Source organism: Pseudophryne corroboree, chromosome 4, assembly GCF_028390025.1.
Source record: "Pseudophryne corroboree isolate aPseCor3 chromosome 4, aPseCor3.hap2, whole genome shotgun sequence".
Classification (NCBI taxonomy): Eukaryota; Metazoa; Chordata; class Amphibia; order Anura; family Myobatrachidae; genus Pseudophryne; species Pseudophryne corroboree.
Window position 1 is genome coordinate 85360191 of NC_086447.1, and position 72089 is coordinate 85432279.

Below are 72089 nucleotides of genomic sequence, written 5' to 3' on the forward strand. Positions count from 1 at the left end.
GCAGAGTTGATGTGAGCAGGTACAGGGGAGCAGGAGCACAGGGCAGAGTTGATGTGAGCAGGTACAGGGGAGCAGGAGCACAGGGCAGAGTTGGTGTGAGTGGGTACAGGGGAGCAGGAGCACAGGAAAGAGTTGGTGTGAGCGGGTACAGGGGGGCAGGAGCACAGGAAAGAGTTGGTGTGAGCGGGTACAGGGGAGCAGGAGCACAGGAAAGAGTTGGTGTGAGCGGGTACCGGGGAGCAGGAGCACAGGAAAGAGTTGGTGTGAGCGGGTACAGGGGGGCAGGAGCACAGGGCAGAGTTAGTGTGAGCGGGTACAGGGGAGCAGGAGCACAGGAAAGAGTTGGTGTGAGCGGGTACAGGGGGGCAGGAGCACAGGAAAGAGTTGGTGTGAGCGGGTACAGGGGAGCAGGAGCACAGGAAAGAGTTGGTGTGAGCGGGTACAGGGGGGCAGGAGCACAGGTCAGAGTTGGTGTGAGCGGGTACAGGGGAGTAGGAGCACAGGGCAGAGGTGGTGTGAGTGGGTACAGGGGAGCAGGAGCACAGGAAAGAGTTGGTGTGAGCGGGTACAGGGGAGCAGGAGCACAGGGCAGAGGTGATGTGAGCGGGTACAGGGGAGCAGGAGCACAGGGCAGAGTTGATGTGAGCGGGTACAGGGGGCAGGAGCACAGGGCAGAGTTGGTGTGAGCGGGTACAGGGGAGTAGGAGCACAGGGCAGAGTTGGTATGAGCGGGTACAGGGGCAGGAGCACAGGGCAGAGTTGGTGTGAGCGGGTACAGGGGAGCAGGAGCACAGGGCAGAGTTGGTGTGAGCGGGTACAGGGGAGCAGGAGCACAGGGCAGAGTTGGTGTGAGCGGGTACAGGGGAGTAGGAGCACAGGGCAGAGGTGATGTGAGTGGGTACAGGGGAGTAGGAGCACAGGGCAGAGGTGATGTGAGCGGGTACAGGGGAGTAGGAGCACAGGGCAGAGGTGATGTGAGCGGGTACAGGGGAGTAGGAGCACAGGGCAGAGGTGATGTGAGCGGGTACAGGGGAGCAGGAGCACAGGGCAGAGTTGGTGTGAGCAGGTACAGGGGGGCAGGAGCACAGGGCAGAGTTCGTGTGAGCAGGTACAGGGGAGCAGGAGCACAGGGCAGAGTTGGTGTGAGCGGGTACAGGGGGGCAGGAGCACAGGGCAGAGTTGGTGTGAGCAGGTACAGGGGGGCAGGAGCACAGGGCAGAGTTGGTGTGAGCAGGTACAGGGGAGCAGGAGCACAGGGCAGAGTTGGTGTGAGCAGGTACAGGGGGGCAGAAGCACAGGGCAGAGTTGGTGTGAGCGGGTACAGGGGAGTAGGAGCACAGGGCAGAGGTGATGTGAGTGGGTACAGGAGAGCAGGAGCACAGGGCAGAGGTGATGTTAGTGGGTACAGGGGAGTAAAAGCACAGGGCAGAGGTGATGTGGGTGGGTACAGGGGAGTAGGAGCACAGGGCAGAGTTGGTGTGAGCAGGTACAGGGGAGTAGGAGCACAGGGCAGAGTTGGTGTGTGCAGGTACAGGGGAGTAGGAGCACAGGGCAGAGTTGGTGTGAGCGGGTACAGGGGAGTAGGAGCACAGGGCAGAGTTGGTGTGTGCGGGTACAGGGGAGTAGGAGCACAGGGCAGAGTTGGTGTGAGCGGGTACAGGGGAGTAGGAGCAGCAGGGCAGAGTTGGTGTGAGCGGGTACAGGGGAGTAGGAGCACAGGGCAGAGTTGGTGTGAGCAGGTACAGGGGGGCAGGAGCACAGGGCAGAGTTGTTGTGAGCAGGTACAGGGGGGCAGAAGCACAGGGCAGAGTTGGTGTGAGCGGGTACAGGGGAGTAGGAGCACAGAGCAGAGGTGATGTGAGCGGGTACAGGAAGCAGGAGCACAGGGCAGAGGTGATGTTAGCGGGTACAGGGGAGTAAAAGCACAGGGCAGAGGTGATGTGAGTGGATACATGGGAGCAGGAGCACAGGGCAGAGTTGGTGTGAGCAGGTACAGGAGAGCAGGAGCACAGGGCAGAGGTGATGTGGGCGGGTACAGGAGAGCAGGGGCACAGGGCAGAGGTGATGTGGGCGGGTACAGGGGGCAGGAGCAGAGGGCAGAGTTTATGTGAGCAGGTACAGGGGGCAGGAGCACAGGGCAGAGTTGGTGTGAGCGGGTACAGGGGCAGGAGCACAGTGCAGAGTTTGTGTGAGCGGGTACAGGGGAGTAGGAGCACAGGGCAGAGTTGGTGTGAGTGGGTACAGGGGAGTAGGAGCACAGGGCAGAGTTGGTGTGAGTGGGTACAGGGGAGAAGGAGCACAGGGCAGAGGTGATGTGAGTGGGTACAGGGGAGTAGGAGCACAGGGCAGAGGTGGTGTGAGTGGGTACAGGGGAGTAGGAGCACAGGGCAGAGTTGGTGTGAGTGGGTACAGGGGGGCAGGAGCACAGGGCAGAGGTGATGTGAGTGGGTACAGGGGAGTAGGAGCACAGGGCAGAGGTGATGTGAGCGGTTGCAGGGGAGTAGGAGCACAGGGCAGAGTTGGTGTGAGCGGGTACAGGGGGGCAGGAGCACAGGGCAGAGTTGATGTGAGCAGGTACAGGGGAGCAGGAGCACAGGGCAGAGTTGATGTGAGCAGGTACAGGGGGGCAGGAGCACAGGGCAGAGTTGGTGTGAGCAGGTACAGGGGAGCAGGAGCACAGGGCAGAGTTGGTGTGAGCAGGTACAGGGGGGCAGAAGCACAGGGCAGAGTTGGTGTGAGCGGGTACAGGGGAGTAGGAACACAGGGCAGAGGTGATGTGAGCGGGTACAGGAGAGCAGGAGCACAGGGCAGCGGTGATGTTAGCGGGTACAGGGGAGTAAAAGCACAGGGCAGAGGTGATGTGAGTGGGTACATGGGAGCAGGAGCACAGGGCAGAGTTGGTGTGAGCAGGTACAGGGGGACAGAAGCACAGGGCAGAGTTGGTGTGAGCGGGTACAGGGGAGTAGGAGCACAGGGCAGAGGTGATGTGAGTGGCTACAGGGGAGTAGGAGCACAGGGCAGAGTTGGTGTGAGCAGGTACAGGGGGGCAGGAGCACAGGGCAGAGTTGGTGTGAGCAGGTACAGGGGAGTAGGAGCACAGGGCAGAGGTGATGTTAGCGGGTACAGGGGATTAAAAGCACAGGGCAGAGGTGATGTGAGTGGGTACATGGGAGCAGGAGCACAGGGCAGAGTTGATGTGAGCGGGTACAGGGGAGTAGGAGCACAGGGCAGAGGTGATGTGAGCGGGTACAGGAGAGCAGGAGCACAGGGCAGAGGTGATGTTAGCGGGTACAGGGGAGTAAAAGCACAGGGCAGAGGTGTTGTGAGTGGGTACAGGGGAGTAGGAGCACAGGGCAGAGTTGGTGTGAGCAGGTACAGGGGAGTAGGAGCACAGGGCAGAGGTGATGTGAGCGGGTACAGGAGAGCAGGAGCACAGGGCACAGGTGATGTTAGCGGGTACAGGGGAGTAAAAGCACAGGGCAGAGGTGATGTGAGTGGGTACAGGGGAGTAGAAGCACAGGGAAGAGTTGGTGTGAGTGGGTACAGGGGGGCAAGAGCACAGGGCAGAGTTGGTGTGAGCAGGTACACGGGGGCAGGAGCACAGGGCAGAGTTGGTGTGAGCAGGTACAGGGGGGCAGGAGCACAGGGCAGAGTTGGTGTTAACAGGTACAGGGGGGCAGGAGCACGGGGCAGAGTTGGTGTGAGCGGGTACAGGGGAGTAGGAGCACAGGGCAGAGGTGATGTGAGCGGGTACAGGGGAGCAGGAGCACAGGGCAGAGTTGGTGTGAGCGAGTACAGGGGAGTAGGAGTACAGGGCAGAGGTGATGTGAGCGGGTACAGGGGAGTAGGAGCACAGGGCAGAGGTGATTTGAGCAGGTATAGGTGGCAGGAGCACAAGGGAGAGTTGGTGTGAGCAGGTACAGGGGAGCAGGAGCACAGGGCAGAGTTGGTGTGAGCGAGTACAGGGGAGTAGGAGCACAGGGCAGAGTTGATTTGAGCGGGTATAGGGGGCAGGAGCACAGGGCAGAGGTGATGTGAGCAGGTACAGGGCAGCAGGAGCACAGGGCAGAGTTGGCATGAGCGGGTACAGGGAGTAGGAGCACAGGGCAGAGTTGGTGTGAGCAGGTACAGGAGAGCAGGAGCACAGGGCAGAGGTGATGTGGGCGGGTACGGGAGAGCAGGAGCACAGGGCAGAGGTGATGTGGGCGGGTACAGGGGGCAGGAGCACAGGGCAGAGTTTATGTGAGCGGGTACAGGGGTCAGGAGCACAGGGCAGAGTTGGTGTGAGCGGGTACAGGGGCAGGAGCACAGGGCAGAGTTTATGTGAGCGGGTACAGGGGGCAGGAGCACAGGGCAGAGTTGGCGAGAGCGGGTACAGGGGCAGGAGCACAGGGCAGAGTTTGTGTGAGCGGGTACAGGGGAGTAGGAGCACAGGGCAGAGGTGATGTGAGTGGGTACAGGGGAGTAGGAGCACAGGGCAGAGTTGGTGTGAGAGGGTACAGGGGAGTAGGAGCACAGGGCAGAGGTGATGTGAGTGGGTACAGGGGAGTAGGAGCACAGGGCAGAGGTGGTGTGAGTGGGTACAGGGGAGTAGGAGCACAGGGCAGAGTTGGTGTGAGTGGGTACAGGGGGGCAGGAGCACAGGGCAGAGGTGATGTGAGTGGGTACAGGGGAGTAGGAGCACAGGGCAGAGGTGATGTGAGCGGGTGCAGGGGAGTAGGAGCACAGGGCAGAGTTGGTGTGAGCGGGTACAGGGGGGCAGGAGCACAGGGTAGAGTTGGTGTGAGCAGGTACAGGGGGGCAGGAGCACAGGGCAGAGTTGATGTGAGCAGGTACAGGGGAGCAGGAGCACAGGGCAGAGTTGATGTGAGCAGGTACAGGGGAGCAGGAGCACAGGGCAGAGTTGGTGTGAGCGGGTACAGGGGAGCAGGAGCACAGGAAAGAGTTGGTGTGAGCGGGTACAGGGGGGCAGGAGCACAGGAAAGAGTTGGTGTGAGCGGGTACAGGGGAGCAGGAGCACAGGAAAGAGTTGGAGTGAGTGGGTACAGGGGAGCAGGAGCACAGGAAAGAGTTGGTGTGAGCGGGTACAGGGGGGCAGGAGCACAGGAAAGAGTTGGTGTGAGCGGGTACAGGGGAGCAGGAGCACAGGAAAGAGTTGGTGTGAGCGGGTACAGGGGGGCAGGAGCACAGGGCAGAGTTAGTGTGAGCGGGTACAGGGGAGCAGGAGCACAGGAAAGAGTTGGTGTGAGCGGGTACAGGGGGGCAGGAGCACAGGAAAGAGTTGGTGTGAGCGGGTACAGGGGAGCAGGAGCACAGGAAAGAGTTGGTGTGAGCGGGTACAGGGGGGCAGGAGCACAGGGCAGAGTTGGTGTGAGCGGGTACAGGGGAGTAGTAGCACAGGGCAGAGGTGGTGTGAGTGGGTACAGGGGAGCAGGAGCACAGGAAAGAGTTGGTGTGAGCGGGTACAGGGGAGCAGGAGCACAGGGCAGAGGTGATGTGAGCGGGTACAGGGGAGCAGGAGCACAGGGCAGAGTTGGTGTGAGCGGGTACAGGGGGGCAGGAGCACAGGGCAGAGGTGATGTGAGCGGGTACAGGGGAGTAGGAGCACAGGGCAGAGGTGATGTGAGCGGGTACAGGGGAGCAGGAGCACAGGGCAGAGTTGGTGTGAGCAGGTACAGGGGGGCAGGAGCACAGGGCAGAGTTCGTGTGAGCAGGTACAGGGGAGCAGGAGCACAGGGCAGAGTTGGTGTGAGCGGGTACAGGGGGGCAGGAGCACAGGGCAGAGTTGGTGTGAGCAGGTACAGGGGGGCAGGAGCACAGGGCAGAGTTGGTGTGAGCAGGTACAGGGGAGCAGGAGCACAGGACAGAGTTGGTGTGAGCAGGTACAGGGGGGCAGAAGCACAGGGCAGAGTTGGTGTGAGCGGGTACAGGGGAGTAGGAGCACAGGGCAGAGGTGATGTGAGCGGGTACAGGAGAGAAGGAGCACAGGGCAGAGGTGATGTTAGCGGGTACAGGGGAGTAAAAGCACAGGGCAGAGGTGATGTGGGTGGGTACAGGGGAGTAGGAGCACAGGGCAGAGTTGGTGTGAGCAGGTACAGGGGAGTAGGAGCACAGGGCAGAGTTGGTGTGTGCGGGAACAAGGTGTAGGAGCACAGGGCAGAGTTGGTGTGAGCGGGTACAGGGGGGCAGGAGCACAGGGCAGAGTTGTTGTGAGCAGGTACAGGGGGGCAGAAGCACAGGGCAGAGTTGGTGTGAGAGGGTACAGGGGAGTAGGAGCACAGGGCAGAGGTGATGTGAGCGGGTACAGGAGAGCAGGAGCACAGGGCAGAGGTGATATTAGCGGGTACAGGGGAGTAAAAGCACAGGGCAGAGGTGATGTGAGTGGATACATGGGAGCAGGAGCACAGGGCAGAGTTGGTGTGAGCAGGTACAGGAGAGCAGGAGCACAGGGCAGAGGTGATGTGGGCGGGTACAGGAGAGCAGGAGCACAGGGCAGAGGTGATGTGGGCGGGTACAGGGGGCAGGAGCACAGGGCAGAGTTTATGTGAGCGGGTACAGGGGGCAGGAGCACAGGGCAGAGTTGGTGTGAGCGGGTACAGGGGCAGGAGCACAGGGCAGAGTTTGTGTGAGCGGGTACAGGGGAGTAGGAGCACAGGGCAGAGTTGGTGTGAGTGGGTACAGGGGAGTAGGAGCACAGGGCAGAGTTGGTGTGAGTGGGTACAGGGGAGTAGGAGCACAGGGCAGAGGTGATGTGAGTGGGTACAGGGGAGTAGGAGCACAGGGCAGAGGTGGTGTGAGTGGGTACAGGGGAGTAGGAGCACAGGGCAGAGTTGGTGTGAGTGGGTACAGGGGGGCAGGAGCACAGGGCAGAGGTGATGTGAGTGGGAACAGGGGAGTAGGAGCACAGGGCAGAGGTGATGTGAGCGGGTGCAGGGGAGTAGGAGCACAGGGCAGAGGTGATGTGAGCGGGTGCAGGGGAGTAGGAGCACAGGGCAGAGTTGGTGTGAGCGGGTACAGGGGGGCAGGAGCACAGGGCAGAGTTGGTGTGAGCAGGTACAGGGGGGCAGGAGCACAGGGCAGAGTTGATGTGAGCAGGTACAGGGGAGCAGGAGCACAGGGCAGAGTTGATGTGAGCAGGTACAGGGGAGCAGGAGCACAGGGCAGAGTTGGTGTGAGCAGGTACAGGGGGGCAGGAGCACAGGGCAGAGTTGGTGTGAGCAGGTACAGGGGAGCAGGAGCACAGGGCAGAGTTGGTGTGAGCAGGTACAGGGGGGCAGAAGCACAGGGCAGAGTTGGTGTGAGCGGGTACAGGGGAGTAGGAGCACAGTGCAGAGGTGATGTGAGCAGGTACAGGAGAGCAGGAGCACAGGGCAGCGGTGATGTTAGCGGGTACAGGGGAGTAAAAGCACAGGGCAGAGGTGATGTGAGTGGGTACATGGGAGCAGGAGCACAGGGCAGAGTCGGTGTGAGAAGGTACAGGGGGAAAGAAGCACAGGGCAGAGTTGGTGTGAGCGGGTACAGGGGAGTAGGAGCACAGGGCAGAGGTGATGTGAGTGGCTACAGGGGAGTAGGAGCACAGGGCAGAGTTGGTGTGAGCAGGTACAGGGGGGCAGGAGCACAGGGCAGAGTTGGTGTGAGCGGGTACAGGGGAGTAGGAGCACAGGGCAGAGGTGATGTGAGCGGGTAAAGGAGAGCAGGAGCACAGGGCAGAGTTGGTGTGAGCGGGTACAGGGGAGTAGGAGCACAGGGCAGAGGTGATGTTAGCGGGTACAGGGGAGTAAAAGCACAGGGCAGAGGTGATGTGAGTGGATACATGGGAGCAGGAGCACAGGGCAGAGTTGATGTGAGCGGGTACAGGGGAGTAGGAGCACAGGGCAGAGGTGATGTGAGCGGGTACAGGAGAGCAGGAGCACAGGGCAGAGGTGATGTTAGCGGGTACAGGGGAGTAAAAGCACAGGGCAGAGGTGATGTGAGTGGGTACAGGGGAGTAGGAGCACAGGGCAGAGTTGGTGTGAGCAGGTACAGGGAAGTAGGAGCACAGGGCAGAGGTGATGTGAGTGGGTACAGGAGAGCAGGAGCACAGGGCACAGGTGATGTTAGCGGGTACAGGGGAGTAAACGCACAGGGCAGAGGTGATGTGAGTGGGTACAGGGGAGTAGAAGCACAGGGAAGAGTTGGTGTGAGCGGGTACAGGGGGGCAGGAGCACAGGGCAGAGTTGGTGTGAGCAGGTACACGGGGGCAGGAGCACAGGGCAGAGTTGGTGTGAGCAGGTACAGAGGGGCGGGAGCACAGGGCAGAGTTGGTGTTAGCAGGTACAGGGGGGCAGGAGCACGGGGCAGAGTTGGTGTGAGCGGGTACCGGGGAGTAGGAGCACAGGGCAGAGGTGATGTGAGCGGGTACAGGGGAGCAGGAGCACAGGGCAGAGTTGATTTGAGCAGGTATAGGTGGCAGGAGCACAAGGGAGAGTTGGTGTGAGCAGGTACAGGGGAGCAGGAGCACAGGGCAGAGTTGGTGTGAGCGAGTACAGGGGAGTAGGAGCACAGGGCAGAGTTGATTTGAGCGGGTACAGGGGGCAGGAGCACAGGGCAGAGGTGATGTGAGCAGGTACAGGGCAGCAGGAGCACAGGGCAGAGTTGGTATGAGCGGGTACAGGGAGTAGGAGCACAGGGCAGAGTTGGTGTGAGCGGGTACAGGGGAGTAGGAGCACAGGGCAGAGTTGGTGTGAGCGGGTACAGGGGAGTAGGAGCACAGTGCAGAGTTGGTGTGAGCGGATACAGGGGTGTAGGAGCACAGTGCAGAGTTGGTGTGAGCGGATACAGGGGTGTAGGAGCACAGGGCAGAGTTGGTGAGAGCAGGTACAGTGGAGCAGGAGCACAGGGCAGAGATTATGTGAGTGGGTACAGGGGGCAGGAGCACAGGGCAGAGTTGGTGTGAGCGAGTTCAGGGGAGTAGGAGCACAGGGCAGAGGCGATGTGAGTGGGTACAGGGGAGTAGGAGCACAGGGCAGAGGTGATGTGAGTGGGTACAGGGGAGTAGGAGCACAGGGCAGAGGTGATGTAAGCGGGTACAGGGGAGTAGGAGCACAGGGCAGAGGTGATGTGAGTGGGTACAGGGGAGTAGGAGCACAGGGAAGAGATAATGTGAGTGGGTACAGGGGGCAGGAGTATAGGGCAGAGTTGGTGTGAGCGGGTACAGGGGAGTAGGAGCACAGGGAAGAGATGATGTGAGTGGGTACAGGGGAGTAGGAGCACAGGGCAGAGGTGATGTGAGTGGGTACAGGGGAGTAGGAGCACAGGGCAGAGGTGATGTGAGCGGGTACATGGGAGTAGGAGCACAGGGCAGAGTTGGTGTGAGTGGGTACAGGGGAGTAGGAGCACAGGGCAGAGTTGGTGTGAGTGGGTACAGGGGAGTAGGAGCACAGGGCAGAGTTGATTTGAGCAGGTATAGGTGGCAGGAGCACAAGGGAGAGTTGGTGTGAGCAGGTACAGGGGAGCAGGAGCACAGGGCAGAGTTGGTGTGAGCGAGTACAGGGGAGTAGGAGTACAGGGCAGAGGTGATGTGAGCGGGTACAGGGGAGTAGGAGCACAGGGCAGAGTTGATTTGAGCAGGTATAGGTGGCAGGAGCACAAGGGAGAGTTGGTGTGAGCAGGTACAGGGGAGTAGGAGCACAGGGAAGAGATGATGTGAGTGGGTACAGGGGGCAGGAGTATAGGGCAGAGTTGGTGTGAGCGGGTACAGGGGAGTAGGAGCACAGGGAAGAGATGATGTGAGTGGGTACAGGGGAGTAGGAGCACAGGGCAGAGGTGATGTGAGTGGGTACAGGGGAGTAGGAGCACAGGGCAGAGGTGATGTGAGCGGGTACAGGGGAGCAGGAGCACAGGGCAGAGTTGGTGTGAGCGAGTACAGGGGAGTAGGAGTACAGGGCAGAGGTGATTTGAGCAGGTATAGGTGGCAGGAGCACAAGGGAGAGTTGGTGTGAGCAGGTACAGGGGAGTAGGAGCACAGGGAAGAGATGATGTGAGTGGGTACAGGGGGCAGGAGTATAGGGCAGAGTTGGTGTGAGCGGGTACAGGGGAGTAGGAGCACAGGGAAGAGATGATGTGAGTGGGTACAGGGGAGTAGGAGCACAGGGCAGAGGTGATGTGAGTGGGTACAGGGGAGTAGGAGCACAGGGCAGAGGTGATGTGAGCGGGTACAGGGGAGTAGGAGCACAGGGCAGAGTTGATTTGAGCAGGTATAGGTGGCAGGAGCACAAGGGAGAGTTGGTGTGAGCAGGTACAGGGGAGCAGGAGCACAGGGCAGAGTTGGTGTGAGCGAGTACAGGGGAGTAGGAGCACTGTGCAGAGTTGATTTGAGCGGGTATAGGGGGCAGGAGCACAGGGCAGAGGTGATGTGAGCAGGTACAGAGCAGCAGGAGCACAGGGCAGAGTTGGTATGAGCGGGTACAGGGAGTAGGAGCACAGGGCAGAGTTGGTGTGAGCGGGTACAGGGGAGTAGGAGCACAGTGCAGAGTTGGTGTGAGCGGATACAGGGGAGTAGGAGCACAGGGCAGAGTTGGTGTGAGCAGGTACAGGGGAGCAGGAGCACAGGGCAGAGATTATGTGAGTGGGTACAGGGGGCAGGAGCACAGGGCAGAGTTGGTGTGAGCGAGTACAGGGGAGTAGGAGCACAGGGCAGAGTTGGTGTGAGCGAGTTCAGGGGAGTAGGAGCACAGGGCAGAGGCGATGTGAGTGGGTACAGGGGAGTAGGAGCACAGGGCAGAGGTGATGTGAGTGGGTACAGGGGAGTAGGAGCACAGGGCAGAGGTGATGTGAGCGGGTACAGGGGAGTAGGAGCACAGGGCAGAGGTGATGTGAGTGGGTACAGGGGAGTAGGAGCACAGGGAAGAGATAATGTGAGTGGGTACAGGGGGCAGGAGTATAGGGCAGAGTTGGTGTGAGCGGGTACAGGGGAGTAGGAGCACAGGGAAGAGATGATGTGAGTGGGTACAGGGGAGTAGGAGCACAGGGCAGAGGTGATGTGAGTGGGTACAGGGGAGTAGGAGCACAGGGCAGAGGTGATGTGAGCGGGTACAGGGGAGTAGGAGCACAGGGCAGAGGTGATGTGAGTGGGTACAGGGGAGTAGGAGCACAGGGCAGAGGTGATGTGAGTGGGTACAGGGGAGTAGGAGCACAGGGCAGAGTTGGTGTGAGTGGGTACAGGGGAGTAGGAGCACAGGGCAGAGTTGGTGTGAGTGGGTACAGGGGAGTAGGAGCACAGGGCAGAGTTGGTGTGAGTGGGTACAGGGGAGTAGGAGCACAGGGCAGAGTTGGTGTGAGTGGGTACAGGGGAGTAGGAGCACAGGGCAGAGGTGATGTGAGCGGGTACAGGTACAGTGCTATTATCTCCTTCCTAGTAAATAAGACGTTTACTGTACAGGCTCAAGATAACATATCTGATTTCAAATGGTCACATACAAAAAAAACATGTGGCTGTGGATGGAGATATCGTCCACTCGGGAAACCCTTTGAACCCACTCAAGGACAGCAAAACACACAGCACTCTGTAAAAGCCACCTGGCCACAGTTACAGATGGGGCAGGGAGAAGTGTGTAGAAGGATTGGTGGCAACCACAGCAGACATGCAAACCACAGGGAAGACAATGGCACAGTAACACAGTTCTGGTCTCCAACGTCTGCCTCTCACCACCTACACCAGGCACACACCCCTATGGCTGACATAAATGCCACACAATGCCAGCTGACACTAACATCCTGCCCTGTGCTGAGCTTGTTGGGTACCACTGGTGACCTTACACTGGTGAACCCAGGCACGTGGTGTGCAGTATACCTAATGAGCTACTGTGTAACCTCTCATCTGATAACTGTCCTGGTGTAAGTAACACTATATAATAATAATAATAATAATAATACACTACTCAAAAAAATAAAGGGAACACTAAAATAACACATCCTAGTTCTGAATGAATGAAATATTCTTATTACATGGGTTCACTATGGTATGCCGGCGGTCGGGCTCCCGGCGACCAGCATACCGGCGCCGGGAGCCCGACCGCCGGCTTACCGACAGTGTGGCGAGCGCAAATGAGCCCCTTGCGGGCTCGCTGCGCTCGCCACGCTACGGGCACGGTGGCGCGCTACGCGTGCCACGCTACGAGCACGGTGGCGCGCCACGCTATTTTATTCTCCCTCCAGGGGGGTCGTGGACCCCCACGAGGGAGAATAAGTGTCGGTGTGCCGGCTGTCGGGATTCCGGCACCGGTATACTGTGCGCCGGGATCCCGTCAGTCGGAATACTGAAGACCACCCTTATTAAATACTTTGTTCTTTACATAGTTGAATGTGCTGACAACAAAATCACACAAAAATTATCAATGAAAATCACACAAAAATTATCAATGGAAATCAAATTTATTAACCCATGGAGGTCTGGATTTGGAGTCACCCTCAATATTAAAGTGGAAAAACACACTACAGGCTGATCCAACTTTGATGTAATGCGCTTAAAACAAGTCAAAATGAGGCTCAGTAGCAGCTCGGCAAAGTGGTAATGCAGATAACCCTTGGGCAGCCGCCCAAGAAGAGCTCCCTTCCTCGTGGAATGGGCTTTTACTGATTTAGGATGCGGCAGTCCAGCCGCAGAATGTGCAAGTTGAATCTTGCTACAGATCCAGCGAGCAATAGTCTGCTTAGAAGCAGGAGCACCCAGCTTGTTGGGTGCATGCAGGATAAACAGCGAGTCAGTATTTCTGACTCTAGCCGTCCTGGAAACATAGATTTCTCTATCGTCCTAGTGGATGCTGGGGTTCCTGAAAGGACCATGGGGAATAGCGGCTCCGCAGGAGACAGGGCACAAAAAGTAAAGCTTTTCCAGATCAGGTGGTGTGCACTGGCTCCTCCCCCTATGACCCTCCTCCAGACTCCAGTTAGATTTTTGTGCCCGGCCGAGAAGGGTGCAATTCTAGGTGGCTCTCATAAAGAGCTGCTTAGAGAAAGTTTAGCTTAGGTTTTTTATTTTACAGTGATTCCTGCTGGCAACAGGATCACTGCAACGAGGGACAGAGGGGAGAAGAAGTGAACTCACCTGCGTGCAGGATGGATTGGCTTCTTGGCTACTGGACATCAGCTCCAGAGGGACGATCACAGGTACAGCCTGGATGGTCACCGGAGCCGCGCCGCCGGCCCCCTTGCAGATGCTGAAGTAAGAAGAGGTCCAGAATCGGCGGCTGAAGACTCCTGCAGTCTTCTAAAGGTAGCGCACAGCACTGCAGCTGTGCGCCATTTTCCTCTCAGCACACTTCACACGCAGTCACTGAGGGTGCAGGGCGCTGGGGGGGGGCGCCCTGGGAGGCAAATGAAAACCTATTAAAAGGCTTAAAATACCTCACATATAGCCCCCAGAGGCTATATGGAGATATTTAACCCCTGCCTGGATTCACAAAATAGCGGGAGACGAGCCCGCCGGAAAAGGGGCGGGGCCTATCTCCTCAGCACACGGCGCCATTTCCTCTCACAGCTCCGCTGGTCAGGACGGCTCCCAGGTCTCTCCCCTGCACTGCACTACAGAAACAGGGTAAAACAGAGAGGGGGGGCAAATTTAATGGCAATATTTTGATATATATAAAGCAGCTATAAGGGAGCACTTATTATAAGGCTATCCCTGTCATATATAGCGCTTTTTTTTGGTGTGTGCTGGCAGACTCTCCCTCTGTCTCCCCAAAGGGCTAGTGGGTCCTGTCTTCGTGTAGAGCATTCCCTGTGTGTCTGCTGTGTGTCGGTACGTGTGTGTCGACATGTATGAGGACGATATTGGTGTGGAGGCGGAGCAATTGCCAAATATGGGGATGTCACCTCCTAGGGGGGTCGACACCAGAATGGATGCCTTTATTTGTGGAATTACGGGATAGTGTCAACTCGCTTAAGCAGTCGTTTGACGACATGAGGCGGCCGGACAATCAATTAGTGCCTGTCCAGGCGCCTCAAACACCGTCAGGGGCTGTGAAACGCCCTTTGCCTCAGTCGGTCGACACAGACCCAGACACAGGCACTGATTCCAGTGGTGACGGTGACGAATCAACCGTATTTTCCAGTAGGGCCACACGTTATATGATTTTGGCAATGAAGGAGGCGTTACATTTAGCTGATACTACAGGTACCACTAAACAGGGTATTATGTGGGGTGTGAAAAAACTACCTACAGTTTTTCCTGAATCAGAAGAATTAAATAACGTGTGTGATGAAGCGTGGGTTGCCCCTGATAAAAAGCTGATAATTTCAAAGAAATTATTGGCATTATACCCTTTCCCGCCAGAGGTTAGGGAGCGCTGGGAAACACCTCCTAGGGTGGACAAGGCGCTAACACGCTTATCTAAACAAGTGGCGTTACCCTCTCCTGAGACGGCCGCACTTAAAGATCCATCAGATAGGAGGATGGAAAATATCCAAAAAAGTATATACACACATGCATGTTATACTACGACCAGCTATAGCGACTGCCTGGATGTGCAGTGCTGGGGTAGTTTGGTCAGAGTCCCTGATTGAAAATATTGATACCCTGGACAGGGACAATATTTTACTGTCGTTAGAACAAATAAAGGATGCATTTCTTTATATGCGTGATGCACAGAGGGATATCTGCACACTGGCATCACGGGTAAGTGCTATGTCCATTTCGGCCAGAAGAGCTTTATGGACGCGACAGTGGACAGGCGATGCGGATTCAAAACGGCATATGGAAGTTTTTGCCGTATAAAGGGGAGGAGTTATTTGGAGTCGGTCTATCAGATTTGGTGGCCACGGCTACAGCCGGGAAATCCACCTTTCTACCTCAAGTCACTCCCCAACAGAAAAAGGCACCGACTTTTCAACCGCAGCCCTTTCGTTCCTTTAAAAATAAGAGAGCAAAGGGCTATTCATATCTGCCACGAGGCAGAGGTCGAGGGAAGAGACAGCAACAGGCAGCTCCTTCCCAGGAACAGAAGCCCTCCCCGGCTTCTACAAAAGCCTCAGCATGACGCTGGGGCTTCTCAAGCGGACTCGGGGACGGTGGGCGGTCGTCTCATAAATTACAGCGCGCAGTGGGCTCACTCGCAGGTAGATCCCTGGATCCTGCAGATAATATCTCAGGGGTACAGGTTGGAATTAGAGACAGATCCACCTCGCCGTTTCCTGAAGTCTGCTTTACCAACGTCCCCCTCCGAAAGGGAGACGGTTTTGGAAGCCATTCACAAGCTGTACTCTCAGCAGGTGATAGTCAAGGTACCTCTTCTACAACAAGGGAAGGGGTATTATTCCACTCTATTTGTGGTACCGTAGCCGGATGGCTCGGTAAGGCCTATTCTAAATCTGAAGTCCTTGAACCTGTACATAAAGAAGTTCAAGTTCAAGATGGAGTCACTCAGAGCAGTGATAGCGAACCTGGAAGAAGGGGACTTTATGGTATCCTTGGACATCAAGGATGCGTATCTCCACGTTCCAATTTACCCCTCACACCAGGGGTACCTCAGGTTCCTTGTACAAAACTGTCACTATCAGTTTCAGACGCTGCCGTTTGGTTTGTCCACGGCACCTCGGGTCTTTACAAAGGTAATGGCCGAGATGATGATTCTTCTTCGAAGAAAAGGCGTATTAATTATCCCATACTTGGACGATCTCCTAATAAGGGCAAGGTCCAGAGAACAGCTAGAGATGGGATTAGCACTATCTCAAGAGGTGCTAAAGCAGCACGGATGGATTCTGAATATTCCAAAATCCCAATTAATGCCGACAACTCGTCTGCTGTTCCTAGGGATGATTCTGGACACGGTTCAGAAAAAGGTTTTTCTTCCCGAGGAAAAAGCCAAGGAGTTATCCGACCTGGTCAGGAACCTCCTAAAACCAGGAAAGGTGTCTGTACATCAATGCACAAGAGTCCTGGGAAAAATGGTGGCTTCTTACGAAGCAATTCCATTCGGCAGATTCCATGCAAGAATTTTCCAAAGGGATCTGTTGGACAAATGGTCAGGGTCGCATCTTCAGATGCACCTGCGGATAACCCTGTCTCCAAGGACAAGGGTATCTCTTCTGTGGTGGTTGCAGAGGGCTCATCTATTGGAGGGCCGCAGATTCGGCATACAGGATTGGATCCTGGTGACCACGGACGCCAGCCTGAGAGGCTGGGGAGCAGTCACACAAGGAAGAAACTTCCAGGGAGTGTGGTCGAGCCTGGAAAAGTCTCTTCACATAAACATTCTGGAACTAAGAGCAATCTACAATGCTCTAAGCCAGGCGGAACCTCTGCTTCAAGGAAGACCGGTGTTGATCCAGTCGGACAACATCACGGCAGTCGCCCATGTAAACAGACAGGGCGGCACAAGAAGCAGGAGTGCAATGGCAGAAGCTGCCAGGATCCTTCGCTGGGCGGAGAATCACGTGATAGCACTGTCAGCAGTGTTCATCCCGGGCGTGGACAACTGGGAAGCAGACTTCATCAGCAGACATTGCGCCAGGTCAAGAGATCCGCAGGCAATAGCTGTGGACGCGCTGGTAACACCTTGGGTGTACCAGTCGGTGTATGTGTTTCCTCCTCTGCCTCTCATACCAAAGGTATTGAGAATCATACGGCAAAGCGGAGTAAGAACGATACTAGTGGCTCCGGATTGGCCAAGAAGGTCTTGGTACCCGGAACTTCAAGAGATGGTCACGGACGATCCGTGGCCTCTACCTCTGAGAAGGGACCTGCTTCAACAGGGTCCCTGCCTCTTTCAAGACTTACCGCGGCTGCGTTTGACGGCATGGCGGTTGAACGCCAGATCCTAAAAGGAAAAGGCATTCCAGAAGAAGTCATTCCTACCTTGATTAAGGCAAGAAAGGAAGTCACCGCGAAGCATTATCACCGCATTTGGCGGAAATATGTTGCGTGGTGCGAGGATCGGAGTGCTCCGACGGAGGAATTTCAACTGGGTCGTTTCCTACATTTCCTGCAATCAGGATTGTCTATGGGTCTCAAATTGGGATCTATTAAGGTTCAAATTTCGGCCCTGTCAATATTCTTCCAAAAAGAATTGGCCTCAGTCCCTGAGGTCCAGACTTTTGTCAAAGGAGTACTGCATATACAGCCTCCTGTGGTGCCTCCGGTGGCTCCGTGGGATCTAAATGTAGTTTTAGATTTCCTCAAATCCCATTGGTTTGAACCACTAAATAATGTGGATTTGAAATATCTCACATGGAAAGTGACTATGTTACTGGCCCTGGCTTCCGCCAGGAGAGTATCTGAAATGGCGGCTTTATCTTATAAAAGCCCTTATTTAATTTTCCATTCGGATAGGGCAGAGCTGCGGACGCGTCCGCATTTTCTCCCTAAGGTGGTATCAGCGTTTCACCTGAACCAGCCTATTGTAGTGCCTGCGGCTACAAGCGACTTGGAGGACTCCAAGTTGTTGGACGTTGTCAGAGCTTTAAAAATATACATTTCAAGGATGGCTGGAGTCAGAAAATCTGACTCGCTGTTTATACTGTATGCACCCAACAAGTTGGGTGCGCCTGCTTCTAAGCAGTCGATTGCTCGTTGGATTTGTAACGCAATTCAACTTGCACATTCTGTGGCAGGCCTGCCACAGCCTAAATCTGTTAAGGCCCATTCCACAAGGAAGGTGGGCTCATCTTGGGCGGCTGCCCGAGGGGTCTCGGCATTACAACTCTGCCGAGCAGCTACGTGGTCAGGGGAGAACACGTTTGTAAAATTCTACAAATTTGATACCCTGGCAAAAGAGGACCTGGAGTTCTCTCATTCGGTGCTGCAGAGTCATCCGCACTCTCCCGCCCGTTTGGGAGTTTGGTATAATCCCCATGGTCCTTTCAGGAACCCCAGCATCCACTAGGACGATAGAGAAAATAAGAATTTACTTACCGATAATTCTATTTCTCGGAGTCCGTAGTGGATGCTGGGCGCCCATCCCAAGTGCGGATTATCTGCAATACTTGTACATAGTTATTGTTAACTAATTCGAGTTATTGTTTAGGGAGCCATCTTTCAGAGGCTCCTCTGTTATCATACTGTTAACTGGGTTTAGATCACAAGTTGTACGGTGTGATTGGTGTGGCTGGTATGAGTCTTACCCGGGATTCAAAATCCTCCCTTATTGTGTACGCTCGTCCGGGCACAGTACCTAACTGGAGTCTGGAGGAGGGTCATAGGGGGAGGAGCCAGTGCACACCACCTGATCTGGAAAAGCTTTACTTTTTGTGCCCTGTCTCCTGCGGAGCCGCTATTCCCCATGGTCCTTTCAGGAACCCCAGCATCCACTACGGACTCCGAGAAATAGAATTATCGGTAAGTAAATTCTTATTTTTCAGCGCCCGGACTACATCCAGCAACTTGGAGGCCTCCAAGTCCCGAGTAGCCGCAGGCACCACAATAGGTTGGTTCAAATGAAATGCTGATACCACCTTAGGGAGAAATTGGGGACGAATCCTCAATTCTGCCCTGTCCATATGGAAGATCAGATAAGGGCTTTTACATGACAAAGCCGCCAATTCTGACACACGCCTAGCCGAAGCCAAGGCCAAAAATATATGACCACTTTCCACGTGAGATACTTCAACTCCACGGTCTGAAGTGGCTCAAAACAATGTGATTTTAGGAAATCCAACACTACGTTGAGATCCCAAGGTGCCACTGGAGGCACAAAAGGGGCTGGACATACAGCACTCCCTTAACAACGTCTGAACTTCAGGCAGCGTCTTTCCTAGCCTTTAACAGCGTAGGAATCACTTCATCTGGAACGCCCTTTTCCGTTAGGATCCAGCGTTCAACCGCCAAGCCTTCAAACGCAGCCGCGGTAAGTCTTGGAACAGACAGGCCCCTGCAGTAACAGGTCCTGTCTGAGAGACAGAGGCCATGGGTCCTCCGAGATCATTTCTTGTAGTTCTGGGTACCAAGTTCTTCTTGGCTAATCCGGAACTACGAGTATAGTTCTTACTCCTCTCTTACTTACTATCCTCAGTACCTTGGGTATGGGAGGAAGAGGAGGGAACACATAAACCGACTGGTACACCCACGGTGTCACTAGTGCGTCCACAGCTATCGCCTGAGGGTCTCTTGACCTGGCGCAATACTTTTTTAGCATTTTGTTGAGGCGGGACGCCATCATGTCCACCTGTGGCCGTTCCCAACGGTTCACAATCTGCGTGAAGACTTCTGGATGAAGTCCCCACTCTCCCGGGTGGAGGTCGTGCCTGCTGAGGAAGTCTGCTTCCTAGTTTTCCACACCCGGAATGAACACTGCTGACAGTGTTAGCACGTGATACTCCGCCCATCGGAGAATCCTTGTGGCTTCTGCCAACGCCATCCTGCTTCTTGTGCCGCCTTGTCAGTTTATATGGGCGACAGCCGTGATGTTGTCTGACTGAATCAGCACCGGCTGGTTTTGAAGCAGGGGTTCTGCTTGCCTTAGGGCATTGTAAATGGCCCTTAGGTCCAGAATATTTATGTGTAGGGAAGTCTCCTGACTCGACCATTGTCCTTGGAAATTTCTTCCCTGAGTGACTGCTCCCCAACCTCGGAGGCTTGCGTCCGTGGTCACCAGGACCCAGTCCTGTATGCCGAATCTGCGGCCCTCGAGAAGATTAGCACTCTGCAGCCATCACAGCAGAGACACCCTGGCCCTTGGGGACAGGGTGATCAGCCGATGCATCTGAAGACGCGATCCTCACTTGTCTAACAGGTCCCACTGAAAGTTCCTTGCATGGAACCTGCCGAAGGGAATTGCTTCGTAAGAAGCTACCATCTTTTCCAGGACTCGCGTGCAATGATGCACCGACACCTGTTTTGGTTTCAGGAGGTCTCTGACCAGAGATGACAACTCCTTGGCCTTCTCCTCCGGGAGAAACACCTTCTTCTGTTCTGTGTCCAGAAACATGCCCAATATCAGCAGACGCGTCGTAGGAACCAGCTGCGACTTTGGGATATTCAGAATCCAGCCATGCTGTTGTAGCACTTCCTGAGATAGTGCTACTCCGATCAACGCCTGCTCCTTGGACCTCGCCTTTATAAGGAGATCGTCCAAGTACGGGATAATTATAACTCCCTTCTTTCGAAGGAGTATCATCATTTTGGCCATTACCTTGGAACACACCCTCGGTGCCGTAGACAGACCAAACGGCAACGCCTGGAATTGGTAATGGCAGTTCTGTACCACAACCTTGAGGTACTCCTGGTGAGGTGGATAAATAGGGACATGTAGGTAAGCATCTATGATGTCCAGTGATACCATGTAATCCCCCTCTTCCAGGCTTGCAATAACTGCCCTGAGCGATTCCATTTTGAACTTGAACTTCCTTATATAAGTGTTCAAGGATTTCAAATTTAGAATGGGTCTCACCGAACCGTCTGGTTTCGGTACCACAAACATTGTGGAATAGTAACCCCGTCCCTGTTGAAGGAGGGGAACTTTTATTATCACCTGCTGGAGGTACAGCTTGTGAATTGCCGCCAGCACTACCTCCCTGTCCTGGGGAGTAGTTGGCAAGGCTGATTTGAGGTAATGGCGAGGGGGAGACGCCTCGAATTCATAGAAACATAGAAACATAGAATTTGTCGGCAGATAAGAACCACTTGGCCCATCTAGTCTGCCCCTTATTTTTTTTTTTTTTATATTATTTTTTATCACTAACCTTATTTGATCCTTATTTCTTTGTAAGGATATCCTTATGTCTATCCCATGCATGTTTAAATTGCTCTACTGTCTTAGCCTCTACCACCTCTGATGGGAGGCTATTCCACTTGTCCACTACCCTTTCTGTGAAATAATTTTTCCGCAAATTTCCCCTGAACCTCCCCCCCTCCAGTCTCAGTGCATGTCCTCGTGTCCTATTGCTTCTCTTCATTTGGAGAATGTTTCCCTCCTGGACTTTGTTAAAACCCTTCATATATTTGAAAGTTTCTATCATGTCTCCCCTTTCCCTTCTCTGCTCCAAACTATACATATTGAGATTTCTTAGACTTTCTGGGTATGTTTTGTGATGTAGGCCATGCACCATTTTAGTTGCCCTCCTTTGTACAGTTTCTAATGTATTAATATCCTTTAGAAGATATGGCCTCCAGAACTGAATACAGTATTCTAGATGAGGCCGTACCAATGACCTATACAGTGGCATTATTACTTCTTTCTTTCTGCTGCTGATTCCTCTCCCAATGCAGCCAAGCCTTCCTCATTGCCTTGTTACATTGCTTACCTGCTTTTAAGTCATCTGAAATAGTGACTCCTAGATCCCTTTCCTCCTCAGTAGTTTCCAGTATAGTGCCATTAATACTGTATTTAGCTTTAGGATTTTTGAGACCCAAGTGCATGATTTTGCATTTTTTGGCATTAAACTGTAATTGCCAGACTCTTGACCATTCCTCTAGTCTACCTAGATCCTCAATCATTTGTTTTACCCCACCTGGTGTGTCTACCCTGTTGCATACCTTTGTGTCATCTGCAAAAAGGCATACTTTCTGTCACAACTGAGGGCCTGAGCTGACGGAAGGCAGCCTCAGTTGTAGGGACTGAGATGTACCGGAACCTGGGAGGTTGTATCAGACCCCTGGACATGTAAGTAACATGAAGAGAAACCGCCCGAAGGCGTGACCACGACAACTTGAGTAAAAGTCAATGATATTTATTTATGACAAACTCCATGCATCACAGTAGCAGTAAAAAGTAACATAAACATCAGCAGAGAAATAATAATACAGTTCCTGGGTACTACAGGGTGGCAGGGGCCACAGAGCTCTGGTGGTATGAGACAGTTCTTATTATCTGCAAGTTGGAAAGTCCTTACCAGGCTCAACTGTAGCAATGAGGAAAGCCCAGGGTCGTACCAGCTGGTGTTCCAGGGAAAGCTGGACTGCTGTAGATAAAATGCTGCTGTGGGTACTGGTTAGAACCAGACAGGTGTTGGCACGGAGTGGATACTGGCTGGAACCAGTTAAATAATAAATAAAGCTTGAGAGCGATGCAATGTAGATGAAATGTAGAATTTGAGAGCGGAGAAATAATAATACCGGTGGAGAGTGGTAAACTGCAGAAAGGACACCGGCCCTTTAAGAGAAGCTGTACACTGCTGGAAGCTGAGCTGGAAGCAGGTGATGTTGTAGCTGGAAACAGGTGAGTCCAGAATGGATCGGAGAGTCAGGCTACACCGCAGATGGAATGCTGGTGCGGGTCTCTATAGCAGAAGTCTGGAGACAGGAGCTGGAACCTGGAAGACATTCACAGAAGAGAGACAAACTGGAACTAGGTTTGACAACCAAAGCACTGACGCCTTCCTTGCTCAGGCACAACCTATTTATACCTGCAGCAAGGATGGCATTGGCTAGGCAATTATGCAAATTAATAATACTGACAACGGATTGGTAGGAATGATCAGCTGACAGAATCCAAGATGGCTGCGCCCATGCAGACACTTGGAGGGAAGTTTGGATTGTAATCCATGTGGTCTGGAAAACAGTAATGGCGGCATCCGACCACGCGGACACAGCGGAGGCAGCGGCTGACGTAATCGCCACTCTGAATGCAGAAGCTCAGGGACGGCGGCGGAGGCCGCGGGAGACGCCATGCCAGATGTATAAGGCGTTACTGTGACTGCGTCCAGAGAGACAGGAGAGGATGCGGGAATGTGCACATCAGGATAACAGATGGGATCCGGTCCTGGAGCGCTGAGCCAGCCTTAGGAGGCATCTGATAGGTAAGAAATGGCGTCCAGATACCCGGATCGTGACAGCACCCCCCCCTTTAGGAGTGGCCCCAGGACACTTCTTTGGCTTTTGAGGAAACTTGGAATGGAATCTCCGGACCAAGGCAGGAGCATGGACATCAGAAGCATTGGTCCATGAACGTTCCTCAGGGCCATAACCCTTCCAGTCAATAAGATACTGAAGTTGACCGTAACGGTGACGTGAGTCCAGGATCTTGGCTACTTCATACTCAACGCCTCGTTGAGTTTGGACTTTCGGAGTTGGAGGAAGTGAGGAATGAAACCGATTCAAGATTAGCGGTTTCAACAGGGAAACATGGAATGTCCTGGGTATCTTTAAGAAGGGAGGCAACTGGAGTCTGTAAGCAACAGGATTGATGACTTGATCAATTTTAAAAGGACCGATGTAGCGAGGTGCAAACTTCATACTGGGAACCCTTAACCTCAAATTCTTCGTGGATAACCATACCCGATCACCCACCTTGAGAGCAGGAACTGCTCGACGCTTCTTATCCGCAAACTTCTTGTACCTGAACGATGCCTTGAGCAGAGCTGATCGTACGCTCTTCCAGATATTGGCAAACTGATGCAAGGTGATATCCACTGCGGGAACAGAAGTTGCTGGAAGCGGTTGGAACTCAGGGACTTTAGGGTGGAATCCAAAGTTGGTGAAGAATGGTGTTGAAGAAGATGAAGAATGATACTGGTTGTTATGACAGAACTCGGCCCAGGGAAGTAATTGAACCCAGTCATCTTGAGAGGAGGACACATAGATGCGGAGGAAGGACTCCAAGTCCTGATTCACCCTCTCAGTTTGACCATTGGTCTGAGGATGGTAAGCCGTGGAAAACTTTAGCTTGACTTGGAGGGCTTGACATAAACTTCGCCAGAATTTGGCTGTGAATTGAACTCCTCGATCTGAGATAATTTCTTCTGGAAGACCGTGGAGTCGAAAGATCTCTTGTATGAATACTTGAGCCAACTTGGAAGCTGACGGAAGACCGGTGAGAGGAATGAAGTGTGCCATCTTGGTGAACCGGTCAACTACCACCCAGATGGTATTAAACTTGTTGCACATGGGCAAATCTGTAATAAAATCCATCGACAAATGGGTCCATGGTCGACGGGGAACAGATAGTGGAACCAGTTGCCCCGCAGGCGACTGGCGGGATACTTTATGTTGAGCACACTTTGGGCAAGATGCAATAAACTCCAAAACGTCCTTTTTCAGAGTTGGCCACCAATAGGACCTAGAGATAAACTCCAGGGTTTTTTGGATACCTGTATGTCCGGCAAAGCGGGAAGCATGGGCCCAATGCATGAGCTTCTTCCTTAGTGTCGGCTTCACAAAACTTTTCCCTGATGGGGGCGTAGAGTCCATCCCTACCGTGGAGAATGCCAACGGACTTATAATAGGATGCTTGTCTGAAGACTCTGACTCATTTTCTTGCTCCCATGAGCGGGAAAGGGTATCGGCCTTGCGATTCTGAGAGCCCGGACAGAACTGGAGTTTAAAGTCGAACCTGGAAAAGAAAAGTGCCCATCTGGCCTGACGAGAGTTAAGACATTGTGCGCCTTTCAGATATAGAAGGTTCTTGTGGTCTGTAAGGATGGTGATTGAATGAGAAGCTCCCTCCAACAGATATCTCCACTCCTCTAGAGCGAGCTTGATGGCTAGCAACTCCTGGTCGCCAATGGCATAGTTGCGCTCCGCTGGGGAGAACTTCCGTGAGAAGAAACTGCAAGGATGTAAATGGCCATCTTTAGCCCTCTGAGATAACACCGCTCCTACTCCAACGGAGGAGGCATCCACCTCTAGGATGAAAGGAGAGTCGATGTCAGGCTGTTTCAGGACAGGCGCAGAGATGAACCTCTGTTTTAAAAGATGAAAAGCTTGCATGGCTTCTTCAGACCACTTGGACGGGTTAGCACCCTTCTTGGTGAAAGCAGTAATAGGCGCCACAATGGTGGAAAAGTCTCGTATAAACTTTCGGTAATAATTGGCGAACCCTAAGAACCTCTGGACCCCTTTGAGGGTTAAGGGTACCGGCCAATTCTTGATTGCTTGTAGTTTCTCAGGATCCATCTCTAGTCCGGAACCGGACACAATGTACCCTAGAAACGGAATGGACTTGACTTCAAAGACGCATTTCTCTAATTTGCAATAGAGATGATTGACACGGAGACGGGACAGAACCTCCTTTACCCAAAAACGATGTTCCTCTAAATTGTTGGCAAAAATGAGGATATCATCTAGATAGACCACGACATGACGGTATAGAATGTCTCTGAAGATCTCATTGACGAAATGCTGGAAGACAGCTGGAGCATTGCTCAATCCGAAGGGCATGACGAGGTACTCATAATGTCCGTCACGGGTGTTAAATGCGGTCTTCCACTCGTCACCCTCACGGATCCGGATGAGATTGTATGCACCTCTCAAGTCCAGCTTTGTAAAGATGGTAGCTCCGCTAACTCTGTCAAAGAGCTCAGTAATCAGGGGTAAAGGATAGCGGTTCTTGATGGTAATGTCGTTCAAACCTCTGTAGTCAATGCACGGCCGCAGACCACCATCTTTCTTTTTTACAAAAAAGAAACCTGCGCCGGCTGGAGAAGAAGAAGGTCGAATGAACCCCTTTGCTAGGTTCTCTTTAATGTATTCCTCCATAGAATGCGTCTCGGGCAGAGACAACGGATAAGTTCGGCCTCGAGGTGGAACCTTCCCTGGAACGAGATCAATCGGGCAGTCCCATTCTCTATGAGGAGGAAGGATATCAGCAGAAGCTTTACTGAACACATCCGTGAAATCTTGATATGGAGGAGGTGGAACATCAGACGACCTGGGGGAGGAAGAACAGACAGGCAACACTTTAAACAAACATGTCTCAGCACAGGAGGGACCCCATGCCAGGATTTGCGTAGTCGTCCAATCAATTGTAGGATTGTGAAGACGGAGCCATGGAAGGCCCAGGACCACAGGATGTGTGGCTCTTGGAATCACTAAAAGTGAAATAAGTTCGGAATGAAGAACTCCCACTCTCAGACGAACTGGTAGAGTCCTTAGAGCAATAACTGTATCAAAAATTTTACTGCCATCCACGGCAGTTAAGGAAAAGGAGGAAGGAAGTCTCTCGGTGGGTAGGGACCACCGTTTAACATAGGCTTCGGTAATAAAGTTCCCAGCTGCTCCGGAATCCAGGAGGGCAATGACGTTCTGATAACGTTGAGCAACTTGAAGCGAGACTGGGAGATTACAATCTTGAGGAGATGGAGAGGAGATCATTACTCCTAGCCGGCCCTCTCCTTGGCGAGCTAGGATTTGAAGTTTCCCGGACGTTTGGGACAGGCATGAATAGTGTGAGACGGGGCTGCACAATACAGACAGAGAGACTCAGAGAGACGTCTTCGGCGCTCAGCAGGAGTTAAACGGGAACGGCCAATTTGCATGGGTTCATCTTTAGTTGGTGACAGTTGGCGAGGAGGAGGAGCAGAAGATTTTGGAGCAGATGATCTTCCACGCTCAGTTGCTCTCTCTCTGAAACGTAAGTCAACTTTTGTACAAAGTGAGATTAGCTCATCTAACTTGGAGGGTAAGTCTCTGGTAGCTAACTCATCTTTAATACGCTCGGATAAACCATGCCAGAATGCAGCATACAGGGCCTCGTTGTTCCATGCCAGTTCAGATGCCAGGATCTGGAACTGTATAAGATATTGTCCTACAGTATGTGATCCCTGGCGTAAACGGAGAATCTCAGACGAAGCTGAAGTTACCCGGCCTGGCTCGTCGAAGATGCGCCTGAATGTTGACACGAATGCAGTGTAAGAAGATAGCAGGGTGTCGGACCTCTCCCATAACGGTGATGCCCAGTCAAGGGCTGAGCCACTGAGAAGTGAGGTGATGTAGGCAATTTTTGTACGGTCACTGGGAAAATTGCCAGGTTGTAGCTCAAACTGAATCTCACACTGGTTGAGAAATCCCCTGCAGAATCTTGGAGATCCGTCAAATTTTGCTGGCGTTGGAAGATGAAGACGTGGAGCAGAAATGGGTAAGGTGGGTGGGGTTATAACTGGAGTCACTGTGGTTGACGCACCAGAAGCGCCTGATCCACGGAGAGTTGTCTGAATCCCATCCAGCCGAGTAGAGAGATCCTGGAGACAGCGGATGATGTGGCCCTGTGCAGCCTCCTGATGTTCTAGTCGGGCTGCCAGTTCTTGCATCGGCCTGGCCGCTTGATCCTGGTCTCCGGCTGGATTCATTAGGTCAGTGCTTACTGTCACAACTGAGGGCCTGAGCTGACGGAAGGCAGCCTCAGTTGTAGGGGCTGAGATGTACCGGAACCTGGGAGGTTGTATCAGACCCCTGGACATGTAAGTAACATGAAGAGAAACCGCCCGAAGGCGTGACCACGACAACTTGAGTAAAAGTCAATGATATTTATTTATGACAAACTCCATGCATCACAGTAGCAGTAAAAAGTAACATAAACATCAGCAGAGAAATAATAATACAGTTCCTGGGTACTACAGGGTGGCAGGGGCCACAGAGCTCTGGTGGTATGAGACAGTTCTTATTATCTGCAAGTTGGAAAGTCCTTACCAGGCTCAACTGTAGCAATGAGGAAAGCCCAGGGTCGTACCAGCTGGTGTTCCAGGGAAAGCTGGACTGCTGTAGATAAAATGCTGCTGTGGGTACTGGTTAGAACCAGACAGGTGTTGGCACGGAGTGGATACTGGCTGGAACCAGTTAAATAATAAATAAAGCTTGAGAGCGATGCAATGTAGATGAAATGTAGAATTTGAGAGCGGAGAAATAATAATACCGGTGGAGAGTGGTAAACTGCAGAAAGGACACCGGCCCTTTAAGAGAAGCTGTACACTGCTGGAAGCTGAGCTGGAAGCAGGTGATGTTGTAGCTGGAAACAGGTGAGTCCAGAATGGATCGGAGAGTCAGGCTACACCGCAGATGGAATGCTGGTGCGGGTCTCTATAGCAGAAGTCTGGAGACAGGAGCTGGAACCTGGAAGACATTCACAGAAGAGAGACAAACTGGAACTAGGTTTGACAACCAAAGCACTGACGCCTTCCTTGCTCAGGCACAACCTATTTATACCTGCAGCAAGGAAGGCATTGGCTAGGCAATTATGCAAATTAATAATACTGACAACGGATTGGTAGGAATGATCAGCTGACAGAATCCAAGATGGCTGCGCCCATGCAGACACTTGGAGGGAAGTTTGGATTGTAATCCATGTGGTCTGGAAAACAGTAATGGCGGCATCCGACCACGCGGACACAGCGGAGGCCGCGGCTGACGTAATCGCCACTCTGAATGCAGAAGCTCAGGGACGGCGGCGGAGGCCGCGGGAGACGCCATGCCAGATGTATAAGGCGTTACTGTGACTGCGTCCAGAGAGACAGGAGAGGATGCGGGAATGTGCACATCAGGATAACAGATGGGATCCGGTCCTGGAGCGCTGAGCGAGCCTTAGGAGGCATCTGATAGGTAAGAAATGGCGTCCAGATACCCGGATCGTGACACTTTCCCTTTAATGCCATTTGCAATGTCACCAATAAAGATATTAAAAAGCACTGGTCCAAGTACAGATCCCTGGGGTACTCCACTGGTAACATTTCCCTCCTGTGAATGCACTCCATTTACCACAACTCTCTGTTTTCTATCCTTCAACCAAGATCTTATCCATTCAATAATCCTAATATCCAATCCCAAACTTTCAAGTTTATTTAGCAGTCTGCGATGTGGAACTGTGTCAAAAGCCTTACTAAAGTCTAGATAAGCTATATCCATGGCTCCACCTTTATCCATCACTTTAGTCACACAATCAAAAAAGTCAATAAGATTTGTTTGACATGATCTCCCCCCAGTGAATCCATGCTGTTTGGGATCCTGTAAATTGCCGGATTTGAGATAATCTACAACTCTTTCTTTTAAGAGTGTTTCCATCAATTTCCCTACTACTGATGTAAGACTCACTGGTCTGTAGTTGTTTGCCTCTTCCTTGCTTCCACTTTTGTGCAGTGGGACTACGTTTGCTCTTTTCCAGTCCCCTGGAATTTCTCCTGTAGCTAATGACTGGTTGAATAATTCTGTCAATGGTGCTACCAGCACCTCTTTAAGTTCTTTTAGTATCCTTGGATGTATCCCATCTGGCCCCATAGATTTGTCCACTTTCAGCTTTGAGAGTTCTGTTAGGACCTTCTCCTCTGTAAATGTACTTGTTTCATTTTCCTGAATATCCCTGCAACTTAACTGTGGCCCCTTTCCCTCTCTTTCAGTAGTAAATACTGAGCAAAAATAATCATTAAGATGATCTGCTATTAAATTGTCTCCTTCAACAAGACTCCCAGTGTCCGTCTTTAGTTTTATAATTCCGCCTTTTGTTTTTCTCTTTTCGCTTATATACCTAAAAAAAGTTTTGCCTCCTTTACCCACTGACTGGGCCATTTTCTCCTCAGCTTGTGCCTTTGCACATCTGATTACCTTCTTTGTCTCCTTCTGTCTAACAAGATATATCTTTTTGTCTTCATTATTTTGTGTCTGCTTATATTTCCTAAAAGCCATCTTTTTTGCTCTCACAATATTTGCTACTTCTTTTGCAAACCACACTGGCTTCCTTTTCCTTGTGTTTTTCCTAACAGTTTTGATACAAAGGTCTGTTGCCTTCAATATTGCACATTTGAATGTTTCCCACCTCTCCTGCACTGTTTCCAAGTTCCTCCACTCTGCCAAAGAATCACTTACACATTTTCCCATCCCTACAAAATCAGCCTTCCTAAAATCCAACACCTTTGTTTTTGTATGGGACGAGTCCAGCTTGTATTCCTGAGATACCACTTGTAGAACCCAGAGATCCACCTGTGAGCGAACCCACTGGTCGCTGAAATTCCGGAGACGCGCCCCCCACCGCACCTGGCTCCGTCTGTGGAGCCCCAGCGTCATGCGGTGGACTCAGTAGAAGCAGGGGAGGATTTTTGTTCCTGGGAACTGGCTGTCTGGTGCAGCTTTTTCCCTCTCCCCCTGCCTCTGGGCAGAAAGGAAGCACCTTTGATCCGCTTGCCTTTCTGAGGCCGAAAGGACTGTACCTGATAGTACGGTGCTTTCTTAGGTTGTGAGGGAGCCTGAGGTAAAAATGTCAATTTCCCAGCTGTTGCTGTGGATACGAGGTCCGAGAGACCATCCCCAAACAATTCCTTACCCTTATAAGGCAAAACCTCCATGTGCCTTTTAGAATCAGCATCACCTGTCCACTGCCGGGTCCATAATACCCTCCTGGCAGAAATGGACATTGCATTAATTCTAGATGCCAGCCGGCAAATATCCCTCTGTGCATCCCTCATATATAAGACGACGTCTTTAACATGCTCTATGGTTAGCAAAATAGTATCCCTGTCGAGGGTATCAATATTCTCTGACAGGGTATCAGACCACGCTGCAGCAGCACTACACATCCATGCTGAAGCAATTGCAGGTCTCAGTATAGTACCTGAGTGTGTATATACAGACTTCAGGATAGCCTCCTGCTTTCTATCAGCAGGCTCCTTCAAGGCGGCCGTATCCTGAGACGGCAGTGCCACCTTTTTTGACAAGCGTGTGAGCGCCTTATCCACCCTAGGAGATATCTCCCAACGTGACCTATCCTCTGGCGGGAAAGGGTACGCCATCAGTAACTTTTTAGAAATTACCAGTTTCTTATCGGGGGAACCCCACGCTTCTTCACACACTTCATTCAACTCATCAGATGGGGGAAAAAACACTGGCTGCTTTTTCTCCCCAAACATAATACCCTTTTTAGTGGTACCTGGGTTAATGTCAGAAATGTGTAACACATTTTTCATTGCCGCAATCATGCAACGGATGCCCCTTGTGGATTGTGTATATGTCTCATCCTCGTCGACACTGGAGTCAGACTCCGTATCGACATCTGTGTCTGCCATCTGAGGTAGCGGGCGTTTGTGAGCCCTTGATGGTCTTTGAGACGCCTGGGCAGGCACGGGCTGAGAAGCCGGCTGTCCCACGGCTGTTACGTCATCCAGCCTTTTATGTAAGGAGTTGACACTGTCGGTTAATACCTTCCACATATCCACCCACTCTGGTGTCGGCCCCGCAGGGGGTGACATCACACTTATCGGCACCTGCTCCGCCTCCACATAAGCCTCCTCATCACACATGTTGACACAGCCGTACCGACACACCGCACACACACAGGGAATGCTCTGACTGAGGACAGGACCCCACCAAGTCCTTTGGGGAGACAGAGAGAGTATGCCAGCACACACCACAGCGCTATATAATCAGGGATTTACACTAACACAAAGTGATTTCTCCCTATAGCTGCTTTACAATACAGTTTTGCGCCTAAATTTAGTGCCCCCCCCCCCCTCTTTTTTACCCTTTGAGCCTGGAAACTGCAGGGGAGAGCCTGGGGAGCTGTCTTCCAGGGGAGCTGTCTTCCAGCGGAGCTGTGAAGAGAAAATGGCGCCAGTGTGCTGAGGGAGATAGCCCCGCCCCCTTCTCGGCAGACTTCTCCCGCTCTTATATTTCTATTATGGCGGGGCATTTTTGCACATATATAGTTTATTAGACTATATTATGTGCTGTTCGTCAAGTAAGGTACTCTAATTGCAGCCCAGGGCGCCCCCCCCCAGCGCCCTGCACCCATCAGTGACCGGAGTATGTGGTGTGCATAGGGAGCAATGGCGCACACAGCTGCAGTGCTGTGTGCTACCTTAATGAAGACCGGAGTCTTCAGCCGCCGATTCCAGGATGTTCTTCTTGCTTCTGGCTCTGCAAGGGGGACGGCGGCGCGGCTCCGGGACCGGACGACCGAGGCTGGGCCTGTGTTCGATCCCTCTGGAGCTAATGGTGTCCAGTAGCCTAGAAGCCCAAGCTAGCTGCAAGCAGGTAGGTTCGCTTCTTTCCCTTAAGTCCCTCGTAGCAGTGAGTCTGTTGCCAGCAGATCTCACTGAAAATAAAAAACCTAACAAATACTTTCTTTACTAGAAGCTCAGGAGAGCCCCTAGTGTGCAACCAGCTCGAGCCGGGCACAGATTCTAACTGAGGTCTGGAGAAGGGGCATAGAGGGAGGAGCCAGTGCACACCAGATAGTACCTAATCTTTCTTTTAGAGTGCCCAGTCTCCTGCGGAGCCCGTCTAATCCCCATGGTCCTTACGGAGTACCCAGCATCCACTAGGACGTCAGAGAAAATAACATCATCACGAAAGAATAATAATAACCTGTCAGATGCTGAATGACTTTTTAGGTTTTTGGGGTGTCAATTTTTAACTTTTAGCACATAGACCCGCAATTAGTGTATCACGTTTCCTCACATGGGAAAGGTGCCTCACTCCACTACCCGCTGCGCACGGCACAGGTTACCGTTCCCAGTCCATGTGGATGGTCTAGTATGAAAACGTTATGAAGACGAAAAACAAACAAACTCATGTTCACCATATAATATGTCGACCAGTCATGTTGACCTTTTGTCCACGTTGACCTAATGCATGTTGACCAATAGCGGTTGACCGATCGACGGTCAACAATTATTACTGTGGACCTAAAGACTGGATACTATCTTATAAGAGGAAGTGAGAGTCATTCCTGAGCTCTCAGATCATCTTCTGCATTCTGCACCATCAAGAGCAGAATCAAAAAACACATATACAGTATATATATATATATATATATATATATATATATTTATATATACAAAATACATATACATATATATATATATATCTGTATGTTTTTGCTGCTGTGGTATTAGTCAAGCATAGAAATGGCTCCAGGTTATCTCAGCAGGATAACTTTCCTAGAACACAGTTAGAAGTTAAAGCATAGGCTCTCCTGTCTGCAGTCACACTCTCCTCCGCCTCTTCCTCTCTCCCCGTATAAGCCCCGCCCTGCTTTCATGTTTTCCAGCCCCTTGGGTTCCTGGGGAAAGGAGATCTGGCTTTCTATTGGTCATTTGCGACCATCTTTTTGTAGCCCGCTACGGGGGCGGCCATTTTGTGTTAGTTCATGCTGTCCAGCCAGAGATGTTTCTGTGAGGTTTTTGTGGGGGGGGGGGGGGGGTTGTTTGTTCTGTGCAGAATACATAATTATACATAAAGCAGTACATAAATATAAGTGATATTTATATATAACACTACATCCAGAAAATAGAGAATAGTTGCATGGCAGAAGGACACACAAGAGTTGCTACAAGACATAAGCAGGCATGTGCAGAGACTGAGGACAGCCCCCACATTGCCAGACAGCCAATCAGGGCTGTAATTGTTCTTAAGCCAAGTCAGTTCAGTTCAGTTGCAGAACTTGCAGGCTGCAGCAAGCATGCTAAGAGTGAGAGCTGCCAGTTTCTCCAAGAAGGAGCTCCTTCTCCTGACTGAGACTCTTGATGAGCATCGGGGCGTTCCAGTCCTCAGCATTACACAAAAGAGAGCTGCTTACAGAGCCGCAAGGCGGCGCATACGCAGACAGTGCTCAGTAGAACGCACAGTTGTGCAGTTGCGGTATAAATGGACTGACCTTAGGTGCCGGCAGCCGGAGCTCCTGGAGAAGCTCCGCAGGAAGATTCGTCACCGTAAGTGTGCAGATAGATGTCGTGCTACTAGTTTGTATATTCAGCAATAAAATGTTCTTAGTTACGCAAATGTCTGGATTATGGCTTATGCAACATTTGGTAGCGCCACCCCTTGCAGATATAACGTGCGGAGAGAGTAAAGGGGGTACACACGTAGAGATGTGTGCTAAAATTCTAGCTAGCAATGCACGGCCCCGCGCGTCGCTATCGCTGACTCTAGATTGGCCTGCATGCATGCCAAATCTAGTGATCGCTCACTTCACTGCTGGGTGAAGTGAGAGGCCCGCCCCCCTCGCTCAGCACATATCGCGATGTGTGCTGAGTGTCCTGAGATGTGGTCTGTGCTAGATCGCTCAGCACACATCTCTGGGACACATCTCTCCGTGTGTACCCCTCCATTAGATTTGGGTGGGGTGTGTTCAATCTGAAATCTAAATTGCATTGCTAAAGTAAAGCTGTCTAACATTTGTAGGCTACATGCAAAAGCAGTCAGTAGTTACCCTGCACAGAAAATATAAATATTTGCTCCCCTTGCATGGCAAATGGGGGGTGATTCACACCAGATCGCTGGGCTGCTAAATTTGTTGTCCTGCGTTCAGATAGTCGCCGCCCAAGGGGAGTGTATATTCGCCGTGCAAGTGTGCGATCGCATGTGTACGCCGAGCAGCAAAAATTCCCTCAGCGGACAGTTGCAAATCCGTTCCCACCTCACTCACCATCGAATGTTTTTACCACTATGTGCAGTGTGTGCGCAGCCCAGAACTTACTCCTACAGTGCGATGAGAACAGGCTGATCGGGGCCGGAGCTGGTGTCACACACCCTCCCTGAAAATGGTCAGTTACCACCCACAAGCGGCCTCTTCCTGTCAATCAGCATGTGAATGGATGTGCGATTAGAATTTTCGCACCAGCCTGTCGCTGTTCGGCGATGGCGGTTGTTGTTTTGCGATGCGCATTGCGGTGCATACGCATAAGCAGTCAATCGTAATTGCCAGCTGTGCGAAAACACACAGCAACGAACAGGTCTGAATCGGGGCCCATGGTCCAGATACAAAGTCACATGGTATTTTTTACTTTACTTACAAATCTGGACCTGGACATAATTTACATTTAATCTTATAATATAATGTACGGGAACTTACAGGGACCCTCTTGTGGGGCAGACTAGATGGGCCAAGTGGTTCTTATCTGCCGTCAAATTCTATGTTTCTATGTTTCACAGGAAAGCGCCGTGCCCAGAAGGAGGAGGGGCCAGCAGAGAAGATGGAGCCAGCCATGTCTGGGGAGAGAGACAGTATGGATGTTCAGAACGCTCCTGCCGGTAAGTGTGCCATTTTCTCTTTTAGGGGACCATTTATCATTGAATATTTGCAAATGAATCCATAAAAACACCTGTTTTGGGGTGTTACCCGCAAATATTTAGCATCCCCTGACTCTATGACAGAGGGACCACAGCAGGTATCTCCGCTATTTCTCCATTCCCGCCGGCAGCTACAACCCCCATAGGTTTCTATAGCTGATGTGATGCTGCCAGATTTACCAACGTCATCACGGAGATTGGCCCCTGCAGCTACAGTATGATTGGCCTGGTTGTAGTCTATGGGGTACAGATCGTTCTCCTGGAACCTTCCCCAGCAATGGCCGCCGCACATGTACAGTCAGCGGGAACGCGCAGGAGCCCCGTCCGCTCACTGAGCACATCGCAAGGACGAGCTCCTTTCAGAGCCCCTGTCCCAGCAGCTGCTGCATAATACATTCGCCTCAGCTAATATCGCGCCCAGATCGCATCTCAAATACAATTTTTAATAAATATGCCCCTTTATGTGCCATTCACGATACTACATTACTTTATGGATAATGGTGCAGTCCTGCGATGAGTGCATGCATCACGTGGGTGCGACTTATACAGCATGTACAGTAGGTGTTTATAGTAATTGCATTGTATTAGCTTATGTATCCTCTATTTACAGATGGAGCCTCGCTCATCTAGCCTTCTCTGCTGCACCTAGGTGCACCAAGGTTTATTAGCATAAGCCTTTCATCTATTGTCCTCACCTGCAATACAATACAGAGAGAACAATACAGCAGGGGATTAAGTCATCACAGCAGGGGATTAAGGGAGTCATTCCGAGTTGTTCGCTAGCAGATTTCGGTCGCAGCGATCAGGCAAAAAATCGGCACTTCTGCGTATGCGGCGCAATGCGCACGCGCGTCGTACTATTACAACGAATTATGCAGTTTCACACAAGGTCTAGCAAAGCTTTTCAGTCGCACTGCTGGCCGCAGAGTGATTGACATGAAGTGGGTGTTTCTGGGTGGCAACTGACCGTTTTTAGGGAGTGTGCGGAAAAACGCAGGCGTGCCAGATAAAAACGCAGGCGTGGCTGGGGAGACGCAGGCATGGCTGGCCGAACGCAGGGCGTGTTCGTGACACCAAAACAGGAACTGAATAGTCTGAAGTGATCGCAAGCGCTGAGTAGGTCTGGAGCTACTATGAAACTGCACAAAAAAATTTTGTAGCCGCTCTGCGATCCTTTCGTTCGCACTTCTGCTAAGCTAAGATACACTCCCAGTGGGAGGCGGCATAGCGTTTGCACGGCTGCTAAAAACAGCTAGCGAGCGAACAACTCGGAATGACCACTTAAATCCGACTGCTCTGGAACAGTTATTCCTATTAAAGGGATAGATGAGCAGGGCTCCATCTGTAGTCCCCTCCATCACACACACCTGGGCCCGGATGTAAAGTCTGAATCTGTATATATACGAGGTGCTACACTGCCAGCGACAGCGGCTTCTGGCGACAGTTTCCGCTGTGCTTCATCTGCGACTTTGTACGTGTGTCAAGCTAATTCCTGTGCGGATAAAGCAGCAGCCCGGCGTCTCCGGTACACTGTGAGGGGTGTTTCGCTGCGATGTGAATGAGATGCTAGAATGAAAGTAAAAGATGGTACACTGCACCTCTCACAGCAGCTCAGCGTCTCGCAGCGTATGGCGTATTGAGGCTAGGGTATGAGGACGCCTCTGTATGTGCAGCAACCAAACCCCTTTGAGGCAAGCGTTGTTTATACATAATCATCTGCTTTACTAACGTGTTGTGGGGTTTTTTTTTTGTACAGCTGTGGAGGAAACCGATCTGGCCGCAAGATTGTTACGGAACCGTCTGCGTACCCATCTGGCGGAGATTCTGGAGGCGCTAACTAGCATTTGTAGGAGCCTGGACGTTATCATAGAGAACCTCACACAGATACTCTCCAGTATTAAGTAGATGCATGTAAACTAAGTAGTTGTGCTATAAAAAAAATAATATACATTTATTTACAAAGTTGTTGTTCATGTTTGTTTACATTATTGTTCTGTTTTTCCTAAAAAGAGAATAACAAATAAATGCTGTTTATTTGTCCACATGTGGCTGTCTGCCATGCATTTGTTTAGTTCAAGTGAAGGGTTATTTATACAATATACACATATTCCGCAGCGCTGTATAGAGAATATTTCAGTCATTGACATAAGTCCCTGCACCAGTGGAGCTTACAATCTATGGGGGGGTCATTCCGACCCGTTCGCACGCGGCGGTTCTTCGCTGTGGTGCGAACGGGTCGGAACTGAGCATGCGCGGCGGCCGGAATGCACACGCGTGTCGTTGTTCGCCGGGCAGCGGGCAGAATAAAGAAGAAAGTTCCGGGGCGGACACGCACCGTTTTTTTGGGCGTGGGGATCCGAATGCAGGCATGTCCAGGCGTTTGGAGGGCGGAAGTCTGACGTCAATTCCGGGACCTGCAGCGCTGGATCTGTCGCACAGGGTAAGTAAGTCTGACCCTGGCCTTGTCTTGCAGGAAACTTTTTTAGCATAGCAGGGCTACACAAGCGATCGCAGCCCTGCTATGCAGAAATACACTCCAACATAGGGGGCGTCAAGTTGATCGCACGAGCAGCAAAAGTTGCTACGTGCGATCAACTCGGAATGAGGGCCTATATTCCCTACCACATGTACATGCACGCAATGGGGATTTTTGTCTGAAGCCAATTAACCTACCGTTATGTTTCTGGAGCGTTGGAGGAAACCGTAGCACCGGGAGGAAGCACGCCAACACGGTGAGAGTATACACACACACACAAAGAGTGCCACAAATTCAGCTCATGAACTCAGGGCTGTGATCCCGGTAAGTCACCACTCCCAGCCTAACCCTAACCATCCCGTCTCACAGCCTAACCCTAACCATCCCGTCTCGCAGCCTAACCCTAACCATCCCCTCTCGCAGCCTAACCCTAACCATCCCCTCTCGCAGCCTAACCCTAACCATCCCCTCTCGCAGCCTAACCCTAACCATCCCCTCTCACAGCCTAACCCTAACCATCCCCTCTCACAGCCTAACCCTAACCATCCCCTCTCACAGCCTAACTCTAACCATCTCCTCTCACAGCCTAACCCTAACCATCCCCTCTCGCAGCCTAACCCTAACCATCTCCTCTCACAGCCTAACTCTAACCATCCTCTCTCACAGCCTAACCCTAACCATCCCCTCTCACAGCCTAACCCTAACCATCCCCTCTCACAGCCTAACTCTAACCATCTCCTCTCACAGCCTAACCCTAACCATCCCCTCTCACAGCCAAACTCTAACTATCCCCTCTCACAGCCTAACCCTAACCATCCCCTCTCGCAGCCTAACCCTAACCATCCCCTCTCACCGCCAAACTCTAACCATCCCCTCTCACAGCCTAACCCTAACCATCCCCTCTCACAGCCTAACCCTAACCATCCCCTCTCACAGCCAAACTCTAACCATCCCCTCTCACAGCCTAACCCTAACCATCCCCTCTCACAGCCTAACTCTAACCATCTCCTCTCACAGCCTAACCCTAACCATCCCCTCTCGCAGCCTAACCCTAACCATCCCCTCTCACAGCCAAACTCTAACTATCTCCTCTCACAGCCTAACCCTAACCATCCCCTCTCGCAGCCTAACCCTAACCATCCCCTCTCACAGCCAAACTCTAACCATCCCCTCTCACAGCCTAACCCTAACCATCCCCTCTCACAGCCAAACTCTAACCATCCCCTCTCACAGCCTAACCCTAACCATCCCCTCTCACAGCCTAACTCTAACCATCTCCTCTCACAGCCTAACCCTAACCATCCCCTCTCGCAGCCTAACCCTAACCATCCCCTCACAGCCAAACTCTAACCATCTCCTCTCACAGCCTAACCCTAACCATCCCCTCTCACAGCCTAACCCTAACCATCCCCTCTCACAGCCAAACTCTAACCATCCCCTCTCACAGCCTAACCCTAACCATCCCCTCTCACAGCCTAACTCTAACCATCTCCTCTCACAGCCTAACCCTAACCATCCCTTCTCGCAGCCTAACTCTAACCATCCCCTCTCACAGCCAAACTCTAACTATCTCCTCTCACAGCCTAACCCTAACCATCCCCTCTCGCAGCCTAACCCTAACCATCCCCTCTCACAGCCTAACCCTAACCATCCCCTCTCACAGCCAAACTCTAACTATCTCCTCTCGCAGCCTAACCCTAACCATCCCCTCTCGCAGCCTAACCCTAACCATCCCCTCTCACAGCCTAACCCTAACCATCCCCTCTCGCAGCCTAACCCTAACCATCCCCTCTCCCAGCCAAACTCTAACCATCCCCTCTCACAGCCTAACCATAGCCTCTCACAGCCAAACTCTAACTATCTCCTCTCACAGCCTAACCCTAACCATCCCCTCTCACAGCCTAACCCTAACCATCCCCTCTCACAGCCAAACTCTAACCATCCCCTCTCACAGCCTAACCCTAACCATCTCCTCTCACAGCCTAACTCTAACCATCTCCTCTCACAGCCTAACCCTAACCATCCCCTCTCGCAGCCTAACCCTAACCATCCCCTCTCACAGCCTAACCCTAACCATCCCCTCTCACAGCCTAACCCTAACCATCCCCTCTCACAGCCTAACCCTAACCATCCCCTCTCACAGCCAAACTCTAACCATCCCCTCTCACAGCCTAACCCTAACCATCCCCTCTCACAGCCTAACCCTAACCATCCCCTCTCGCAGCCTAACCCTAACCATCCCCTCTCGCAGCCTAACCCTAACCATCCCCTCTCACAGCCAAACTCTAACTATCTCCTCTCACAGCCTAACCCTAACCATCCCCTCTCGCAGCCTAACCCTAACCATCCCCTCTCACAGCCAAACTCTAACCATCCCCTCTCACAGCCTAACCCTAACCATCCCCTCTCACAGCCAAACTCTAACCATCCCCTCTCACAGCCTAACCCTAACCATCCCCTCTCACAGCCTAACTCTAACCATCTCCTCTCACAGCCTAACCCTAACCATCCCCTCTCACAGCCTAACTCTAACCATCTCCTCTCACAGCCTAACCCTAACCATCCCTTCTCGCAGCCTAACTCTAACCATCCCCTCTCACAGCCAAACTCTAACCATCCCCTCACAGCCTAACCCTAACCATCCCCTCTCACAGCCTAACTCTAACCATCTCCTCTCACAGCCTAACCCTAACCATCCCCTCTCGCAGCCTAACTCTAACCATCCCCTCTCACAGCCAAACTCTAACCATCTCCTCTCGCAGCCTAACCCTAACCATCCCCTCTCACAGCCTAACCCTAACCATCTCCTCTCACAGCCTAACCCTAACCATCCCCTCTCACAGCCAAACTCTAACCATCCCCTCTCACAGCCTAACCCTAACCATCCCCTCTCACAGCCAAACTCTAACCATCCCCTCTCACAGCCTAACCCTAACCATCCCCTCTCACAGCCTAACCCTAACCATCTCCTCTCGCAGCCTAACTCTAACCATCCCCTCTCGCAGCCTAACCCTAACCATCCCCTCTCGCAGCCTAACCCTAACCATCCCCTCTCACAGCCTAACCCTAACCATCTCCTCTCACAGCCTAACTCTAACCATCTCCTCTCACAGCCTAACTCTAACCATCTCCTCTCGCAGCCTAACCCTAACCATCCCCTCTCGCAGCCTAACCCTAACCATCCCCTCTCACAGCCTAACCCTAACCATCTCCTCTCACAGCCTAACCCTAACCATCCCCTCTCACAGCCTAACCCTAACCATCCCCTCTCACAGCCTAACCCTAACCATCCCCTCTCACAGCCTAACTCTAACCATCCCCTCTCACAGCCTAACCCTAACCATCCCCTCTCACAGCCTAACCCTAACCATCTCCTCTCACAGCCTAACCCTAACCATCTCCTCTCGCAGCCTAACTCTAACCATCTCCTCTCGCAGCCTAACTCTAACCATCTCCTCTCGCAGCCTAACTCTAACCATCCCCTCTCGCAGCCTAACCCTAACCATCCCCTCTCGCAGCCTAACCCTAACCATCTCCTCTCACAGCCTAACCCTAACCATCTCCTCTCACAGCCTAACCCTAACCATCTCCTCTCACAGCCTAACTCTAACCATCTCCTCTCACAGCCTAACCCTAACCATCTCCTCTCACAGCCTAACCCTAACCATCTCCTCTCACAGCCTAACCCTAACCATCTCCTCTCGCAGCCTAACTCTAACCATCTCCTCTCGCAGCCTAACTCTAACCATCTCCTCTCACAGCCTAACCCTAACCATCCCCTCTCACAGCCTAACCCTAACCATCCCCTCTCACAGCCTAGCCCTAACCATCCCCTCTCACAGCCTAACCCTAACCATCCCCTCTCGCAGCCTAACCCTAACCATCTCCTCTCACAGCCTAACTCTAACCATCTCCTCTCGCAGCCTAATCCTAACCATCTCCTCTCACAGCCTAACCCTAACCATCCCCTCTCACAGCCTAACCCTAACCATCCCCTCTCGCAGCCTAACACTAACCATCCCCTCTCACAGCCTAACCCTATCCATCCCCTCTCGCAGCCTAACCCTAACCATCCCCTCTCACAGCCTAACCCTAACCATCCCCTCTCGCAGCCTAACCCTAACCATCCCCTCTCACAGCCTAACCCTAACCATCCCCTCTCACAGCCTAACCCTAACCATCCCCTCTCACAGCCTAACTCTAACCATCCCCTCTCACAGCCTAACCCTAACCATCCCCTCTCACAGCCTAACCCTAACCATCTCCTCTCACAGCCTAACCCTAACCATCTCCTCTCACAGCCTAACTCTAACCATCTCCTTTCGCAGCCTAACTCTAACCATCTCCTCTCACAGCCTAACCCTAACCATCCCCTCACAGCCTAACCCCAACCATCCCCTCTCACAGCCTAACCCTAACCATCCCCTCTCACAGCCTAACTCTAACCATCCCCTCTCACAGCCTAACTCTAACCATCCCCTCTCACAGCCAAACTCTAACCATCTCCTCTCACAGCCTAACCCTAACCATCCCCTCTCACAGCCTAACCCTAACCATCCCCTCTCACAGCCTAACTCTAACCATCCCCTCTCACAGCCTAACTCTAACCATCCCCTCTCACAGCCTAACTCTAACCATCTCCTCTCACAGCCTAACTCTAACCATCCCCTCTCACAGCCTAACCCTAACCATCCCCTCTCACAGCCTAACCCTAACCATCTCCTCTCACAGCCTAACTCTAACCATCCCCTCTCACAGCCAAACTCTAACCATCCCCTCTCACAGCCTAACCCTAACCATCTCCTCTCACAGCCTAACTCTAACCATCCCCTCTCACAGCCTAACCCTAACCATCCCCTCTCACAGCCTAACCCCAACCATCCCCTCTCACAGCCTAACCCTAACCATCCCCTCTCACAGCCTAACTCTAACCATCTCCTCTCACAGCCTAACCCTAACCATCCCCTCTCACAGCCTAACCCCAACCATCCCCTCTCACAGCCTAACCCTAACCATCCCCTCTCACAGCCTAACTCTAACCATCCCCTCTCACAGCCTAACTCTAACCATCCCCTCTCACAGCCAAACTCTAACCATCTCCTCTCACAGCCTAACCCTAACCATCCCCTCTCACAGCCTAACTCTAACCATCCCCTCTCACAGCCTAACCCTATCCATCCCCTCTCGCAGCCTAACTCTTAACCTCCCCCCCAACCCCCCGCAGCCTTACACTAACCCTACCCCTAGTGCCTAACCCCAGTACTTACCCTCAGGATCAGTCAGGATTCCGCTGTTGGGATCCTGACCGTATCCCATATCCTGGATTGATGAAATGAAAAAGACGTTATCGTGTGAAGCTCTGTGGTTGGATCGTGTGGAGCGACGGGGAGGGATGGAGCAGTAACGTTGCCACAGACAGAGGGATATATAATAGTGGAACTGCAGACTATTGTCCTATACAGAAGCAAGGTTTTATTGGATTACTGAACAATTAGGGGTATATTGCCCGTTACTGGGCATTTACCCCATATGCACCCCTGTATATACGAATTTTGCGTATATGGGGGTAAATTTACTAAGCTGAGAGTTCTATTTAAGATGGGATGTTACCCATAGCAACCAATCAGATTCCAGGTATTATCTTCTAGAAGGCACTAGATAAATGAGAAGTAGAATCTGATTGGTTGCTATGGGCAACATCCCATCAGATTCTACTTCTCATTTATCTAGTGCCTTCTAGAAGATAATACCTGGAATCTGATTGGTTGCTATGGGTAACATCCCATCTTAAATAGAACTCCAATCTTAGTAAATTTACCCCCTGGTATTTTAAGAGGTTGGAACACCTCTCCAATTGGGAGCAGCTGAGGGTACTACTTGTTAAACTCTTGAGCGCTGAACATCTTTTTCTCTTATGTCCTAGAGGATACTGGGGTTCCATTTAGTACCATGGGGTATAGACGGGTCCACTAGGAGCCTTGGGCACTTTAAGAAATCAATAGTGTGGGCTGGCTCCTCCCTCTATGCCCCTCCTACCAGACTCAGTTTAGAAAATGTGCCCGGAGGAGCCGGTCACACTTCTGGAAGCTCCTGAAGAGTTTTCTGCATTTATTTAATATGTTATTTTCAGGCAGGACTGGTTGGCACCAGCCTGCCTGCTTCGTGGGACTTGAAGGGTTAATGGTCCCGATCCCCGCTGACAGGACACTGAGCTCCTTAGGGAACTATTCGCAAGCCCCACCACGGCAAACGTACATTCCCACAGCACACCGCCACCCCTAACATAGCCAGAAGAATGAAGAGTGGTAAGTACTGAGCTGGCGTCCCGGTTAGCGGGGCGCTGGCCTTTATGGAGGCATGAGGGTACAGAGACGCACGGCTTCTAACCGGGGCGGAATGCGTCACCAGACACCGTACACAGCTGCGCCGGCGATAAACTGCAGCGAGCAATCGGGTCGGAATGACCCCCTAAGTCCCCTATCAGGGTAGTTAGTCTGCGAACTCTGTGTCTCCTGAAGGGCTCTTTGTGGGTTACTTGTGCGTGTGTGTGTGTGTGTGTACCGTCACAATTACATTATGTCAGGCAAAGAGTGTGTTCCTCTTCACCAGGGGGCTCACTACTGGGTACTCAGGGCAGTGCACCTTCCCAGAATAGCGGGGCTGAACCGGAGTGAGTTAATTCCATTAATGGAATTATCTCAAATATTTCTACAAAGCTATCCCGCAATGAGAAAGAGACGCAATACTTAAGGCAGACTGTGGATGAGTTTATGAATAGAGACTTAGTCCCCAAACCAGCGTCTCAATCCCCTCCCATTTGTCCGCAAAAACGATCTCTGGCCCATATACTGCAGTCTGACTCGACGGGTCAGACATAGAGGAGGGTGAGGTGGATTTGGAGTGGGGGATGCTACTCTGTCACAGGGAATAGAGGCTCTTATAGAGGCTATCAGAGATGTTCTGAAAACTCCCGATAAGGTGACAGAGGAGTGTGAGGAATCTTATTTTAATGTAACAAAGAAATCCTCAGTCACTTTTCCTGCGTCAAAGGAATTGAATACCCTGTTTGAAGAACCATGGGTTAATCCTGATAAGAAATTTCAAATCCCTAAATGTGGCTCTCATCTTGACCTTTTCAAGGATAGCAAAAAATGGGAAAATCCATCGATAGTGGACGCATCAGTCTCTAGGCTGTCAAGAAAAATTATATTGCCTGTTCCTGGTGCAGCCTCCCTAAAAGATACGGCTGATCGTAAAATTGAGACTACACTCAAATCATTGTAGACAGCTGCTGGGGTTGCCATGAGACCCACTATTGCATGTGCGTGGATCACAAAAGCCATTGCTAAATGGTCATGTAACCTAACTGAGAGGTTAGATTCCTTGTCTAGGGGGGATGTTGTTTTACTCCTGCAGCATATGCGAACTTTATGGTGGAAGCCATAAACGAGATTGGTTTGCTTAATGCACACACCACTGCTATGGCTGTGTCAGCACGCAGGGGCTTGTGGCTATGCCAGTGGACTGCTGATGGGGACTCCAGGAAAGGCGTGGAAGGCCTACCATTCACAGGAGAGGCCTTGTTTGGAGACAAACTAGACAAATGGATCTCCAAAGCTACTGCGGGTAAGCCTACGTATCTTCCTTCCACAGCTCCCCCAGCCAGGAAAGCTTATTCAGCTTCAAATTTACAGTCCTTTCGGACAGCCAAGTTTAAGGGAACATCCAGAGGTGCTTCTACGGCCTCCAGAGGTGCAAGAGGTAAACCACGCAAACCAGAAACTGCAGGTGCTCAGGAACAGAGCTCAGGCTCTGCTTCCTCAAAGCCTTCAGCATGACGGTGGACCGCGATGCCTGGAGGACTGTCAGGTGGGAGCCCAACTAAAATTATTCAGTCACATCTGGTCAAGTTCGTGCCGAGTTCCCTGGGTAATAGATCTTATTTCCCAGGGCTACAGACTGGAGTTTCAAGAGCTCCCACCTCACAGATTCTTCAAATCAGGCTTACCAGCTTCACAAGAGGCAAGTATAACTTTACAGCAGGCCATCCAAAAACTGGTACAGACTCAAAACATTGTTCCAGTTCCACCTCAAATAAACAACAAGGGGTATTATTCTAACTTGTTTGTAGTACCGAAACCGGACGGTTCGGTAAGGCTGATTCTGAACCTCAATTCCTTGAACTTGTTCTTAAGAGTGTTCAAGTTCAATATTGAGTCTCTGAGAGCGGTGATCTCAGGTCTGGAGGAAGGGGAATTCCTAGTGTCCCTGGATATCAAGGATGCGTACCTTCACATTTCGATCTGGCCGCCTCATCAGGCTTATCTAGGGTTTGCACAGCAGGACTGTCACTACCAGTTCCAGGCCCTGCCATTTGGTCTCTCCACGGCACCGAGGGTATTCACCAAAGAGATGGCAGAGATGATGTTTCTACTCCGCAAGCAGGGAGTGAACATAATTCCGTACCTGGACGATCTTCTGATAAAGGCGCCGTCCAGGGAGAGGTTGCTGGACAGCATTGGCCTCTCAACCAAACTTCTCCAGGATCACGGGTGGATTCTGAACCTTCCGAAATCTCACCTAGAGCCAACACGGAGGCTCCCATTCCTGGGAATGATACTGGACACAGAGTCGCAGAAAGTGTTCCTTCCACTGGAAAAGGCATTGGTGATCCAGTCGATGGTTCAGGATGTCCTGAAGCCAACCCGGATATCAGTGCATCTATGCATTCGTCTTCTGGGGAAAATGGTGGCCTCTTATAAGGCGCTTCAATACAGAAGGTTTCACTCAAGACCCTTCCAGCTCCATCTGTTGGACAAATGGTCCGGATCGCATCTTCACATGCACTAGAGAATTTGTCTGTCGCCGAAAGCCAGGCTCTCCCTTCTGTGGTGGCTACAGATCTCTCACCTCGTCGAGGCTGGAGGTTCGGAATTCAGGACTGGATCCTGTTAACCACAGACGCAAGCCTCCGAGGTTGGGGAGCAGTCACCCAGGGGGTGTAGTTTCAAGGAAGATGGTCATGTCAGGAAGTCATCCTTCCAATCAACATTCTGGAACTCAGGGCCATATACAACGCCCTTCTGCAGGCCTTTTATCTTCAGGATCGGGCCATTCAAGTCCAGTCGGACAATGTGACAGCAGTGACATACATAAACCGACAGGGCGGAACGAAAAGCAGGGCAGCAATGTCAGAGGTGTCAAGAGTTCTCCTCTGGGCAGAAAAAAACACTGTGGCATTGTCAGCGGTCTTCATTCCGGGAGTGGACAACTGGTAAGCAGACTTCCTCAGCAGACACGACCTGCACCTGGGGGAGAGTGGGGCCTTCACCCAGAGGTGTTCAGGTGCTTGACACATCGTTGGGGATATCCACAAGTCGACATGATGGCCTCTCAACAAGAAGCTCAAGCGGTATTGTTTCAGGTCGAGAGACCCACAGGCAGTGGCGGTAGACGCTCTGACGACTCCATGGGTCTATCAGATGGTGTACATGTTTCCTCCACTTCCTCTGATCCCAAGAATTTTCAAAAGAATAAAAAGGGAGAAGGTTCAAACAATACTCATTGCTCCGGACTGGCCAAGAAGGGCCTGGTACGCAGACCTTCTGGAGATGCTCCTCAAGGATCCGTGGCCTCTATCTTTTCGCAAGGATCTTCTGCAACAGGGCCCGTTCGTCTATCAGGACTTACCATGGCATGGAAGTTGAACGGCTGATTCTAGCCAGAAGAGGGATCCCTAATAAAGTTATCCCGACTATGATCCAAGCCAGGAAGGGGGTAACGTCTAAACATTACCATGGTATTTGGAAGAAATACGTCTCTTGGTGTGAGAGCAGGACTTATTTTGCGGTGGAATTTCACCTGGAACGTTTCCTGCTTTTTCTGCAGGCAGGTGTGGACGTGGGCCTACGCCTGGGCTCCATAAAAATCCAGATTTCGGCCTTGTCCATTTTCATTCAAAAACAATTGGCTTCTCTCCCTGAGGTCCAGACACTTTTGAAAGGTGTTCTGCGTATCCAACCTCCCTTTGTGCCTCCCACGGAGCCTTGGGATCTCAATTTGGTGCTGCAGTTCCTCCAATTGGACTGGTTTGAACCATTACAGAAGGTGGACGTAAAATATCTTGCGTGGAAGACCGTCACACTGTTGGCCTTGGCTTCAGCAAGACGTGTGTCGGAGTTGGGGGCTTTGTCTCACAAAAGCCCCTATTTAATTTTCCATGAGGACAGAGCTGAACTCAGAACTCATCAGCAATTTCTTCCGAAAGTGGTGTCTGCGTTTCACATCAACCAACCTATTGTGGTTCCAGTTATCACCGACACTTCCACTACTTCAAAGTCTTTGGATGTTGTGAGGGCTTTTTGAAGGTATGCGTGTAAAGGACAGCTCGTCACAGGAAATCCGACTCACTGTTCGTTCTGTATGATCCCAATAAAATTAGGTGTCCTATTTCAAAGCAGACAATTGCACGCTGGATCAAGCTCACTATCCAGCATGCTTATTCCACGGCAGGCTTGCCGGTTCCAAAATCTGTACGGGCCCTCTCTACTAGGTCTGTGGGTTCTTCCTGGGCGACTGCCCGGGTTGTCTCGGCTTTACAGCTTTGCCAAGCAGCTACTTGGTCAGGTTCGAACACATTTATTTATTATTTATTTATTATTAGCAGTTTCTTATATATTTGCTAAGTTCTACAAGTTCGATACTTTGGCCTCTGAGGACCTTCAGTTTGGTCAGTCAGTTCTGCAGGAACCTCAGCACTCTTCCACCTGGTTTGGGAGCTTTGGTACATCCCCATGGCACTAAATAGAACCGCAGAATCCTCTAGGACAGTGATCTCCAACCCGTAGCTCGCGAGCTACTGGTAGCTCGCAGTAGTATTTTCGGTAGCTCACAGAGCGCATGAACTTGGGCAGTCACTGGCACTCCTCCTCCCTTCATTTTTAATATGGTGCCGGCCATCAGCCAATCAGAGCTCGTGGACCGGCAGTGGCGGCACCTGATTGACTGCCGGGCCGCGAGTTTTGATTGGCTCACTTAACGTCACCATATTTTAAATGCCTACCGCCGCCGGAGACTCTGTCACCCACTGCAGCCGCTCTCTGGACTTCACAGAAGAGGCGCGCGCTGCACTCTCCTCCCCTTCCGTCCCTCATACAGGAGGAGCAGCACCGGCGGCAGTAGAAGAAGCCAGCAAGGGTTAGCACTGTGTGGGGCACTGTATTGGACACTGCGGGGGGGTCATTATTTGTGTATCTGGCACTGCTGGGAGGCATTATTTGAATATCTGGCACTGCTGAGGGGCATTACTTGTGTATCTGGCACTGCTGAGGGGCATTATTTGTGTATCTGGCACTACGCGGGGGGGGCATTACTTGTAGTTGTGAGGCCACACCCACTTTTGTGAGGCCACACCCACTTTCACAGGAACCCACGTGCATTGGGTTGCTCCTTCAGAGGTTTTATTTTCCGAAAGTAGCTCACACCCCAATTAAGGTTGGAGACCACTGCTCTAGGACGTAAGATAAAATAGGATTTTAATTACCTACCGGTAAATCCTTTTCTCGTAGTCTGTAGAGGATACTGGGCGCCTGCCCAGTTCTTGTTCTTCCTGCACTGTTACTTGGTTAAGTATTGTTGGTTCAGCTGTTGCTGTTCCTATTTAAAGTTGGGTTAGCATAGCTTTCCTATTGTTACATAGTAACATACATAGTAACATAGTATCTGAGGTTGAAAAAAGACAATTGTCCATCGAGTTCAACCTATTTGTGGTCTCCTATGCATGATGATTTGACTAAAATTTCTGACTGATGCTGCTGTCAGCCGTTACATTTTATCCCTATTTATAGTAACTATAATGCATGACCATGCACCGTACCCCTGGATATCCTTATCCATTAGGAATTTATCTAACCCATTCTTAAAGGTGTTGACAGATTCCGCCATTACAACTCCCTCGGGCAGGGAATTCCAAACATGTATTGTCCTTACCGTGAAAAAGCCTTTACGCCGTATTGTGCGGAATCTCCTCTCCTCTAACCTGAGCGAGTGTCCACGAGTCCTCTGTGTTGATCTAACCAAAAACAGGTCCCGCGCAAGCTCTGTGTATTGTCCCCTTATATATTTGTAGATGTTGATCATATCCCCTCTTAGGGGTATATTTACTAAGGTCCCGATTTTGACCGAGATGCCATTTTTTCTTCAAAGTGTCATCTCGGTCATTTACTAAACTCAAATCTCGGCAGTGATGAGGGCATTCGTATTTTTTTTGAAGTCCAACAAAAAAAATACGAATGAATACACCATCGGTCAAAACGCGGCTGTTTAAGTATGAATCTCGGTCATTTACTAAGAAGTGCAAAGCAAAAAAAAAAAAAACACTGCCGTGAAAAAATACAACTCGTAAAAAAGTGCTAAAAAAAACCAGACCTGCTTTTTTGAGCCGTGATTGGATAGGCATGCCCGGATCCATGAGATCCGTGCATGTATATCAGTGGGAAGGGGTGTGAAAGTGTTAATTTAAAAAAAAAAATTGCGTGGGGTCCCCCCTCCTAAGCATAACCAGCCTCGGGCTCTTTGAGCCGATCCTGGTTGCAGAAATATGGGAAAGAAAATGACAGGGGTTCCCCCATATTTAAGCAACCAGCATCGGGCTCTGCGCCTGGTCCTGGTTCCAAAAATACGGGGGACAAAAAGCGTAGGGGTCCCCCGTATTTTTAAAACCAGCACCGGGCTCCACTAGCTGGACAGATAATGCCACAGCCGGGGGTCACTTTTATACAGTGCCTTGCGGCCGTGGCATCAAATATCCAACTAGTCACCCCTGGCCGGGGTACCCTGGGGGAGTGGGGACCCCTTCAATCAAGGGGTCCCCCCCCCAGCCACCCAAGGGCCATGGGTGAAGCCCGAGGCTGTCCCCCCCATCCAATAGGCTGCGGATGGGGGGCTGATAGCCTTTTTGTAAAAGTGATTGATATTGTTTTTAGTAGCAGTACTACAAGGCCCAGCAAGCCTCCCCCGCATGCTGGTACTTGGAGAACCACAAGTACCAGCATGCGGCGGAAAAACGGGCCCGCTGGTACCTGTAGTACTACTACTAAAAAAATACCCAAAAAAAGACAATACACACACACCTTGAAAGTAAAGTTTTATTACATCCATCCACACAAACATACATACATACTTACCTTATGTTCACACGCAGGTCGGTCCTCTTGTCCAGTAGAATCCATGGGGTACCTGTTGAATAAATTATACTCACCAGATCCAGGGTACCAGGCTCCTCGGATAATCCTTTTGTAATCCACGTACTTGATTAAAATAAAAAAACGGAGACCCGAGCCACGCACTGAAAGGGGACCCATGTTTTCACATGGGCCCCCTTTCCCCGAATGCCAGAAACCCACTCTGACTTCTGTCTAAGTGGGTTTCTTCAGCCAATCAGGGAGCGCCACGTTGTAGCACCCTCCTGATCGGCTGTGTGCTCCTGTACTGACTGACAGGCGGCACACGGCAGTGTTACAATGTAGTGCCTATGCGCTCCATTGTAACCAATGGTGGGAACTTTCTGCTCAGCGGTTGACCGAAAGTGACCTCACCGCTGAGCAGAAAGTTCCCACCATTGGTTACAATGGAGCGCATAGGCGCTACATTGTAACACTGCCGTGTGCTGCCTGTCTGACAGTACAGGAGCACACAGCCGATCAGGAGGGTGCTACAACGTGGCGCTCCCTGATTGGCTGAAGAAACCCACTTAGACAGAAGTCAGAGTGGGTTTCTGGCATTCGGGGAAAGGGGACCCATGTGAAAACATGGGTCCCCTTTCAGTGCGTGGCTCGGGTCTCCGTTTTTTTATTTTAATCAAGTACGTGGATTACAAAAGGATTATCCGAGGAGCCTGGTACCCTGGATCTGGTGAGTATAATTTATTCAACAGGTACCCCATGGATTCTACTGGACAAGAGGCCCGACCTGCGTGTGAACATAAGGTAAGTATGTATGTATGTTTGTGTGGATGGATGTAATAAAACTTTACTTTCAAGGTGTGTGTGTATTGTCTTTTTTTGGGTATTTTTTTAGTAGTAGTACTACAGGTACCAGCGGGCCCGTTTTTCCGCCGCATGCTGGTACTTGTGGTTCTCCAAGTACCAGCATGCGGGGGAGGCTTGCTGGGCCTTGTAGTACTGCTACTAAAAACAATATCAATCACTTTTACAAAAAGGCTATCAGCCCCCCATCCGCAGCCTATTGGATGGGGGGGACAGCCTCGGGCTTCACCCCTGGCCCTTGGGTGGCTGGGGGGGGGGACCCCTTGATTGAAGGGGTCCCCACTCCCCCAGGGTACCCCGGCCAGGGGTGACTAGTTGGATATTTGATGCCACGGCCGCAGGGCACTGTATAAAAGTGACCCCCGGCTGTGGCATTATCTGTCCAGCTAGTGGAGCCCGGTGCTGGTTTTAAAAATACGGGGGACCCCTACGCTTTTTGTCCCCCGTATTTTTGGAACCAGGACCAGGCGCAGAGCCCGATGCTGGTTGCTTAAATATGGGGGAACCCCTGTCATTTTCCCCCCCATATTTCTGCAACCAGGATCGGCTCAAAGAGCCCGAGGCTGGTTTGGCTTAGGAGGGGGGACCCCACGCAATTTTTTTAACAGTTTTACAGTGCTTATTTAAAAAAAAAAAAAAAAAGAACACCAGCACGGATCACACAGATCCGGCCGAGATTCATTTAGAAAAAGTCGGCAGTGTTTTGCTAATCACTGCCGTAAAAAACTAAAAAAAAACACGAATGACATCGACATCGGAAAACCCGAAAATGCAGAATACGGCAGCTTAGTAAATTAGTCGTAATAAATTCAAAAAGTTGCAGTTTTACACTTTCGATGTCATTCGTGATTATTCTCCCACCAAATCGGGAGAATTACGAATGTTAGTAAATATACCCCTTAGTCTCCGCTTTTCCAATGTAAACATGCCTAGTTTTTCAAGCCTTTCCTTGTATTCCATCGTCTCCATGCCTTTAATTAGTTTGGTCGCCCTCCTCTGTACCTTTTCAAGCTCCAGGATATCCTTTTTGTAGTACGGTGCCCAGAATTGTACACAGTATTCAAAGTGTGGCCTCACTAGTGATTTATATAACGGGAGTATAATACTCTCGTCCCTAGCATCAATACCCCATTTTATGCATGCTAATATCTTATTAGCCTTCTTTGCTGCAGTCCTACTTTGGGTACTACTGCTTAGCTTGCTATCTATGAGGACACCTAAGTCCTTTTCCAGTACAGAATCCCCTAATTTTACCCCATTTAGTAGGTAGGTGTAATTTATGTTCTTGTTACCACAGTGCATTACCTTACACTTGTCTGTGTTGAAGCGCATTCTCCATTTGGCTGCCCATGCTTCTAATTTAACTAAGTCGTTCTGAAGAGACTCGGCATACTCCTCTGTATTTATAGCCTTACACAATTTGGTATCATCTGCAAAAATTGACACCATGCTCTCTAGACCTTCTGTTAGGTCGTTAATGAAAATATTGAACAATAGCGGTCCTAATACTGAGCCTTGCGGCACACCACTTAGCACTTCAGTCCAAGTTGAAAAAGATCCATTAACCACAACGCGCTGCTTCCTATTATCTAACCAGTTTTTGACCCAAGTGCATATTGTGCTTCCTAGCCCTGATTCTTGTAGCTTGTAGATAAGTCTCATATGTGGTACAGTATCGAACGCTTTGGCAAAGTCTAAAAAGATTACATCCACGTCTTTACCCTGATCTAGGTTTGCGCTTACTGTTTCATAAAAGCCAAGTAAGTTGGTTTGACAGGATCTGTCCTTCATTGTTAAAGCCTATTATATATCCTATATTAAACACTCTAAAAGGTTAATGAACACAGTATGCAATTGGCGTATGGAATACCGTAAGAGTACGCACGTAGCGTACAAACGCATAGCCGTGGACGAGACGCACGAGCGGCACGTTCGCTCACGGCTTAAAGCGTAAAGGCAAGCACGCTATAGGCTGCCGACTAACGTAATGATACGCTATCAGCGTAGCGGACGCTCGAGACCACGAGGAGATCACGAGCGGCGCTGACGCTCACAGAGTTAAACCTATTTAACAGTATCATAAACAATGTACTTCAATTGTAAACCTTTGTGCAGTGATAAGGTGTAAATGCAACACAGTGTAACCTTGTTAGTTTAAAAGCTGTATGAGCGATTCTTACGCTCTGAGAACCCTTTAGCAATATAATTAACACTCAAATACCGGTCTAAGGGTCTAACACCTTTTAAGGAAATGAATGAACGTTCAATCGCAAAAGAATACACAATACAATTTATACACTACCAAACTAACATAAAATACCTAACCGAGTTACTACACGTTAAAATACTACAAAGACACAATTACATTTAAAAGGGGGAAGGAGAGAGAGAATGGCTTACAACAAAATAGGAGATAAATATGGTTGCAGAGAACTTACGCACAAGGGGAACAATCGCATGCGCCTTCCTGGATATCCAGCTCCCGATTATCAGTGATGAGAACCGTTGAGAAGAGAGTAGAGAGCTGGCCCAGGTCGGCTTGTCTTTATATACACTTACACACAGTACATTACAATGGTCCCTACATTCTTATTGTTCATTGGACACAGGAATTCATCTCTGCATTATAACAAAAGGTCATAGGTTGGTTCATACAGGTGGGCTGTGACTATTTCAAACTGCTCAGGTGGGAGGGAAACTGGGTTTCCCGCCGCATGGGTAATAAAGTGCAAATATAGTAAATGTCCATAAACTTCTTATGTCCATAACTATACGCACGAGCGAGTAATCCGCTTCAAACCAACACCGGAATATTGCTAATTATATTCTCTTCCGATGGATACTAAACACCACTGTGTAACCCCTGTCTGACCTTTCGTATCAAACAAAGAGGAATCTCTCTGTCCCCGAACATGCTATATTAACTGAACTTTCAGATTCTATCAAAGGGACCATAATCTACAAAATACATTATATGACTAAAATATGTTACGATTGAGTCGCCCGCTAGACGAACACAAACTCTACCGTAAATGCGCATACCGCGCGTCCGCGAGTGCACGCGACCGCGAGTATACGCACGCACGGGAGGGCTCATGCACGTGCAGCGGGCACACGCATGAGGTGCATATATGGCAATGTGCAGTGTGATATTTCTCTGACTTTGACAGTCCACCCTTTGGCAGTCACCAATAACTGCCACTTCCTAAAACAGTTCAAAAAGAGAAAAATATATGTCATGTATAATACATTTCTATGATTGGGTAGGGGAGGAGAGAAGAAGGTAGGAAAAGGGTATGACCTAGTGAGATAGCAGAAGCATGTGTGTATGAATCCATGTTTGGGGGGTCATGTATCATCGTGCCGTACGTGTTTTAAATCAAGCTTCGAGGTATTGCGAAGTATACATTTGAATTCCTTCTTATCCCGTGGTACGGGTCTGTGGATGGGCTGTCAAACTTTACCGAGCTCTTTTCGGCTTTTGGTTGCAACAAAATGGGGGAGCACATTTTAGTTGATGATACATGAAGAGGGGGATATGTGAGTGCTGATATCTGTGCCTATATTCCCTATCGACTATGTGTGTTATTACCTGAAGGTTGTAGAGATGAAGATAAGGAGCAATTATGGTAAATGCAGTCATAAACTATGTGAGTTTAATATACATTTGCCGATTGAGGTCTTGTCTTGTGTCTTGTCTTGTCTTGTCTCGATGTACATGTTGACTGTAGTCTCCCGATGCTTTTGCTATAAACGGTGTGCAAAAAGCTTTTTCAATGTCCATAGACTTACAAAAAGTGTTGGGCTAGCGTAAAATTAAAGGTACTAGGGATATGGGGGGTCTATGGCATAGTCCATCAGTTGTCTGTGTAAAAGGTTGTCAAATTCTTCTTCCAAGCGGATGTCTTTGTACCTTGGAGGAAAACAAAGGAGAAACGGGTGAAACGGACCGTGGAATCACATTTTCATCACAACATTGTCTCTATCGTTGGGTCATAAACCAAATCAGTCGTTGTTATTACAGTATCTTCACTTCTTAAACTCATCACTCGGGCGCTACGTTTACACTTTGTTAAAACCCGAACGCATCTAAATATCAGACCGACCAATATGACGACACCCAGAATACACAAAAGAAATTTCCCTACATCCATGATAATACCTTGGGTCCATTCTCCTAAACCAGAGAACCAATTTCGTGGGTTCAACCATGACACCCAACCGGTCAGCTCATTACCCACAGCGGCAAGGGTGAGATTGTGTCTCCTGCGGAATTCCCACTTTAATTGGAGAATGTCGTCCATCTTTTGGTCTATGACCTCGACCGGGTCCTCGGTGCTATTCGTAATATAAGTGCAGCATTTTACGCCGTACTGCGTTGCCAGTGTGACACAATATCCACCCGTCACTGCTGTGAGATAATTAAGAATTATCCTATGCTGAACCAGTTCTGTTTTATAAGCTTGGAGCTCCCTTCCGGTATACCTGAATGTGTCATCATACATTTCAGTGATATTGTCTAATAAATGTGCAAGCGCAGATATATATTTATAATTTAACACTCCTCTGGCGGTACGAGTGATATCTAACGCGATTAGGAATTGAATCCCGGTGGATTCATGGATCAGGTCAGAGGCCGGATGCTCTGTTCTTTCTATTAGGTGCCGTTTAACGATGTGTTCGTAATGAGTGTGAGTATAAGGAGCTTGGGCACTGCGGTGAATATCCTTCATTTTAGTGTGGGATACGGTCATTACCTCAGGCAGTACTTTTCCAATATAACATAACCCTTCTGAGTTTGGGGCAAGACACTTATACGCCTTCCTCCCGCATATGAAGTATGCATCATCGGGGAGAACATATGGGACGGAGTAGGACATTACCATATTACACATTTTCCATATGAAATCTCCTAACCCTAATTCTCCCATCTGTTTAGTACACGTATCAGTTTGTACGATATGTGCACAGTATCCTGGTGATACTTCTCCAACTCTCATGATCCTACTTCCTAGGGTATACCTATATCGGAAATATTTCCCACTACCGGCTATGTGGCGTATAAGTTCTGTATCTGTAGGCATTCTATCGGCTCTGTATGAAAAGGTCATGGTTTGGTTATTCCATGACACTTCCCAATTTCCCGGCTTTCGGGGATTGGAAATGTTAAAACATACTAGGGATCTATCCACATGATATTGGTGGAGCTTCAAACTAGGAGGACTGGAGATATTAAACCTCCTGTCCACCGACCTCCCACCATTTAGCTCAAGTACCTCCCCTATAGTTAGAGGGAATGGCACTAATCCTGATTTGCTATGGCCTTGAGGTACTTGAGAGCATACCCAACAATCTGTCTGATTTAACACTTTACCCACTAAGGAGTGATAGTCACTCAATGGATGCCGGTCCATGTGGATATTAAAACTGGACTGACATTTCTTGATGCACCCATCCTCAACTACACTGTCACAGAGTCTACAGATACAGTTCTCTTTAGCTAACAATCCTTTACAATGTTTACAACTAACATGGCTGCTAGATCGTTTCCGATACTCGCCTTTGCTCTGTGATTGTGCTTCTATTGGAAATTGACGCCTCTGTCTCTGTCATCAGAACCTTTCTGGATCCTTTCTCGACCTCACTGGTACTCTCACCGAAACAGACTGCTCTGGTCAACATCATGGTCAACAGGAAAATCCGTATCACAGTCTCTTGGGGCAAGTCCATCTTACAGGAGGAGAAAAGGAGAAATTTGTAATGGGGGTACAGAAAAACAGTTTGAGGGGGAGAGAAACTTGTTACGATAATTAGTTCTCTAGTCTTGTTGTTTTTCTTGTTCTGCTGTCCTCTCAAAGGTGCTGTCTCTCAGTCTTCTAAACATTCTGGTGATACAATATTTCTTCTAGCTCAATGCTCTTTCTGTAAGGAGAATAAATCTTGCATTACCATTTATCCAACTGATGTGTGACATACCATCTGTAACGTTATGAGAACATGAGAAAGAAGAGAGAGAGAAAAAAACAACGAGAGAGAGAGAGAGAACCGTTCATATATATATGCATCACATAAATCAACAATAAACAACAACAGAAAAAAAAAACATTTTTCAAACATTTTTTTTTTTAGGAGAGAAAAAAAACATTGTCAGTTCTTCCGTTCATCATCAGGCTGTCACACCTACATGTCCAATGGTATCTTTGCGCAGTCCCTCCCACCAGCATTTCCAAACTCCACCCTTTGTATCTGGCCAGGATACATTGATGCGGGTAGGTCATGCTGGGGTTTGGTAGACTTCTGCAAAGACCAAGTAGCTATGTAATGTTTGAGTCCTACCGATAACCGTCAGAGATGGGGAGAGGAAAAAAAACATTTTACAGATACATTACAAATTTTACCCGGTCATTCCTGTGTCTTCAGGGAATGACCTCCCAATTTATTAACTGTTACCTCAGGCTTACCATCAGTCCTAATTATCACCTCTCCTGACTACATATCATGGGTGTGGCCCAAAATTCTTCCTATGTGATCCCTGATTATAATTTGGTGTGTCATAACTTTGCTCATATTCATGTCTAGGGGGTCTGACTTTATATGGGCTGTTGCAGTTGCTGGCATAATGCCCTTCTCTTTTACAACGATAACAAATCCTTGATTTCCTCCATGTGCCAATGGCCTGGGGTTTTGGTTGATTTGATGTCTCCTCTAATGCTTGGATGCCCATCGCCATCAACCGCTCTTCCTGTGTTTCCCTGGTTCTTTGACTATTATGGTCATGTCGTTGTCTAGGGGGTGTATATACCTTGTGTGTGTTTTTAGACCTACAATCTCGTGCAACATGACCTTCCCTTAAACAGTTGTAACAGCTTTTCACCTTTAACTTTCCCACAGGGATCTGGGGCTTCTTTGTTTCCCTGTGCTTGATGATGCTTTGCTCATGCCCAACGGCAGAGTCCCTTAATGCAGTTACTGATTTATCTCTCCAGTATGGATTGGTGATCTGTATCCTTGCTCTCAACACTTCCTTTAAACCATCCATTAGCACAGATACTGCTACTTCTCTGTGCGGTGCACTTGTTTCGATGTTTTCTATACCTGTATACCTAGTCATGTCGTGCAATGCCCGATGGAAATAATTAGAAGTACTTTCCCCTTCGTTTTGTCTTATGGAGAAGATTTTGTTCCACTTGACAATGGCTGGGAAATATACTTCTAACTGTCGGTTGATCTGCTTAATACATTCCTGATTGTGTTCCTCCGTACAAGGTACCTCTGTGTCTAATTTACAATCAGCAATAAATTTCGCAGGGTCAACACTGGAGGGCAAACATGCCCTCAGCACTGTCCGCCAATCTTTGTTGGTGGGTTCTGTGGAGTTTCCTAGTTCTTTAATAAACCTCTGACATGCAACTAAATCTTCCCTGGGATCAGGGAATTCAGACATGATTGATCTCAATTCTGTCCGGGACCAGGGACGGCGCATTGCACTGTCCTTGACGGGAATGATTCCCTGATCGTCAGTCTTCCCATTGGGGACTGTGATCACTCTGACAGGACTAAATTTAATTACATCACCTTGTGTTGGTCTTACAATATGGGGTACATTTGTTTGTGCGTGATATATAACACCGTACGTACCTGTGGACACGACCTCACCTGACCCTCCGTTAGGGGGTTTGATTACTGCCTTTACCGATTTGGTCGCGTCCACCTGGATGTCTTGTGTGATGGCTGCTGGAAAAGGTGCCGACATCGTGCTGGGCTCACTTTCTTGCTTGTAGTCCTGAGGGAAGTTTGACATGGGGTGCGACTTGCACAGATTAATATTTGTAATTTTTACACTTTCATTTTTATAAACATTATTACATTTGTTACTTTCATTCTTAATACAGTTACTAAGTGCATTTTTATCGTACACCATTGCGCCATTCTCTGCAGCCATAATCCTCTCCATTGCCATGTCTCTCTTCCCAAGGTGAGAGTCAGATATGTAAGTTAAATTTCTTTGCATTTCACTTTCCTGTTGCCACAATTTTAAATCATCATAATGTCTAATAAACCTTTTTGAAGATTTAATCAGGCAAACTCTTCTCCTTAAATTCTGTAATACTTCTGGGTTAAAACTACCTACCTGGGGAAACTTTTCCCCGTCATGCACAGTCATCCTTTCCCATTCATTGCATAACATTTCTGTGTGACGACCATCTTGATCTGATTTCTCACACATGATCTTGCCGACCTGATTGATCGGTTTCAAATCAACCTGAACCTGGGTTGATCGCCCCTTACCTGAACAACTGGCCCCCATCTCTGCAGGTGCTGCTTTCACTACCTCTGACTTCAAATCAGGGTCTTCGGCAACCCTTACAAAAACCAAGATGCTCGGGGTAAGGCTGCGGTGGGGGTTTTGCTCCGAAGTCCGCCCACTTAACTCCCGTCCACGCTGGCCAATACGGCGGCCAAAGTTCCCAGAGGTTCAGTACCCAACCTAGGGCACCTAAGTACGTCTACTTGCTCGGGCGTGTGGGAGTGTCTTACCCTCCCCAGCAAGTATCAGTCGCTGGAATGTCCCTGAGTGATCAGGCTACTTCCCTTAAAATAAAAAAATTACACAAATCACGTTAACAATGTGCAAGCAGCGTTCTTCTGAATTCAAGACACGCTGATGCACACAATCACATGCGGTACAATCGTATCTGCACACAAGCAACTAATCTTATGTGCGGAACGATCAGTGGAATCGAAAATTTCGGCTGCGAATTCCTTCAGCAATGAGCTTCTTTGGCCTATATGGGTCTAGCACCAACCCTCTTCGGTTGTGCTCTCTACTTCTAGTCTGCTGTACCTGAACCTCCTGGTCCTTGACCTCCTGGTCTGTTATGTACAGCAGATTCTACTGCTCATAAATGTGTCGAGACTAACAAGGGACGCCTCCCAAGCCACCCCACGATATCACTCTCGCTGGTGTACCTCTTTCTACTGGCCTATGGTTCCCACTTCCGTAATAAAAGAGAAATCTTATATATACACACTCTTACATTCAAACACTCTTATTTCTGTACAGAATTCCTTTCATTCAGTAATAGTCTAACCCAGAAGAATTACAACAGAGAAAGTCTTTTTCTTTTAACTTTAAACTTTTTGGATTTGAGATAGATTTGTGTTATTTTCGCGTTACTTCCTTATCGCCTATTAAAACAATACTATCGTGCGGTTTGTATTATGTGGGCGTATCCGTACGCTCCGTTGCGTGATATACGCTCCGTGCGTCGACCCTTGCGTTGCGTACGCCCTGCCCTTGTAAGGACACGTGTACGCAGACCAAGTACATCCACAGTTACACACTACACGTTTATCAGTGTGAATGATCTTTAACAGTAATCCTTCACTGAACACCACTCAAATCTCCCTTGTATTCTAGGCGAGATTGTGTGCGTGCCTTTTACAATTATTCCCTTAAATATTTATCCTTTAACTATTAATAACAACAAATGTCTCAACACGTTATCACTAGTGTGTGGCAATCAGGAGAATGAGGTGCGGACAAATAATGCTAAAACACGAAATACAGGTGTGTGTGCTTATGCGTACGTTCGCAAAACAGAAACTAAACAGGTTTTAAAAGACAATAACGTACTGTTCCTACCTTTCGGTTCCGGATTCCTTCAGCACTCCTTACTAAGCGAAGCAGACGCTTATCTGGTCAGCACTACGAGGAATATTACCTCCCGCCTTTTGCTGACCGATAATGTCTGCTGAAATTACCTAGTGCAGATATGTGAAGAGCGGGCGAGTCCCCAATTGTAAAAGCCTATTATATATCCTATATTAAACACTCTAAAAGGTTAATGAACACAGTACGCAATTGGCGTATGGAATACCATAAGAGTATGCACGTAGCGTACAAACGCGTAGCCGTGGACGAGACGCACGAGCGGCACGTTCGCTCACGGCTTAAAGCGTAAAGGCAAGCACGCTATAGGCTGCCGACTAACGTAATGATACGCTATCAGCGTAGCGGACGCTCGAGACCACGAGGAGATCACGAGCGGCGCTGACGCTCACAGAGTTAAACCTATTTAACAGTATCATAAACAATGTACTTCAATTGTAAACCTTTGTGCAGTGATAAGGTGTAAATGCAACACAGTGTAACCTTGTTAGTTTAAAAGCTGTATGAGCGATTCTTACGCTCTGAGAACCCTTTAGCAATATAATAAACACTCAAATACCGGTCTAAGGGTCTAACACCTTTTAAGGAAATGAATGAACGTTCAATCGCAAAAGAATACACAATACAAGTTATACACTACCAAACTAACATAAAATACCTAACCGAGTTACTACACGTTAAAATACTACAAAGACACAATTACATTTAAAAGGGGGAAGGAGAGAGAGAATGGCTTACAACAAAATAGGAGATAAATATGGTTGCAGAGAACTTACGCACAAGGGGAACAATCGCATGCGCCTTCCTGGATATCCAGCTCCCGATTATCAGTGATGAGAACCGTTGAGAAGAGAGTAGAGAGCTGGCCCAGGTCGGCTTGTCTTTATATACACTTACACACAGTACATTACAATGGTCCCTACATTCTTATTGTTCATTGGACACAGGAATTCGTCTCTGCATTATAACAAAAGGTCATAGGTTGGTTCATACAGGTGGGCTGTGACTATTTCAAACTGCTCAGGTGGGAGGGAAACTGGGTTTCCCGCCGCATGGGTAATAAAGTGCAAATATAGTAAATGTCCATAAACTTCTTATGTCCATAACTATACGCACGAGCGAGTAATCCGCTTCAAACCAACACCAGAATATTGCTAATTATATTCTCTTCCGATGGATACTAAACACCACTGTGTAACCCCTGTCTGACCCTTCGTATCAAACAAAGAGGAATCTCTCTGTCCCCGAACATGCTATATTAACTGAACTTTCAGATTCTATCAAAGGGACCATGTCACGATCCGGGTATCTGGACGCCATTTCTTACCCATCAGATGCCTCCTAAGGCTGGCTCAGCGCTCCAGGACCGGATCCCATCTGTTATCCTGATGTGTACATTCCTGTATCCTCTCCTGTCTCTCTGAGACGCTGTCACAGTAACGCTATATTACATCTGGCATGGCGTCTCCCGCGGCCTCCGCCGCCGTCCCTGAGCTTCTGCATGCAGAGTGTCAGAGTGGCGATTACGTCAGCCGCGGCCTCCGCTGTGTCCGCGTGGTTGGATGTGCACTTGTCAGCCTGGCGTCTCCTGTCTCCAGTGGCCGGCGCCGCCATTACTGTTTTCATTACCACATGGATTACAAACCAAACTTCCCTCCAAGTGTCTGCATGGGCGCAGCCATCTTGGATTCTGTCAGCTGATCATTTCCTCCAATCTGTTGTCAGTATTGTTAATCTGCATAATTGCCTAGCCAATCCCTTCCTTGCTGCAGGTATAAATACACTGTGCCTGAGCAAGGAAGGCGTCAGTGCTTTGGTTGTCAAACCTAGTTCCTGTTTGTCTCTCTCCTGTGATTGTCTTCCAGGTTCCAGCTCCTGTCTCAAGACTTCCACCATAGAGACCCGCACCAGCATTCCACCTGCGGTGTAGCCTGACTCTCCAATCCATTGTGGATTCATCTGTTTCCAGCTACAACATTACCTGCTTCCAGCTCAGCTTTCAGCAGAGTACAGCTTCCCTTAAAGGGCCGGTGTCCTTTCTACACTTTACCACTCTCCACCGGTATTATTATTTCTCCGCTCTCAAGTTCTACATTTCAGTTCATATTTCATCGCTCCCAAGTTCATTTATTATTTAACTGGTTCCAGCCAGTATCCACTCCGTGCTAACAACAGTCTGGTTCCAGCCAGTATCCACAGCAGCTGTTTTACCTTCAGCAACCCAGCTTTTCCTGGAACACCAGCTGGCACAATCCTGGGTTATCTCCATTGCTACAGTCGGGCCTGGTAAGGACTTTCCATCTAGAAGATCATAAGAACTATCTCACACTACCAGTGCCCTGTGGCTCCTGCCATCCTGTAGTACCCAGGAACTGTATTTATTATTTGCTGACTTTTACGTTTTCTTTTACTGCTGCTGTGTTGCGGAGTTGTCATAATAAACATCATTGACTTTTATCCAAGTTGTCGTGGTCACGCCTTCGGGCAGTTATTATTCATGTTACTTACATGTCCAGGGGTCTGATACAACCTCCCAGGTTCCGGTACATCTCAGCCCCTACAACTGAGGCTGCCTCCCGTCAGCTCAGGCCCTCAGTTGTGACAGTAAGCACTGACCTAATGAATCCAGCCGGAGACCAGGATCAAGCGGCCAGGCCGATGCAAGAACTGGCAGCCCGACTAGAACATCAGGAGGCTGCACAGGGCCACATCATCCGCTGTCTCCAGGATCTCTCTACTCGGCTGGATGGGATTCAGACAACTCTCCGTGGATCAGGCGCATCTGGTGCGTCAACCACAGTGACTCCAGTTATAACCCCACCCACCTTACCCATTTCTGCTCCACGTCTTCATCTTCCAACGCCAGCAAAATTTGACGGATCTCCAAGATTCTGCAGGGGATTTCTCAACCAGTGTGAGATTCAGTTTGAGCTACAACCTGGCAATTTTCCCAGTGACCGTACAAAAATTGCCTACATCATCTCTCTTCTCAGTGGCTCCGCCCTTGACTGGGCATCACCGTTATGGGAGAGGTCCGACACCCTGCTATCTTCTTACACTGCATTCGTGTCAACATTCAGGCGCATCTTCGACGAGCCAGGCCGGGTAACCTCAGCTTCATCCGAGATTCTCCGTTTACGCCAGGGGTCACATACTGTAGGACAATATCTGATACAGTTCCAGATCCTGGCATCCGAACTGGCATGGAACGACGAGGCCCTGTATGCTGCATTCTGGCATGGCTTATCTGAGCTTATTAAAGATGAGTTAGCTACCAGAGACTTACCTTCTAAGTTAGATGAGCTAATCTCACTCTGCACGAAAGTTGATTTACGTTTCAGAGAGAGAGCAACTGAGCGTGGAAGATCATCTGCTCCAAAATCTTCTGCTCCTCCTCCTCGTCAACTGTCACCATCTAAAGATGAGCCCATGCAAATTGGCCGTTCCCGTTTAACTCCTGCTGAGCGCCGAAGACGTCTCTCTGAGTCTCTTTGTCTTTACTGTGCAGCTCCGTCTCACACCATCAATGCCTGTCCCGAACGTCCGGGAAAACTCCAAACCCTAGCTCGCCCAGGAGAGGGCCGGCTAGGAGTAATGATCTCCTCTCCATCTCCTCATGATTGTAATCTCCCAGTCTCGCTTCAAGTTGCTCAACGTTATCGGAACGTCATTGCTCTCCTTGATTCCGGAGCAGCTGGGAACTTTATTACTGAAGCCTATGTTAAACGGTGGTCCCTACCCACCGAGAGACTTCCTTCCTCCTTTTCCTTAACTGCCGTGGATGGCAGTAAAATTTTTGATACTGTTATTGCTCTAAGGACTCTACCAGTTCGTCTGAGAGTGGGAGTTCTTCATTCCGAACTTATTTCACTTTTAGTGATTCCAAGAGCCACACATCCTGTGGTCCTGGGCCTTCCATGGCTCCGTCTTCACAATCCTACAATTGATTGGACGACTACGCAAATCCTGGCATGGGGTTCCTCCTGTGCAGAGACATGTTTGTTTAAAGTATTGCCTGTCTGTTCTTCCTCCCCCAGGTCGTCTGATGTTCCACCTCCTCCATATCAAGATTTCACGGATGTGTTCAGTAAAGCTTCTGCTGATATCCTTCCTCCTCATAGAGAATGGGACTGCCCGATTGATCTCGTTCCAGGGAAGGTTCCACCTCGAGGCCGAACTTATCCGTTGTCTCTGCCTGAGACGCATTCTATGGAGGAATACATTAAAGAGAACCTAGCAAAGGGGTTCATTCGACCTTCTTCTTCCCCAGCCGGCGCAGGCTTCTTTTTTGTAAAAAAGAAAGATGGTGGTCTGCGGCCGTGCATCGACTACAGAGGTTTGAACGACATTACCATCAAGAACCGTTATCCTTTACCCCTGATTACTGAGCTCTTTGACAGAGTTAGCGGAGCTACCATCTTTACAAAGCTGGACTTGCGAGGTGCATACAATCTCATCCGGATCCGTGAGGGTGACGAGTGGAAGACCGCCTTTAACACCCGTGATGGACATTATGAGTACCTCGTCATGCCCTTCGGATTGAGCAATGCTCCAGCTGTCTTCCAGCATTTTGTCAATGAGATCTTCAGAGACATTCTATACCGTCATGTCGTGGTCTATCTAGACGATATCCTCATTTTTGCCAACGATTTAGAGGAACATCGTTTTTGGGTTAAAGAGGTTCTGTCCCGTCTCCGTGTCAATCATCTCTATTGCAAATTAGAAAAATGCGTCTTTGAAGTCAAGTCCATTCCGTTTCTAGGGTACATTGTGTCCGGTTCCGGACTAGAGATGGATCCTGAGAAACTACAAGCAATTCAGAATTGGCCGGTACCCTTAACCCTCAAAGGGGTCCAGAGGTTCTTAGGGTTCGCCAATTATTACCGAAAGTTTATACGAGACTTTTCCACCATTGTGGCGCCTATTACTGCTTTCACCAAGAAGGGTGCTAACCCGTCCAAGTGGTCTGAAGAAGCCATGCAAGCTTTTCATCTTTTAAAACAGAGGTTCATCTCTGTGCCTGTCCTGAAACAGCCTGACATCGACTCTCCTTTCATCCTAGAGGTGGATGCCTCCTCCGTTGGAGTAGGAGCGGTGTTATCTCAGAGGGCTAAAGATGGCCATTTACATCCTTGCAGTTTCTTCTCCCGGAAGTTCTCCCCAGCTGAGCGCAACTTTGCCATTGGCGACCAGGAGTTGCTAGCCATCAAGCTCGCTCTAGAAGAGTGGAGGTATCTGTTGGAGGGAGCTTCTCATTTAATCACCATACTTACAGACCACAAGAACCTTTTATACCTGAAGGGCGCACAATGTCTCAACCCTCGTCAGGCCAGATGGGCACTTTTCTTTTCCAGGTTCGACTTTAAACTCCAGTTCTGTCCGGGCTCTCAGAATCGCAAGGCCGATGCCCTTTCCCGCTCATGGGAGCAAGAAAATGAGTCAGAGTCTTCAGACAAGCATCCTATTATAAATCCGTTGGCATTCTCCACGGTACGGATGGACTCTACGCCCCCATCAGGGAAAAGTTTTGTGAAGCCGATGCTAAGGAAGAAGCTCATGCATTGGGCCCATGCTTCCCGTTTTGCCGGACATACAGGTATCCAAAAAACCCTGGAGTTTATCTCTAGGTCCTATTGGTGGCCAACTCTGAAAAAAGACGTCTTGGAGTTTATTGCATCTTGCCCAAAGTGTGCCCAACATAAAGTATCCCGCCAGTCACCTGCGGGGCAACTGGTTCCACTATCCGTTCCCCGTCGACCATGGACCCACTTGTCGATGGATTTCATTACAGACTTACCCATGTGCAACAAGTTCAATACCATCTGGGTGGTAGTTGACCGGTTCACCAAGATGGCACACTTCATTCCTCTCACCGGTCTTCCGTCAGCTTCCAAGTTGGCTCAAGTATTCATACAAGAGATCTTCCGACTCCACGGTCTTCCTGAAGAAATTATCTCAGATCGAGGAGTTCAATTCACAGCCAAATTCTGGCGAAGTTTATGTCAAGTCCTCCAAGTCAAGCTAAAGTTTTCCACGGCTTACCATCCTCAGACCAATGGTCAAACCGAGAGGGTGAATCAGGACTTGGAGGCCTTCCTCCGCATCTATGTGTCCTCCTCTCAAGATGACTGGGTTCAATTACTTCCCTGGGCCGAGTTCTGTCATAACAACCAGTATCATTCTTCATCTGCTTCAACACCATTCTTCACTAACTTTGGATTCCACCCTAAAGTCCCTGAGTTCCAACCGCTTCCAGCAACTTCTGTTCCCGCAGTGGATATCACCTTGCATCAGTTTGCCAATATCTGGAAGAGCGTACGATCAGCTCTGCTCAAGGCATCGTTCAGGTACAAGAAGTTTGCGGATAAGAAGCGTCGAGCAGTTCCTGCTCTCAAGGTGGGTGATCGGGTATGGTTATCCACGAAGAATTTGAGGTTAAGAGTTCCCAGTATGAAGTTTGCACCTCGCTATATCGGTCCTTTCAAGATTGAACAAGTCATCAATCCTGTTGCTTACAGACTCCAGTTGCCTCCCTTCTTAAAAATACCCAGGACATTCCATGTTTCCCTGTTGAAACCGCTGATCTTGAATCGGTTTCATTCCTCACTTCCTCCAACTCCGAAAGTCCAAACTCAACGAGGCGTTGAGTATGAAGTGGCCAAGATCCTGGACTCACGTCACCGTTACGGTCAACTACAATATCTTATTGACTGGAAGGGTTATGGTCCTGAGGAACGGTCGTGGACCAATGCTTCTGATGTCCATGCTCCTGCCTTGGTCCGGAGATTCCATTCCAAGTTTCCTCAAAAGCCAAAGAAGTGTCCTGGGGCCACTCCTAAAGGGGGGGGTGCTGTCACGATCCGGGTATCTGGACGCCATTTCTTACCCATCAGATGCCTCCTAAGGCTGGCTCAGCGCTCCAGGACCGGATCCCATCTGTTATCCTGATGTGTACATTCCTGTATCCTCTCCTGTCTCTCTGAGACGCTGTCACAGTAACGCTATATTACATCTGGCATGGCGTCTCCCGCGGCCTCCGCCGCCGTCCCTGAGCTTCTGCATGCAGAGTGTCAGAGTGGCGATTACGTCAGCCGCGGCCTCCGCTGTGTCCGCGTGGTTGGATGTGCACTTGTCAGCCTGGCGTCTCCTGTCTCCAGTGGCCGGCGCCGCCATTACTGTTTTCATTACCACATGGATTACAAACCAAACTTCCCTCCAAGTGTCTGCATGGGCGCAGCCATCTTGGATTCTGTCAGCTGATCATTTCCTCCAATCTGTTGTCAGTATTGTTAATCTGCATAATTGCCTAGCCAATCCCTTCCTTGCTGCAGGTATAAATACACTGTGCCTGAGCAAGGAAGGCGTCAGTGCTTTGGTTGTCAAACCTAGTTCCTGTTTGTCTCTCTCCTGTGATTGTCTTCCAGGTTCCAGCTCCTGTCTCAAGACTTCCACCATAGAGACCCGCACCAGCATTCCACCTGCGGTGTAGCCTGACTCTCCAATCCATTGTGGATTCATCTGTTTCCAGCTACAACATTACCTGCTTCCAGCTCAGCTTTCAGCAGAGTACAGCTTCCCTTAAAGGGCCGGTGTCCTTTCTACACTTTACCACTCTCCACCGGTATTATTATTTCTCCGCTCTCAAGTTCTACATTTCAGTTCATATTTCATCGCTCCCAAGTTCATTTATTATTTAACTGGTTCCAGCCAGTATCCACTCCGTGCTAACAACAGTCTGGTTCCAGCCAGTATCCACAGCAGCTGTTTTACCTTCAGCAACCCAGCTTTTCCTGGAACACCAGCTGGCACAATCCTGGGTTATCTCCATTGCTACAGTCGGGCCTGGTAAGGACTTTCCATCTAGAAGATCATAAGAACTATCTCACACTACCAGTGCCCTGTGGCTCCTGCCATCCTGTAGTACCCAGGAACTGTATTTATTATTTGCTGACTTTTACGTTTTCTTTTACTGCTGCTGTGTTGCGGAGTTGTCATAATAAACATCATTGACTTTTATCCAAGTTGTCGTGGTCACGCCTTCGGGCAGTTATTATTCATGTTACTTACATGTCCAGGGGTCTGATACAACCTCCCAGGTTCCGGTACATCTCAGCCCCTACAACTGAGGCTGCCTCCCGTCAGCTCAGGCCCTCAGTTGTGACAGACCATAATCTACAAAATACATTATATGACTAAAATATGTTACGATTGAGTCGCCCGCTAGACAAACACAAACTCTACCGTAAATGCGCATACCGCGCGTCCGCGAGTGCACGCGACCGCGAGTATACGCAAGCACGGGAGGGCTCATGCACGTGCAGCGGGCACACGCATGAGGTGCATATATGGCAATGTGCAGCGTGATATTTCTCTGACTTTTACATCATAAACCCATGTTGATTCCTTTTAATGACCTTATTGGTTTCAAGGAACTTCTGAATACTATCTCTTAGAATACCTTCCAATACTTTCCCCACTATAGATGTAAGACTGTTCTGTGTGCTGGTTTGGAATCTCACCACTATCTTTATATATCCTTCTCTCAAAGTATGTCCGTCTCCTCGGGCACAGTTTCCTAGCCTGAGTCTGGTAGGAGGGGCATAGAGGGAGGAAGCAGCCCACATTATCAAATTCTTAAAGTGCCCATGGCTCCTAGTGGATCCGTCTATACCCCATGGTACTAAATAGAACCCCAGTATCCTCTACGGACTACGAGAAAAGGATTTACTGGTAGGTAATTAAAATCCTATTTTTTTTTAAATCTATAATGCTTACCACTATGCCAACTGTGCTCATATTTGGAAATGTGCGGTAAAGGGTCTATAGTTTGTACATATACCACAGATGACAATAGCATAAGTGTAAACCTATCACAACCCTCCAACACTGCCCAGCTGAAAACCGGTACAAATAAGGGAATGGGGCATGGTCACGGGTAAAGGGAGAGTGGCTAATCTGTGCACCCATAGGCTTCAATAGGAATGGGAGACGCTGAAAACCGGCACAAGGACCCTTTTGGCCTGTACAGACCATAAAAAAATTGTACTGCACTGGCCAAAAAGGTACAGTTGATGGGTATGCTATCGCAGACTCATGTCTAAAGTGTACATTGGCAAATGCGGGGGAAAAGGGGTAGCAGCTCAAATCAGTAGGAGCCATTTAACCTACCAGTATATACAGGGAGACTGTACAAACTCCACACAAGGATGGAATGGAGCTGCTGTTCATGCCCAGTGACAGCATCTTCTCCTACCCAGTCTGCTCTTTGTGTGGTTCTGAGTGCTCATTAAGGGGGTCATTCTGACCCGATCACACGGTGCAGTTTCTTGCAGCAGTGCGCCAGCGCATGTCAGAAGGCCGTCGGGCCGCTACAATCACCTCTGCCTGATTGACAGGCAGAGGCGGTCGCTGGGCGGGGGGGGGGGGGGGGGGGGGGGCGGATCGGCTGCGTTTGGCCGCCGTTTCGTGGGCGCGGTCCGGCCAACGCAGGCGTGGCCGGACGGAACGGGGGGCAGCCACTGCGGGTCGGGAAGCGATGAGTACTGTAGCTCCCGGCCAGCACGCTAAAGCTGCGCTGGTCGGGAGCTACTCTTGAAGTGCAAAGGCATCGCCGCTGTGCAATGCCTTTGCACTTCTGCAGGGGAGGGGGCCGGACTGACATGCGGGGCGGACTAGCCCTGTGCTGGGCGTCCCCCGCATGACAGTGTGAATGATCGTAGATGTGCTAAATTTAGCACAGCTACGATCATCTCGGAATGACCACCTAAGCACACTGGAAAACAGAGCAGCTGACAGCAAGAAGAGGCAGGCGGTTTACCATGATGGTGGGAGAATGTGCGTGCAGAAAGCTCAGTCCTGTTTACTACTGATTTTATTATGTATGTATAGTTATTATGGAATGTTTAACCTTTTCCTAACCACTTAAGTAATTTAAGATAAACATATTTGTTATAGACAATTTGTTTGTTAGACTCTCTCCCCTTCAGACTATACTATAGACCAGTGTTTTCCAAACTTGGGAGGGGGGGAGGGGGATGTAATAGAGTGCGAGAACCAGGAAGTGCGGGACTTCGTCCGAGTTCTCCCGTATTTTTAAAACGGCAATCAGTTGCATGCCAAAACCAACCTTGGGGGTCATTCCGAGTTGTTCGCTCGTTATTTTTTTGTCGCAACGGAGCGATTAGTCACTAATGCGCATGCGCAATGTCCGCAGTGCGACTGCGCCAAGTAAATTTGCTATGCAGTTAGGTATTTTACTCACGGCATAACAAGGTTTTTTCTTCGTTCTGGTGATCGTAATGTGATTGACAGGAAGTGGGTGTTTCTGGGCGGAAACTGGCTGTTTTATGGGTGTGTGCGAAAAAACGCTACCGTTTCTGGGAAAAACGCGGGAGTGGCTGGAGAAACGGAGGAGTGTCTGGCCGAACGCTGGGTGTGTTTGTGACGTCAAACCAGGAACGACACTGACTGAACTGATCGCAGATGCCGAGTAAGTCTGGAGCTACTCAGAAACTGCTAAGAAGTGTCTATTCGCAATTTTGCTAATCTTTCGTTCGCAATTTTGATAAGCTAAGATTCACTCCCAGTAGGCGGCGGCTTAGCGTGTGCAAAGCTGCTAAAAGCAGCTTGCGAGCGAACAACTCGGAATGAGGGCCCTTGTTTTGCTGTGTAACTGGTTGCCACTTTAAAAATGCGTGAGAACTCGGATGAAGTCCCGCACTTCCTGGTTCTCGCACTCTGGGGCAGATGTATCAAGGCTGGTGAAGTGATAAAGTGGAAGGTGATAAAGGACCAGCCAATCAGATCCTAACTTCCATCTTACAGGCTGGGATTGAAAAATGACAGTTAGGAGCTGAGTGGCTGCTGCATTATCACCTTCCAATTTATCACTTCACCAGGCTTAATACATCTGCCCCTCTGTTACATGCCCCTGTTACAGATCTCCACAGTATCACATTTAAAATTATTAGCGCCAACTGGATTTTGTAGAATGTGTCAGCTGGTAATCAGTGCACCAACCAGGAGATCTGGAAATCATGCACTGTTAGGGGTCCCTGAGGACTGAGTTTGTGAAAAACTGCTATAGATCATCTACATTGATAATTATTTATACTGTATTACATACACTTTCCAGCGTATAAGGAGACTAATATGTACATTTATGTATAGGCACAGTGCTTACACTCCCGAAATTGCTACAATAACTTGATATATGTTGTT